General features: G+C 37.6%; 1 protein-coding gene and 1 long non-coding RNA gene across 4 annotated transcripts; both read right to left on the bottom strand.

The window, feature by feature from the left end:
• Positions 1-32,489: 32,489 nt before the first annotated feature.
• Positions 32,490-35,369, bottom strand: LOC122017138. 2 transcript variants are annotated; one of them, XR_006121279.1, is made up of 4 exons: positions 35,198-35,369; positions 34,289-34,367; positions 33,386-33,481; positions 32,490-33,005 (listed from the first exon to the last, which is right to left on the bottom strand). It is a non-coding gene; the product is annotated as an uncharacterized LOC122017138 (long non-coding RNA). The 2 variants fall into 2 exon arrangements; XR_006121280.1 differs by lacking the exon at positions 33,386-33,481 and having other exon boundaries at positions 35,198-35,363.
• Positions 35,370-57,593: 22,224 nt separating this feature from the next.
• LOC122017131 (L-type lectin-domain containing receptor kinase IX.1-like) lies at positions 57,594-59,903 on the bottom strand. 2 transcript variants are annotated; one of them, XM_042574661.1, is made up of 2 exons: positions 59,746-59,903; positions 57,594-59,614 (listed from the first exon to the last, which is right to left on the bottom strand). In XM_042574661.1, exon 2 carries the CDS (start codon positions 59,494-59,496, stop codon positions 57,715-57,717), a length of 1,782 nt encoding a protein of 593 aa, XP_042430595.1. In that variant the 5' UTR covers positions 59,497-59,614; positions 59,746-59,903; the 3' UTR covers positions 57,594-57,714. The 2 variants fall into 2 exon arrangements, with proteins under 2 accessions (XP_042430595.1, XP_042430586.1); XM_042574652.1 differs by lacking the exon at positions 59,746-59,903 and having other exon boundaries at positions 57,594-59,739.
• Positions 59,904-60,330: the final 427 nt, after the last annotated feature.

Below are 60,330 nucleotides of genomic sequence, written 5' to 3'. Positions count from 1 at the left end.
CAATTATGGGGTGATAGAGAATGTTGGATGTCAGAAGTTGTCGAGTAAGGGAATATGTGTTGCTCGAAATAAAGTACTTCTTACGAAATGAAATGAACTTATAGTGCTCTGGAGGAGAAATTCAAAGACGACACTGGATATGACTCTGTTGCTGTCGTGACAACGATCCAAGAAGGAGAAGCTACTATCCCAGAGAAGATCATCACGTAGGAACCTTCATCTCTTTCCATGAACCAAAATCCACTCGCCGAACGTTCATCACTTTGATCACCTTCGATCTGATGCCTTGTCGAATTGCTCTTGGATGCATAATTATATAGGAAGAAAGCATCAGTTTGTAACCAATGCTTTGATGACCTTCATTGCAACAAACGTTGAGGGATTAAATGGAGGGAGGTGAACGGATCACCCCTTCACTTCCTAAACGCCTGCAATGTCTAACATCCCCCACTCGTCCAAGTCAATCTATAAAGGTTACATAGTCACATAAACCATATAAGTCACATAAATTACAAGATGATCATGTCATAAAGACCAGAGTAAAATTTAATTAGTCATAAAGACCAAATAAGAACATCTATTTCATACATTAGGAAAAATGATTCATGCAACAGTAAGCACAGTGAGAAATAATTGCTAAGAAAATTGTTACACCTTACATAGTTACTCTATAAAACGAATCAGAGACATTAATAACTTGCCTTTACCCAAATTAAATTATTTACATCAATATGAATATCTCTAATCTCTCATAATGACTATTATGTCAAGAGCATGCTCAATATCTCCAATCAACACAATCATTCACAATTACATTGCATGTACTGAACAAGAATCTAACTGGTACAGTGAATAAATATCACTGATGTAAATCAATCTTAATCTTTCTTTTTAGCTAGAATTTATTCATTCTAATCAGTCACTTTTCTAGTTATGCTCCATAGACCGAATCATCCATAGCCAATAAGAATCATGCTAAAGTAGCAGACACTGATCATAATTTCAAGTAGATAGCTAAATAATCACCTAGGGTAAGATTGAGATTAACTTATAATTTCAAGTCTCACATAGTAGAGAAGCAAGGATCTATTATCCTACTACCATTCTTGTCGTCATAACACATATGGTATGAATCACATGCTACGATATTATTCTCTTTACTAAAAAGAGATTTCGATTTAGACATACCTAATGTTTGATCCTAAATTCGACGCATGAATTCCAATCTGGCACTAAGTAGATTCAGTAAAGGGTGGGTTCATTTACTCCAATCATTACATAAATGATCTCATCTTGACATAGTTATTAAGTCAACTTGAACTTATGAGTATATCTCTATTCATGGCTACATAAGTTGTTTTATAAGTAACGGTCTTACCTTTATTTATACTTCACAAATAGAGATGATTGCCCATGTGATTTGACCAATTTCAATCTACCAATATGCTTATCGAGACTTTTTTTTTTCAAATATAACAAAGACATATACACTGAATAGATCATGACATTTTCATTTATCTAAATGTCTTTATAATAAATTACATTCTTCGAAGTCCCAAAGACTTCATATGTCTTTGAAACGACTCTTTCGTCAATGACTTAGTAAAAAGATTGGCAAGCATATTACGTATAGGGATATACTCAAGAACTATCTTCTTTTTTTTTGTCAACAATATCCCTTACAAAATTATACTTAATTTCTATATGCTTACCTTTATTGTGATATTTGAGATCTTTAGAAAAAACTATAGCATCTTGATTGTCACAGTACACTATAACAGGACTCTCACCATCCTCAACAATTTTCAGATGCTTCAGGAACCTTTTTAACCAAACAACCTCTTACACAGCTGTTGCATAAGCCATATACTCAGCTTACATTGTCGATAGGGCTACACAAGCCTACTTCTTGCTATTCCATGAGATAACGCCTCCATTTAGCAAGAAGGTATAACCATATGTGAATTTTCTGTCATTAAGGTCTTCTATCCAATCTGCATCTATGTAGCCACTTAGGCTCATATATGATCCTTAGAAATAGAGGCAATAATCCATTGTCCCTTTGAGGTATTTGAATATCCTCTTCACCGCTTTCCAGTGTCTCAATATTAAGTTTGGCTAGAAACGACTAACTAAGCTAACAACATAGCTTATATTAGGATAAGTACACAACATAGTATATATTATAAACTACCAATAGCACTAGCATATAGCTTTTTCTTCATTTCAGCTATTTCTTTAGGAGTCTTGGGATACATAATTTTGCTCAGAATAGTACCTTTTACTATAGGTGTTTGTTCAATGTTGCAATATGACATATTGAAGTGTTGTAACATCTTAGTGATATAAGCTTCTTGAGAAAAACCCAAAAGTTTTTTTGATCGATCTCTAATGATTTCACTCCTAAGATGTACTCAGCTTCTCCCATATCTATTATGTCAAATTATGGTGAAAGTCTGTAATGACCGCACTTCTTAACCCTGACTCAAGACACAGACATTACTCCTTTTTAGTTACCTTCTAAAGACTTCGTTATATGCACACAGCTCGATCTAGAGATCTACTCTGAACTTGTTTCGACTGTTGAGTCGTGTTTTGAAATGATGCGAAACTGAGGTGAAGTCTAGAGCTGCTAAAGGGTCCGGATCGTGTGGTGATGGTCAGCCGTGTAGGCTTACTAGACCCGAAACTGGGCACGATCGTGTATGACACACGACCGTGTAAGCTCCTTCCTGCTGGAGTAGGGCACGGTCGTGTGGCTCACACGACCGTGTTACCTTGACAAAGAGGGAGAGGGGCACGACCGTGTGGCTCACACGGCCGTGTCACCTTCGGTTGAGAGGTAAGGGGTGCACGACCGTGTGAATCCACACGACCGTGTCATTTTAGCCGAGAAGAAGAGGTGCATGGCCGTGCGACTTCACACGGCCGTGTCACCTCGACCGAGACAAAGGGGTGCACGGCCGTGTGTCAAACGGTCGTGTCACTCCAACCGACAGGAAGGGGTGCACGGTCGTGTATGCCACAAGATCGTGTCACCTGAGCCGAGGAGGAGAATGGCGAGGTCGTGTGACTCCACACGGCCGTGTCACGGGCCATGTGGAGGTCACCCCCTGCTCCATAAAAGACTCATTCTCTCCTTTTTACTCAACCTTGGCTATTACACTATCCCCTCACTTGAGGGAGAATTTTTGACACATTAATTACTAACAACTGACAATTCGTCATAAGAAATTCTTAGTGGTATTACTTGCATAGTCAAAAGGTAGGAAAGTACACTAAAACCCAGTTTAACACATTTTCTTGCACCAACAAGTTCCAGGATCTTCTTCCACGGTTCCGTCACACACACACCACCAAGCACTGCCCCTGCCGCCTCCACTTACTCGAGCTTTCCTTTACCTTTATCTACAGTATAAGGAAATGCAAACTATAAGCAAACGCTTAGTAATCACCATCTACTCACAAAGAATATCAAGCTTTAAAACAAGAACATGCTTTTTCAAATATGCCCGGAAAAACACAAAGCTCGTACTAAAACATATAGTTCAAAAATCTGAACATGACATGCATTTTAAATAAGTTTATCATGCAAGAACCTTAACTTGAAAACCATGCTAGAAATATAAACATGCAAAAGCAACATAAGTCTTGTTGTATTAACTACTCTTTAAACTCAAGTTTTTCAAACTTAGGAATGCTTCCCACTTAAGCGAATAATGCGTTTTGAAAACTTTATATTACATAACTAGTGAACATAATATTCAACCTGTATTGGGCCCGACAATGTATCACTTTGCGCGCATCTTTAATAAGATCCGAGGTAGCTAATCCCGAGCCTATTAAGATATTACTAGGTGATCTAGGGGCCTAGGGGCGCTTTGGGAGCCCACCCATGGACCTTGTGTCCAATACATGCCAATTAAAAGTAAAATACTTTATTTAAATATCACTTTCTTATACTTTGCACATACTTGTCATTTAAACAAACACTTTATGTGCGCTAAATCCCCCTCACTTATAGGGAAGCACCTTAAGGCACCTGAATTTGCTTCTTAGTCCCAAAACTTCATGGGAAGCAGTTCAAGGTACTCACATGCTCTTAATCCCAAACTTAGAAGGCATTTTACATCTCATTGCCTGTAACTTTTAAACATGTTTACTTCTCTAACATGTGTACATGCTTACTTCTTAACTATGCATATAACTATCCCAACTACAACAAGGAAGTTCTTATTGTTAGAGTGTATGCTAAAAGTCTATCTTTTGTAAACATTTATTCTTGAAATAAAAGAATCACATTGGTCAAATGTCTACATTTATTTATTAAGTATAGTTGTTCAATTAATTTATATTATACATAACATGGTGTGTGGTGTCACACACAGAAGATCATGTTATCATTTCTTTATAAATTATAAACAGTTGCTCACGACTAAGATGGAAAAGAACAAACCATTGGAATAGTCATAGTGTAATTAAGTAATAGTTTATCTTGACTAATAAATTACACTAGTACACTCTAAGTATATTGAGTAGGACCATTTAAGGTAAGCTCTTTTTATACTGACTTAATAAAAGAACAAGACCTTAGTTATTATGGAAGTGTGTACTCTTAATCCTAATATAATAACAAGTACATGTTGGTGCAATATCCCTCAGGTCAAGGTTGACCTGGGTAACCAAGCTGAGTCTTGGTTTGGGTTTAGATGTTTGACGATAAGATATTGATTGAAGAAGAGTCAAGTAGGTCAAGGTTGACTGGATGCTTGACTGGGAAGTCCTAACTGGGATGTTAGGCAAAATGAAAGACCTAGTGAGTGAAGCTAGGCAGTATGAAAGTCCTGGTGAGTGAAGCCAGGCAGAAGAAAAGTCCTGGTGAGTGAAGCCAGGCAGAAGGAAGTCCTAGTAAGTGAAGCTAGGCAGATGGAAATCCTGGTGAGTGAAGCCAGGTGAAAGTCCTAGTGAGTGAAGCTAGGCAGATGGAAATCCTGGTGAGTGAAGCCAGGTGAAAGTCCTAGTGAGTGAAGCTAGGCAGATGGAAAACCCTAGTGAGTGAAGATAGGTGAAAGTCCTGGTGAGTGAAGCCAGGCAAGGGAAAATCCAGATGGATCAAGGATGATCGGACATCTGGTGCTGGGAAGTCCAAGTAGGTCAAAGGATTGACTGGATACTTGGCATGAAAGAAAAGTCCAAGTAGGTCAAAGGTTGACCGAATGAAGAGAAAAGTCAAGTGGGTCAAAGGATTGACCGGACACTTGATAAGGGAGTCCTAGCGGTCAAGGGTGACTAGATGCTAGGCATGACATACCAACAGGTCAAGGTTGACCGGATGTTGGTTTGGGAGGTTTGGGACTTGGTTTTGGACAAAATCAAGTCTTTGGATCGTCGATGGATCGATCAGCTCTGATCGATCGAGCGATCCTCCGGCCCGAAATCAGAGCCTCGGATCGATCCGTGGATCGATCAGAGGTCCCAATCGATCGATGGATCGATTGGGGCTGCTTCGCGCGATAAGCGCTGGATCGATCCGTGGATCGATCCAGGCGCTTTTCCAGAGCACAGAGGCGCTCTGGATCGATCCGTGGATCGATCCAAAGCCTCCCCGATCGATTGGGAATATTCGAATCGATCGGGATCCGACCGTTGGCGTCGTTTATAGCTGCAGGCGTGTGATGGCTGCGGCATCTCTTCACGATTTCATCTCAGATCTTCGCCAGCTCCTCCACAGCACTCTCAAAGCTCGTGATCGCCAGTTCTTGAAGGTTCTTGGAAGCTCTCCGAGTCAAGAGGCGGATCAAAGACAAGAAGAGAAGCTAGGGTTAGGGTTTTCTGCATTCATTGTAAGCCTTGTGCTTGTATTTTGTATCCTTTCCCTCTCTTCTTGTATTGAGTCTTGTAGGGCTTCTCCTCCCTTGGTAGTTACCATAAAGGAGATTTTTATTTAGTGGAGGGTGTGTGTGTTGGTGTGGATCCTTGGATTAGTCACCTCTTGTGAGGTGGATACCAAGTAAAACCAACCGTGTTAGCGTTGTGTGTTTGTTTCTGTATTTTCCGCTGCACATCTTTGAAGGAACAAGCAACGCCGAGCAACGAGCGAACGCGACGAGCTATTCACCCCCCCCTCTAGCTACTTTTGGTCCTAACAAGTGGTATCAGAGCAAGGCCGCTCTTCACCGGAATCATCGCCGGAAGGGTCAAGCATAACAACAAAAGCTAGAGGGTGAAGAAGTTGGAGCAAATTCTTCAAGTTCAAGATTTTATCAAGCTCAACTTCAAGATGCAATTCCAAGATGGACTTGGATTTGACACAAGGGTGGCTCCACCATATTCATCTACAAGCTTCGATTCTTGGAAATCAAGAATCGAAAATTTTCTTATGATGGAGATAGAGCAATGGTTTGCTCTCATGGAAGGTTTTGAAGCTCCCACAAATTCCAAGGGCAAAGTACTCAAAAGGAGCAAGTGGAGCAAAGACCAAATCCAAAGATGTGAGGCCAATGACAAAGTGACCAAGCTTTTGGTCAATTTATTGCCAAGCAACATCTTGGAACAAATTGGAGAGTTTGAAGATGCCAAGGAGCTTTGGAGCAAATTGGCAAGAATTCATGAGATCCCCTCCACTGTATCAAATCAAGGAGAATCCAAAGAGGGCGACTCATTGGATCAAGACCAAGAGGAGGACTCCGAGGTTGAGAGATGCTCAACCGCCGAAGAAGAAATCCAAGAAGAAGCTTCATCCTCAAGGGAATGCAACGAAGGGAACAAGGAGGGAGCATACTCCTTGTTTCATATTCAAGATGATGAAGCCTCCACCTCTAGGATTGAGGGGGAGCAATTCTTGGTGACGCCGGATCAAGAAGAAGGAGAAGCTTCTACATCCGGGTCAAGTGAAGAAGAAGAAGATGGTGCCACCTCCGAAATTCAAGAAATATCAAATGGAGGAGCAAGTGTCATCCCTATACAAGAAGGTATAAATGTTTCAATTAAAAATAAAAATCATATAATATGTTTTGAGTGTAGGGAACATGGGCACTATAAGAGCAAGTGTCCCAACTTGGCCAAGAAGAAGGGCCAAGTGGCACAAAAGGGCAAGGAGAAGCCCAAGGAGACCATCCCCGGAATAAAAAGGAGCAAGGAGCACATTGTGTGTTTTTCTTGCAACCAAAAAGGGCATTACCGAAGTCAATGCCCCAAGGGGAAGAAGATGGTCAAGGCTCAAGGAGGCATTAGTCAAGGGGGAGCCTCCAAGGTAAAAAAGAAGGTAACATTTATTGAGCCTACCCCTTTACATTATGGTAAAAAGCATGATAGTTCTAACTTTTATCATTTTAATGCAATTTACCATAAGAATAGAAAGCATGAGGGCTTTAAGGAAAAACATGTGACCCTACATGCCAAAACTACCCAACCTAAGGTTAGGAAGGTAGATAGACACTTGGGCAATAGCTCTAAAGATTTTTGATACAAGCCCAAAAACAAATATGCTCTTGAATCAAATGAAAAATCTAAAACTAAGGACTTAGTGATAGAAAATCAAGTCTTGAGGTCAAGACTTGATAAAATGGAAAAGACCCTAAAAAGGATGGAAAATATCCTATTACGACAAAATGAGCATAACCTAGGTTTAGGGGTACAAAAGCCATCCAATGGCCATAGAGGTTTGGGATACAAACCAAAGGCTAAGAAGGATGTGCCCTCTTACCATAGAGTTCCATATAGTTATGGAACAAACCCTAGGTCTAGTGGTCAAGCCAAAAATACTAGGGAAGTCATCCCTAAGAGTATTTTTGCAATAAATGTGACTAAGACTTCTAAGAAGTCTAAGAAAGTCACAAACAAGGTCACAAGGGAGGTTATCCCTAGAGTTGACCTAGAAAATGTGACCAAGGCTTCTAAGAAGCCCAACAAGGTCACTAGGAAGGTATCTAGGGAAGTTATCCCTAGTGAGTACCTAGAGCATCCAAGGAGCACCAATAGGTGTTGGGTTCCTAGGAGCATCTTCTCTACCCCATAGATGGGTTAGAGAGTGTCAACTCCGATTAGAAGGGTAGTTAACCCAACTTTGAGGAAATTGACACTCAAGGAGCATTTTCAAGGTTTTAGTTAACCTTTGAAAATGAAATGGAATTATTGATTACTCCTTGAAAGAGTAAAATGTGCCAAATGGTGAAAAATTGTTTTTATCTTAAAATGGCACAAATTGGGAAAACCATAAGAACTATCAAGTTGGGATTTTGGTATGTTCTTAGGCAATTTAAGGCAATCCGGGCCTTAAATTTAAAAGTGCTACTCTTGAGGAAAAATGGAATATGCCAACATTTGAGGACATGTTTATTTTCAATTGGCATACATTAAATCAAGGAAATTAGAAATGCCAAATTTAGGTTTTGGCATTCTCTTGTAGCACTTTAGGGCAATCTAAGTTTAAGTTGTAAGTTTAGCTAAGACTTTAAGGATACTTAGATAGTTAATCTAGGTATATTTTATTTATGCTAAATCTTGCCATGATTGTTTGCCCATAATATGCCATGACATCATGTCTAGTTTTGCATTCATGTTTTATTATGAAAAATCCAAAAATACCATGTCATGACATTCATACATCATGTAGTAATAGGATATTTTCTTTTGAAAATTATTTTCTTTTGATGTATGCCATAACATAATCATGCATTAAGTTTAATTCCTTGTAATTAAGGACAAATGGCATTTAACGACACTTATTGACAAGTGACATCCTAGGTGGATGTCTAACATTTCTAAAATGCCTAGATAAATATGCATGATCCCTAGATTTAAAAAAAAAAAACCAAAATCTACATCTCACAAAGACTATAAGGTGACTTGTATGTGTTTTGTCCATATTATATACAAGTGAGATGTTAGGATGATGAACAAAACTCAAGATGTTGATTTAGTGCATTCTTTTGAGTTTTAGGTTCATCAAAACACATAGTTATGTGTTTTCCCATCATTGGGAAAGCTAATGTACAAGTCATGTGCATTAAGCCCAAGGAATGTGATGGGATATTGGTTTTGAAAATGTTTTAAAATGTTTTTGGAAAACCTTGGTGAAGGCTATCTTTTGATAGTAATCACCATTGAATAGTTAGACACAAACTTGAAGAGAAACACTAAAGTTTTTGCAAGTTTTCAAGTTTGTGTCAATCTTTGAAAATACGAAGTATTTTCATAGAAAGCTATTTTTCCATGATTAAGTATGCCCTAAATAATGTCTACACGAAATTTCATAATTTTTGGATTTTTGTAGAATTTTCTAGGGGTTTCAGAGAGTGAAATGGAATTTCAGCAACTATCGAGCTCCGATCGATCCATGGATCGATTGGAGTTCTGAATCGATCCATGGATCGATTCAAGCACATTCCCGCCGAAGCTCGCTGGATCGATCAGCCGATCGATCCAGGAGTCTGAATCGATCAGTGGATCGATTCAGCAAGGTTCAATCGATTGGAACCCAACTTCAATCGATCCAAGTTGCTGATTTTTGGCTGGGAAGGCTTGATTTCAGCATCTTTGAACCTCTTTGAGTCTAGGTAACCATTCCAAACCCCTTAAATACATTTGTATACATACAAAGGGTGTTTTCATGTTGAAAACAAGGATGGATTGGTTAACGAAGACTAATTAGAAGTTTAGGTTGAGGTTGTTTCAAATTTTGAATATTTGAACCTCAAAACTTCTAAATTTGGGTTTCCTAATGTTTTAGGGATTCCAAGTCATTGTTGGTGCAATGACAGAAGTTATCACCATGTCTTTAGGGGGAGGGACTCTTTAAAGACATGAAAATTATTTTTCATGAACCTTGGAAGGTGGTTAACCTTCTGTTGTGAACTTGCTCAAGGTTGAGCATTTAAACTTGAAATGGGGAGAAATGGGGAGTGGATATCCTCATTATTTCAAGTGGACACTCAAGTGGTAGATAATGCTCAAGGTTGGGTATTTGTCTACATTGAGGGAGAAGTTAAGGATAAATGAAGGGTATGGGACCTTCATTATCGTGTTGATCACGAGTGATGTTGTGAACAACGATGAGCAACTCTTCGGGGAGAGTCTTCAACAAATGGATTTGTTGAAGTGTGCCCAGAAGTGGAGCATAGGTTGATGTGTGTCCAACGATGGGTTGATGTGTGCCAATAGGGGAGAATGTATGGTTAAGCTTAGGCCTTCATTACCTATGTGAAGGTCATGGGGAGAATGAAAGGACTCATGAAAGGGAGTAAGTTAGGCTTTCATTACCTAGAGGGAGTTTGCCTCTTAGGGGAGAATGAAGAGCTTAATTTATGCTTTCATTACCTAGTGGCATGAAGAAGGAGGCTATGGGATTAGCCTAACTTACATATGGGATTGTAAGTGTTATTGTGGTATTGTCAAACATCAAAAGGGGGAGATTGTTGGTGCAATATCCCTCGGTCAAGGTTGACTGGGTAACCAAGTGAGTCTTGGTTTGGGTTTAGATGTTTGACGATAAGATATTGATTGAAGAAGAGTCAAGTAGGTCAAGGTTGATTGGATACTTGATGGGAAGTCCTAGCTGGATGTTAGGCAAAATGAAAGACCTAGTGGTGAAGCTAGGCGGTATGAAAGTCTGGTGAGTGAAGCCGGGCGGAAGAAAGTCCGGTGGTGAAGCCAGGTGAAGGAAGTCCTAGTGAGTGAAGCTAGGCGGATGGAAATCTGGTGAGTGAAGCCGGTGAAAGTCCTAGTGAGTGAAGCTAGGCGGATGGAAATCTGGTGAGTGAAACCGGTGAAAATCCTAGTGAGTGAAGCTGGCGGATGGAAAACCCTAGTGAGTGAAGCTAGGTGAAAGTCCCGGTGAGTGAAGCCGGGCGAGGAAAATCGAGATGGATCGAGGATGATCGGACATCCGGTGTTGGGAAGTCCAAGTAGGTCAAGGATTGTTGGATACTTGGCATGAAAGAAAAGTCCAAGTAGGTCAAAGGGATTGACGGATACTTGCCAGAGAAAAGTCAAGTGGGTCAAAGGGATTGACGGACACTTGGTAAGGGAGTCCTAGCAGGTCAAGGGTGACTAGATGCTAGGCATGACATACCAACAGGTCGAGGTTGACGGATGTTGGTTTAGGAGGTTTGGGACTTGGTTTTGGACAAAATCAAGTCTTTGGATCGTCGATGGATCGATCCGCACTGTCAATGACGAGAGCCTCAGGATCGATCAGAGGTCCCAATCGATCGATGGATCGATTGGGACGCTGCTGCTCGATAAGCGCCGGATCGATCCGTGGATCGATCCGAGGCCTAGTACTTGAAGGCTCGGATCGATCCGTGGATCGATCCAAGCCTCCCGATCGATGGAATATTCGAATCGATCGGGATCCGCCGTTAGCGTCGTTTAAGCTGCAGGCGTGTGATGGCTGCGGCATCTCTTCACGATTTCATCTCAGATCTTCGCCAGCTCCTCCACAGCACTCTCAAAGCTCGTGATCGCCAGTTCTTGAAGGTTCTTGGAAGCTCTCCGAGTCAAGAGGCGGATCAAAGACAAGAAGAGAAGCTAGGGTTAGGGTTTTCTGCATTCATTGTAAGCCTTGTGCTTGTATTTTGTATCCTTTCCCTCTCTTCTTGTATTGAGTCTTGTAGGGCTTCTCCGCCCTTGGTAGTTACCATAAAGGAGAGTTTTATTTAGTGGAGGGTGTGTGTGTTGGTGTGGATCCTTGGATTAGTCACCTCTTGTGAGGTGGATACCAAGTAAAACCAACCGTGTTAGCGTTGTGTGTTTGTTTCTGTATTTTCCGCTGCACATCTTTGAAGGAACAAGCAACGCCGAGCAACGAGCGAACGCGACGAGCTATTCACCCCCCCCTCTAGCTACTTTTGGTCCTAACAGTACATATATTTAGTATTTATTTCTTTGACTTATCAAAGGGTGAGATTTAGCTTGATAAATCAATAGGCTCGATAAGTTGGGAAATGATATTACTTATAGTGTGTGTTGTTGATTATAGAAGGAAACTGTGTCCTAGTCATCTAAGTTGAGAATGCCCCCAAGAGGAGCACATAAGGATTGTCATGTTAAACCCTGCAGGTGGACTTAGTCCAACATGACAATGAGGTTGAGTGGTACTACTCTTGGACTAAGACATTAATTAAAATGAGTTGTTAGTAACTCAATTAATTAGTGGACATTCGATATCTTAAACACAGGGAGATTAACACACTCATGATAAGAAGGAGCCCATAATATAATTTAGGATTGGTGTGGTAGAGCAATAATAACTCTCTAGTAGAATGAGTTATTATTGATGAACTTAAATTATGTGTTCGGGGCGAACACAGGATACTCAAGCTTGTCGGAAGGCCAAAACCAATTTCTCCTCTAGGTCTGTAATGACCCGGCCCTTTGGCCTCTTGGGCGGCCCAACTGGCGACCCTTATGTCGTCGACCCATTTGACGATCTCTCATGTCGTCGACCGACGACCCTTTGGCCGTGCCATTACTCACTAAGACTTTCCACCCCTGACCAGTGGATTTTTGCCTTCCCCAGGATTCGAACTCTACACCTCCAGGCTTAAGTACTAGAGTTTATGAATCCTGGTAGCCAAGTGAGCGCCTCACTTGGCTACCAAGATTCATAAACTCTAATACTTAAGCCTGGATGTTTAGAGTTCGAATCCTGGGGGAGGTAAAAATCCACTGGCCAAGGATGGAAAGTCCTAGTGAGTAACGGCATGGCCAAAGAGTCGTCGGTCGACGACATTAGAGGTCGCCAAATGGGCCGACGACATAAGGGCCCCTGGTAACCAAGTGAGATTAACGACCCGACCCTTTGGCCTCTTGGCGGCCCTTGCTATGTCGTCGGCCCGTTTGGCGACCTCTCATGTCGTCGACACCCTTGGCCGCGTCGTTACTCACTAGGACTTTCCACCCATGGCGTTGATTTTTGCCTCCAGTTCGAACTCTAGACCTCCAGCTTAAGTGCTGGGTTTATGTCGCTCGATTGGCTACCGAGATCGTAAACTCTAGCACTCTAAACTGGAGGTCTAGAGTGATCAAACCGGCATGGCCGAAACGCCGCAAGGGCCGCCAGTTGGGCCGCCGCAAGGGCCGCCCAAGAGGCCAAAGGGTCGGGTCGTTACAAGGTCCCTGTCGTAACCTCATTAAAGCCTCAAGTCCATCCAAATTAAAGCTCATCTTGGTGTCCAAAAAGAGGGTCGGCCCAAGGCTTGGTGACCAAGCCAAGGGCCGGCCATCATCTCCTCAAGAGGGCCGACCCTATGCTTGGTGCCCAAGCAAAGGAGGGGTCGACCATTATATTTCAAATTAGGAGGGGTGTTTTGAATTTTTAAAATCTTCTCTTTGTAGATAACTATAAGATTAAAAGAAGGATTTTAAATTTACAAAACTTTCCTTATTTGAATTAAGCCACATGGTTTAAAAGAAAGTTTAAAAGTTTTAAAATTTTTCTTTTTTAACTATCCTCATGGTTTTTAGAAAAAAAGAAGAGAAGTTTTAAATTTGAAACTTTCTATTTTTGTAACCATGTTAAAAAAAGAAATTTTAGAAGAGAAGTTTTAAATTTTAAAACTTGGTTTTAATTTTTAAAACTATCCTTTTTTAACATCCACATAAGAAAAGAGAGCTTGTAAAATTTTATAAGAGGATTTCTTCTTTTATAAAATTTTATAAAAAATTATTTTTCTTGATGATGATGTGGCTGACGACCCTTGCTTGGTGTCCAAGTAAGGGGCCGGCCATTAAAAGCATCCAATCATCCATGATTCAATCAATTGAATCAATAATTGATGATTGAATCAATCAAGAGGAAAGAAAAGGAAAAATAAAAGGGGAAAAGGAAAAATAAGAGAAAGATTTTATTTTTTTTTGTAAAAAGTCTTTCCTTATTTGCCTTGGGCAAGTAATATAAAAGAAGGGGAGAGGAGACCTCATGTATTAATCAATTCTTATTCTCAAGTTGGTGCTCCCTCTTGTGGCTGGCCCTCTCCCTCTTCTTTTCTCCTTGCTCTCTTTTGTTCTCTTGTGGTGGTGGCAGGATTTTAGAGAAGGAGAAAGAAGGCTTTTGGGTGATGTTCATCTTGGAGGATCGTCGCCCACACGACGTCCAAGGCGAGGCAAAGAATACGGCAGAAGATCTCGAGGTTATTAACATACAAAGAAAATGTATAACTAGTAATTGTTTTCCGTATCATGCTAGTTATTTTTCTTTGTATGAATTCCAAACACAAGAGGCATTAGATTCTAGTTTTTCGAATTTGTAATTCGAGTTGTCTTTTTTTTTGTTTTTCGAATTTATGATTCGATTGTTCTTTTCGGTTAAACCTAATGTTATTTTAGGAAATTAAATATTGAATTTCTATTAAAGGCTTTGTCGAGGCAGTGGTGGATGATCTCATACCCAAGAAAGCCTAGTGCCTTGCCATGTTTGACCTGGGAGCCGATTTTAGAAATAAATATTTAATTAATTTTATAACATAGGTTGATTTGGATCAATAGTGTTAAGTTTCGCTTGCGATCCAAATCTAAACCATTAAGAACAGATAAGTTAAATTTGGAATCAATAATGTTAAGTTCCGTTTGTGATTCCTAATTTAACTTCTAAAGAACACAATAGGTTGTTTAGGAAATGTTCGACACTTGTACAAAATTTTTGTACAGTGGAACCGGTACGATCTTTCTAGAACCAACCAACACTTACATGCACAAACGAAACAACTTATACTACAGGTGAGAGGTACTTACATCCTTTCGCTAAGTCTTACAATTCTAGGGTGTAGGGAAGACAAATCCTCTCTTGAACGCTGAAATCTCCAAGACACCTTCCTCCCGCGTACTACCTCCTTGGAAGGAACCCTCTCCTAAGATCCCTCCCTTGGAATGCTTCAAGATTTGGAGCCTTAGGTTTCTTGGCCGAAAATTCAAAGAGAGGAAGAAGAAATTCGGCTAGGGAAAGAAGAGGAGAAGGGGAGATGAAAAGTTAGGTTTTCATCTCTTCCTTTCCCTTTTATACTAAGTGGAAGTTGAAGCATCTCCTCACACAAAATCTGCTTATAATCAATTGTTTCCTAATTCTAATGTGATTCTTTACCACCACCCTAATGGAAACTCTAACCAATCATATATAAGAGGTCTTGGGTTTAATCTTACCCAAGGCCATTTTTAAATCTATTTTTATTTTTTTTTCTCTTCTTCTAGTTCTTTTTGCCCTTTTTGAATAGAAAAAATTTACGGGTGTTACAAAGCCATGATTTGACTTCTATCACACACTTTATATCATTTTCAGCTATTACATATAATCAACATATAATGATAAAATGACAAACTTTTCTTTTTTCCTTTCTTAAGTAAACCAATGATTTTTATTAATCATTTCAAAATCATAAGATAAAATGACCTCATTAAATTTTATGTTCCATTGTCTTGATTCCTGCTTTAGCCCATATATAGACTTATTAAGTCTACATACTCTATTTTCTTAGTCTTCAGCAATGTAACCTTCTAGCTGTGCTATATAGATTCCTTTGTCAAGATTACCATCAAGGAAAGTCATTTTTCCATCCATCTGATTTAATTGCATGTCAAATTGTGCTATTGTAGCTAAGATGACACGTATTGACACAAACTTCACAACTGGTTAGAATGTCTCTTCAAAATCAACACCCTCCATCTGTATATCATTTTACAACTAAACAAGTTTTGTATCGATTAATCGATCCATCTGCTTTTCTCTTTATTTTGAAAATCCACTTATTCCCAAAAGCCCTTTGGCCCAGAGGAAGATCGACTAAATCCTAAACTTGATTTTTTCTCATTGACTCTATCTCCTCATCCATTGTAATTTTTTATTTTTCTTTTACTGAGCTTCTCAAAGCTTCCTCAACTGTTCGAGGTTCCTTATCGTCAACTAAGAGAATCATTAATGCCTCATTCTCAATGTCAAACCTTCTCCGAGGAATAATCTGACGACTACTTCTTTGTTGGTTAGATTATTGAGAAACTGGCTCATTCAGTAGCAAATTACTCCCACTAGGTTGACTAAATTTAGGCATATCCTGATTTGTTGATAAAGGAACATTATCCTCCTCCACTATTTCATATATAGGAATTGTCTTATCAACTTCACCTCTTGTTGGAAACTCAGTTTTGAGAAAAGTAGCATCTCTTGACTCTATTTCAAAGATGGTCACATCTTGTCGCTCACTAATGAAGACATAACCCTCTCCTAAAAGACCCTCTTTAACTAATTTATTCATTTGTTCTTGTCCTATATGCCCTAGTCTAGCATGTTAAATTTTATCATTAACATCAGCATTACTAGTAAGAGCAATGTTTAAAAAATAACCATCATTATTATTTGGTTCTACATCAAGAATCATAAGACCATTTGTTACATAACCATGCCTAATTAATACAGAGTTAATGCGAAGTTTCACACAACGACTATAAAAGTTCATACAATAACCTAAATCAAGAAGACAAGTAACAGAAACTAGATTCCGTCGAATCTCAGGAGCATATAGGACATTATGTAGAAACAAGGTTTGTCCACCACGTAAGTTCAGGTTGCAAGTGTCAATTCCTTTGACTTCAATTCTTACATTATTACCTACATATATCCATTTGTTGCTAACTGGTACCCGACGGTACTCCACATATGTAGCTCGATCACGAGCTATATGATTCGTTGCTCCTGAATCTATAATCCACAAAGGATAAGAATCAATTAACAATACTGTACTTGCAATATAATACTCATGGAAAGAAATTAAAGATAGATCTACCTTTTTTAGGCTCAGTGCAATCCCAAGCAAAATATCCCTTCTTGCCACAATTATAGCAAGTTAACTTGCTCTTAGGTTTTTGTCCATATTTTTTTTCCTTTCTTCTTGATTTGGTTTTTTGCAACAACAACACTAGCCTCCTTTCCTTTCTTAAACCATCTTTTCTTATTCTTGAAACCTGAATCTTCAGCTGCAAATGCTTGACCAAAAATCCTTACGGATTCAATTCTCTTCGCCTCAAGTTCTACATGATGTGAGACATCAATGAAAGTCTTGATACTCTCATTGTGGGTAAGGTTCTATTTCATCATTTCCTAAGAATCAAGAAGGGAAAGGATTACTGCTTGAACCTGTTGTTATCGGTCAACTCATGGCTAGTAGTCTTCAGCTTTCGTATCATATTACCCATTTCCCTCAGATATTGGAGCATGATAACATTTGAGCACTTTTTATAGCTATCAAACTTAATTGTTAGGTAACGAAACTTACTCAGACTTACTCTACTGTACTTCTCTCTAAGGGCTGCCTAGATAACATGAGCTGATGGTAATGACTCATACTCGAATACTAGATCATCCACTATTGAACTAATCAATATTCCCTTAGCAGTGGAGTCCTTCCTTTTATATGCCTTATAAACATCAAGGTCACGTCTGTGCTGTATTGTAGAACCATAAGTCGGTTCTTCCATTAACTAATTTATAGTCTCTATCACTTCTTGTTCATCAAGAATGTATTGTACCTTGATATGTCAGATTTTGTAATTATCCTCATACAATATCTCTCCTTTATTAAGTTTAACTATAATGTTCTTAGTTGTCATAATCTACAATAAATAAATACATCATTTATTATTTTAGTGTAATTCATATGCATGTAATTAATTATTGACTCGGTGTAAATTAGAATTAGTTTATAAAATCAAGTGATAACCATATTTCTACTTATCATTGTATGTGTCAATCTAATCAACATTGATCAATTATATTACACATATCCTATCAAATGAACTAATCATAAAATATGAACTAATCATTAGCAAGTTAGTTAAAACATAACTGTTTTTATTTTTCATAGAATATATCACTATTTGTACAACAAAACAGGTTCCACTGTATTATTTTTAGAAAAACAAAATGAATGAGTTCGTACAGAACATTAATAACATATATAGATAAGCTAGCACCACTCTCACTAGAAAATATACTAGTGCAATGGGCAATACTATCTCGTTCATGCTGAGCTTAACGATGACAAGATCATGTTGGGACCTTGATATCCGCTAGAGGGGGGGGTGAATAGCGTCTCGTCGCGTGTTCGTCGGTTGCGTCTTGATGATATGCAGTGGAATACAAAGACAAAAACAACCAATGCTAACATCTAGTGTTTACTTAGTATCCACCTCAAGATGAGGTGACTAATTCAAGGATCCACATGACACGCTCACTCCACTATGAAAACCTCCTTCTTAGTTGCAGCCGGAGGCGGAGAAGCCTTGTACAACACTCACACACAACACAACACAAATACAACAAGAGGAAACAAAAATACAACGCAACACACTCCTCTTCCTGCTTACTTGTGCTTGTCGTCGCCTCTTAAACCTTGGAGAAACTCTTCAAGTGCCTTCAAGAACTAGCGTGAGTAGATCGGAGAAGCTCGTTGTGAATCGCTGAAGAACGACGCAAAAGATCACAAGAGATCTGCTGAGAAAAAGCTCCGCCTGGGCTTTATGCAGTAGCTCCAATCAATTGAATTCATCCCCAATCGATCGTTACGTCACATCCGGACAATCCCAGCCGTCCACCACCTGTAATACCCATAAAGTCTCTAGTAAATTTTATGTAGTTGTTGCATGATTGGAATGAGTTTTATGTGAGTTCCTTCTACAAAAAAAAAAAAAAATAGAACCCAAAAAGAAGCATGGCCAAGGTTCGAACCTTAAACCTTTTAGTAGATGACAAAGCTTTAAGTAGAATGGAATAACGAATAGCCCTAGAGGAAGTATTGTTAGGAAGGAATGGGAAATTGTAGTTAAAAGTAGGGAGGATGAAGGGACACCTTCCACTTAGAAGAAAAGTTTATCTTTTCTTTATCCCTCCACATAGAATGGAAAAAAAATTCATGTTTACTTCTTCCTTTTTAGAAATAAATGGAAATAAAAAGGTAAGAGAAAGAAAAGTTCATTCTTTCTTCTTCCTTTTCATGTAAAATAAGAAGGAAGAAAAAGGCAAGGGAATTTGGTTTCTCCTTTCTTCTTCTTCTTCTTCCTTCACCGAAACTTCAAGTTCCTCTCCCCCATTGCCGAATTCAAGCTAAGGGTTTTCTTCCTAAGGAAACTTCACAAAGGGAAGTTTTTGAAACATACTTCTCATTACAAGCAAAAATAAGGGAAAGGGAATTCTAGAAGCGAAAAGGGTCTTCTTCTTCTTCTTCACCAAAGGTATTCTCTTAGTAAACCAAGCAAGAGGATGTAAGTATCTCCTCACCTGCGGTACAAGTAGTTTACGAGTGTTTTCCATATTTGATGTGGCTTAAGAATCTAGAATCATGCCTAGTAGTTTCGGTCAAGAAGAGATAAAGGGCCTAGGAAAGTTTAAACTCCATTTAGGTTTGCTTATGTATTTTCTTATGATGCCTAATAAGTTAGTTGATGTTATTAAGATGTTATTCATGATTTATGTTGCTTAAAAACCTAGAAATCATGCCTAGTAGTTTCGACCAAGAAGAGATAAAGGGCATAGGAAAGTTTAAACTCCATTTAGGTTTGCTTATGTATTTTCTTATGATGCCTAATAAGTTAGGTGATGTTATTAAGATGTTATTCATGATTTATGTTGGTTAAAAACCTAGGAATCATGCCTAGTGGTTTCGGCCAAGAAGAGATAAAGGGTCTAGGAAAGTTTAAACTCCATTTAGGTTTGCTTATGTATTTTCTTATGATGTCTAATAAGTTAGGTGATGTTATTAAGATGTTATTCATGATTTATGTTGGTTAAAAATCTAGAAATCATGCCTAGTAGTTTCGGCCAAGAAGAGATAAAGGGCCTAGGAAAGTTTAAACTTCATTTAGGTTTGCTTATGTATTTTCTTATGATGCCTAATAAGTTAGGTGATGTTATTAAGATGTTATTCATGATTTATGTTGCTTAAAAACCTAGAAATCATGTCTAGTAGTTTCGGCCAAGAAGAGATAAAGAGCCTAGAAAAGTTTAAACTCCATTTATGTTTGCTTATGTATTTTCTTATGATGCCTAAAAAGTTAGGTGATGTTATCAAGATGTTATTCATGATTTATGTTGCTTAAAAACCTAGAAATCATACCTAGTAGTTTCGGCCAAGAAGAGATAAAGGACCTAGGAAAGTTTAAACTCCATTTAGGTTTGCTTATGTATTTCTTATGATGCCCAATAAGTTAGGTGATGTTATTAAGATGTTATTCATGATTTATGTTGCTTAAAAATCTAGAAATCATGCTTTGAAGTTTCGGCCAAGAAGAGATAAAGGGCCTAGGAAAGTTTAAATTCTATTTAGGTTTGATTATGTATTTTCTTATGATGCCTAAATAGTTAGGTGATATGATTAAGATGTTATTCATGATTTATGTTGCTTAAAAACCTAGGAACAAGCCTTGTAAGTTTCGGCCAAGAAGAAAATGAAAATGCCTAAGAAAATTAAGCTTCAATTAGATTTGTTTATGCTTTCTCTCATGATACCTAATAAGTTATGTGATGCTATTAAGATGTTATTCATGATTTATGTTGCTTAAAAACTTAGGAACAAGCCTTGTAAGTTTCGGCCAAGAAGAAAATGAAAAGGCTTAGGGAAGTTGAACTCCAACTAGACTTGCTTAGGTTTCTTCTATGTCATGCTATGATCATATGATATTAGTTTAAAGTTCATGCTTGAAGTTGCTTAAAAGAAAACATAGATTCATGCTCTATAGGTTTCGGCCAAGACTTGGAAGTAGGGTTGAAAATTTCATGTATGCTTGCTAAGAGTCTCACTTGTTATGTCATGTATCATGTGATATTAATTTAATGTTTCATGCTTAAAGTTTCTTATAAGAACCCTAGAATCATGCTTATAGGTTTCGGCCAAGACATGAAATTAGGATTTGTAGAAAGATCAAAACCCCAATTATGCATGATAATGACTCTTCATGATATGTTATGTGATATGTGGACTTTATGCAAGGCTTATGTATGAGGAAATGCCTAAGAGTTGCTTCCCTATAAGTTGGGATTAAGAGCACTCTTCATGATATGACAAGTAACATAAGGCCTAAGAGATGCTTCCCTATAAGTTGGGATTAAGAGCACTCTTCATGATATGACAAGAAACATGATATGCTATTTTACTTTTGTATGGCTTGTACCGGACCCTAAGAATGGTCCATGGGATGGGCTCCTAAGTTACCCCTAGGTCGAAGCACGGGCCTAGTTCCTAGTAGGTTCGGGATTAACTACCTCGGATTATTTATTTAGAATGCGCGCAATTCATGTATGTGGTACAATGTCGGGCCCTCATGTTGAGATTTATGTTTAAGTATTTATATAATATATGTTTTCAAAAGAACATCTTGCATCTATATGTGATTTCATGTTATGTGATTATTACGCTTTAGGAAGATGCTCTCTTGAGATATGTCTATGATACCTAGAAGAACATGTTACTACTTTATGCTTATGCTCTCTTATACTATGTTATGATTTGCCTAAATGAATATGACACTACCTCGTGCTAACATGAAAGGTGAAATCTAGATGTGGTTAAATGAATATATCACTACTCCATGTTTAATTCATGATTTATGACTTTTGTGAGTAGGAAAGGATCTTCCTAAGCCTATGTGCTTATAGTTTTATTTTCCTTGTACTATAGAAAAGGGAAAAGCATGGCTAAACTAAAGGGAGCAGTAGGAAGGGCAAAGATGTGTGTAGCAGTGGCATGGTGGAAGAGATCTGTTTTGTGTTTCCGGACTTATGCATATTCTAAGTTCTGCATGTTAACTTATTTTTCCTATTTGATACTTTTTGATGGTTGCTACTTGATATTATCTTGAACTTGTTTGGATGGTTGAATGCTTAATGTGAACTTATACTCTCTTCTGTTCCATGAAACCTTGAAATGTTAAGTACTTGTTTAATTAGAGAATTGTTAGTTATCATGAACTCTAGAGAACAATATACATGTTTAGTTTTCCCCTTATTTAGTAAGCTTTATGATCTAGTTAAATAAGCATGTATCATGTTTCAAGTAATAGATAGAAAAAAATCAAATTTTACATGCCTGAATGCTAGCATGTTCACATGTTTTGTTGATATGATTAAATATTAAAAAAATTTCTTCCGCTGCAATGATTTCATATGCATGTATGTATGTTCGCGTAGCGCCGCCCTTGTCATGTCAGGGCAAGAGGAAGGGCGGGCGTTACACCACCTGCATCCTGCACAACGGTCGAATCACAATCGATCGACCAATCGATTGAGAATATCTAGATCGATCGGTGGATCAATCCAGAAGCATTCTGTGCTTCTCGCAATCGCGCGAGAACACCTCTGCCCAATCGATCGACCAATTGATTGGCAGCTCCCCAATCGATCGCCCGATCGATTGGGAAGGGCTCTGTGCTCACGAAATATGGTCTCAATCGATCGACCAATCGATTAGGCCATTCCTTCCTTCGCAACACACTCCAATCGATCCAATGATCGATTGGTCCATGGTTCAATCGATCGCCCGATCGATTGACCAGCCTGGACTTGACTCAAACTCAAGTCCAAACTCCCAAACACAACTCCCGGTCAACCGTGACATGTTGGGTCTCCATGCCTAGCATTTGGCCACTCCCAACCAACCTCGAACTAGCCTTCTAGCCTCCTCCATCAGCCTTGCATCCCTCGGATATCTTCCCATCCTTCACGCCTTGCCTTCTGGAGCTTCCATTGGCCTCATCCTAGTTATCGGGTTCTCCTCGCCAAGTCACACTAGGACTTATCTTGCCAAGACCACATGCTTGGACTTACAACCTCTGCTAAGATCACACTTGGACTTTCTAGTTGCCTGGCTCCTCACTAGGACTTTCCCTTTGCCTAGCTATACTTGGACTTTCCAATGGTCTGATCTCACTTATCAGGACTTTCACCACCAAGTTTGGTCAACACTGACCTACTTGGATTTTGACTCTTGCCAACCTTCCTGTTGGACTTACCTTTGCCTAATCTCTAATTAGGACTTTCTCAGTCAAGTCTCCTGTCATCCTTGACCTACTTGACTTCTCTCTTGCCTAACCTCCAATTAGGACTTTCCCAGATACCTAAACTCCAGTTAGGACTTTCCCCTTTCCTAAACTCAGTTAGGACTTAACCGGTCAAGTCTCCGGTCAACACTGACCACTTGACTTGTCTTTTTATCAACCTGGTCAATCCCTTGACCATATCCACAATCGGATGATTGCTCCAGCAATCTCTATACATTGTCAAACATCAAAACTCAATTTCCGACTCAAGCTTGACTCAACTCAAGCTTAGTCAAACTGGTCAAATATGACCTAGGGAAATTGTCCCAACAATCTCCCCCTTTTTGATGTTTGACAATTCCTCTAAGTTAGGCTAAATCTCATAGCCTTAACCTCTTCTTTATCATAAGGCTAAATCCCATAGTCTTAATCTCTTCTCTGTACCAAGGCTAAATCTCATAGCCTTAATCTCTTCTATGTACCAAGGCTAAATCTCATAGCTTTAATCTTCTCATGACAAAGCATGAATGAAGGTTTCCTTCATTCTCTCCCTTTCCTAGAGGGCAAACTCCCTCTGCTTGGGATGAAGACCTAACTTAACCTTCCATTCTCCCCATTTGTCACACGTCAAATCAGAAAACAAACTCTTCTTCATAAGAGTTAACTCTTCATTGTTTACAACCTCATATGTTGTTAACAACCCCACAATGAAGATCTCATATTCTTCATTGTCTCCAAAGCTCCCCCTTGAGCTCTACTTCACTTCACAATGCTCATCCTAGAGCATGCAACAACTTCCCAATGAACCTCCCATTCATTGTATTCAATGCCCCCTTGAGCAGCAATCTTCTTCTCAATGCTCATCCACGAGCATGTTTCACTTTACCAATGAAGGTCTGATCCCCTTCATTGAACCCAATGCTCCCCCCTTAGCAAACATCTACTCAAAAATGCTTATCCAAGAGCATTTAACAACCTAGCAATGAAGATAACCAACCTTCCATTGCTCTCCAATACTCGACCTTGAGTATTAATTCATCACGAAGGTTTAACCCGTCTTCCAAGATCTTTGAAAATATTTTTATGTTTTCAAAGAGTGACTCCTCCTAAAAACATGGCCAAACTTCTATCATTGCACCAACAATGACTTGAGGTTCCTAAATAATTAAGAAAACTAAAACTCGAAGTTTTGTGGTCAAAATTCAATAATGAAACTAACCTCAACCTAAACTTCACCTAAGTCGACATTAATCAAACCATGCTTGTTTTCATCATGAACACTCCCCCTAAGTGTATACAAATGTATTACAAAGGGTTAGGAATGGTTAATGACCATTGAAAACCAAAACTTGAAGTTTTAATATTCCAAAATTCAGAATTGAAACTAAACCTTATCCTAAACTTCACTTTGGTATTTCTTAACCAATCCATACTTGTTTTCACATGAAAACTCCCCCTAAATATATACAAATGTATTCCAAGGGGTTTGGAATGGTTAACGGGACTCGAAGTGACTTGAAGTGCTGAAATCAGGTTTTTCCAGCCAAAATCAGACTTCCCAATCGATTGAAGTTGGGGCTCAATCGATTGAAATCACTTCAATCGATCCATTGATCGATTCCGCAAGCTACTGCTCGCAGAAATTCCCTCTGAATCGATCGACTGATCGATCCAGACTGGGTCAATCGATCGACTGATCGATTCACTACCCTTCTGTTTGCGGGAATTGGCTTCCCAATCGATCGGCTGATCGATTAAACCCAATCCAATCGATTGGCTAATCGATTGGGTTTCTGATTTCCTGAAATTCAATTTCAGCGAACTTCAGAAACTCCCCAAAAATTCTACAAAAATCTAAAAATCATGAAAATTCAAGTAGACACTACTTAGGGTATATACTATCAAGGAAAAATAGTTTTTTATGAAAATACTTTCTATTTTCAAAGATTGACACAAACTTTGAAACTTGTAAAAACTCTAATGTTTTCTTCCAAGTTTGTGTTCAACTATTCAATGATGATTACTATCAAAAGATAGCCTTCATCAAGGTTTTCCAAAGTACATTTAAAATCATTTTGAAAACTAATATCCAATCATGTTCTTTGGGCTCAATGAACATAACTTGTACATTAGCTTTCCCAATGATTGAAAAACACATAACTATGTGTTTTGATGAACCTAAAACTCAACAAGATGCACTAAATCGACATCTTGAGTTTTGTTCACCATCCTAATATCTCACTTGTATTTAATGTTTACTAAAACACATACAAGTCACCTTATGATTCTTTGTGAGATGTAAATTTGGTTTTGTCCTAAACTAAGGGATCATGCATATATATCTAGGCATTATGAGACTTATGATCATCCACCTAGGATGTCATTTTAGTAGAATCCCACTTGTTGAGATATTCACCATTCATAATAAATGGCTTTGTCCTTAATCACAAGGAAATTAACTTAATGCATGATGCTACATGGCATACATCAAAATAATCAATTTTCAAAAGAAAAACATGCTATAACTACATGATGTATGTATGGCATGACATGGTATTTTTGTATTTTTCATAATAAACATGAATGCAACACATGATGTCATGACATATGAAAAGCAAGCAATCATGGAATTTTAGCATAAATAAAATATACCTAGATAATCTATCTAAGTATCCTTAAATCTTAGCTAAGCCTTAATTTAATCCTAGGTTGCCTATGCCTTCCTTAAGAGAATGTCAAAACCAACTTGACATTTCTTTTGCCTTTATTCTATTTGTGCCAATTGAAATTAAGACTTCAATACTCAAGTATTTGTTTGGCACGTATTACTCCTTTTAAGGATTAAATGTTTAGATTGAGATTTAAATTTGCCCTTAATCCCTTAAGAACATACTAATATCTCAACTAGACAACTCCTTATCCTGTTTCCAAGTGTGCCAACTTACATTAGATGTGATTCCTCAAAGTTTGGCATAACTTACTCTTCCAAAGAGTAATTAATTTGATTAAGGTTTAAATTTTCCTTTAACCCCTTAAGAGAATACCACATTTCTAACTTGATATTTCTTTTTTACATTTGTGTCAATTTAAATTTTAAGTCAAATTCCTCAAAACTTGGCACATTTTACTCCTCCAAAGAGTAAATGAAATCAAATTAAGGCTTGGATTTGCTTTTAACCTTCTAAGAAAATGTCAAAACCCCAACTTGGCATTTCTTACCCTTTTCTAAATGTGTCAATTTAAATTAAGTTCAAAACCTCAAAGTTTGACACATTTTACTCTTCCAAAGAGTAAACATCTTGCATTTGGACCTAGATTTTCCTTTAATTATCCTAAGAAAATACCAAAATCCCAATTTGGTATTTCTTATGTTTTCCCAATTGTGCAAATTTAATTCAAACATAATTCCTTAAAATTTGGCACATGTTACTCTTTCCAAGAGTGACAATTTGGATTACGGTTTACATTTCTCTTAATTCCATAAGAAAATGCCGAATTCCAAATTTGATATTACTTTTGTTTCTCTCAAATGTGTCAATTTAGATTAGATTTAACTCCTCAAACTTTGACACATTTTACTCTTTCAAAGAGTAACACAATAATCCTTGACATTTTCAAAAGTTAGCAATAACCTTGAAAATGCTCTCAAGTGTCAACCTTAGCAAGGTTGGGTTAACTACCCTTCCAAATAGAGTTGACACTCTCTAAACTCATTTAGGATGTAGATAATATGCTCCTAGGAACCCAAAACCTATTGGTGCTCCTTGGATGCTCTAGATATTTCCTAGGGATGACTTCCCTAGTTGCCTTCCTAAGGACCTTTCTAGGCTTCTTAGAAGCTTTGGTCACTTCTACTAGGTCACTCCTAGGGATAATTTCCCTTGTAACCTTCTTTGTGACTTTATTTGCCCTTTTTGGGGTCTTAGTCACATTTACTAAGTCAACTCTAGGGATGCCCTCCCTTGTGACCTTCTTTGTGACTTTGTTAGACTTCTTAGAAGTCTTGGTCACATTAGTCTTGCCAAAAGAACCTTTAGGACTTCCTTCCCTAGTATCTTTGACTTGACCTCTAAACCTAGGGTTGGTCCCATAGCTATATGGAACTCTATGAAAGGAAGTCACATCCTTCTTGACTTTAGGTTTGTATCCCAAACCTCTATAGCCATTGGATGACTCTTGCCTAGTTCTCCCTAGAGTTTGCTCATTTTGATCCTTAAGAATATTTTCCATTCTTGCTAGGGTCCTTTCTAAGTTATCAAGTCTTGATCTCAAGACTTGGTTCTCCGTCATTAAATCCATAGATTTGGATTTTTCTTGACCCTTATGAGCATCTCTATATTTAGGCATATATCTATAATCCTTAGAATTATTGCCTAAATTATTCTCTACCTTCCTAACCTTACGTGTGGTAGTTCTAGCATGAGGAGGAATATATTTTCCCTTAACACTATCACGCTTCCTACTTTCATGATAATTTGCATTAAAATGATAAGTGTTATTACTAACATGCATTTTATCATGACTAAAAGGAATTGCACTATTAAAGGTTACCTTGGGTTTGCCCTTAGAAGCTCCCCCTTGACTTGTGCTTCCTCCTTTGACTTTGATTGGCTTCTTCCCTTTAGGGCATTGACTCCGATAATGCCCATTTTGATTGCATGAGAAGCACACAATGTGCTCCTTGCTCTTGCGTTTCGTGGAACCAATCTCCTTGGGCTTCTCCTTGCCCTTAGGTGTTACTTGGCTCTTCTTCTTGGCCAATTTGGGGTACTTACTCTTATAGTGCCCATGTTCCATACACTCAAAACAAATGATATGATTTTTATTCTTAATTGAACTAATTATACCTTCATATGTAGGGGTGATGCTTGATTCTCCATTTGATGTAGCTTGCATTGTGGAGGTTGCATCATCTTCCTCTTCTTCTCCTCTTGAGGGTGTAAGTGCTTCCACCTCTTCAACTCTTGAGGATATGGGTACTTCCATCTCTTCCTCTCTTGAAGATGTAGAAGATCTCTCATCTTCTTCCTTCTCCTCCTCTTCCTTCTTCTCCTCGAATGTTGACCTTATGTCAACATCGGATTGGTCCTTCTCTTCTTGGACCACTAAGCCCTTCTCCTTGGGCTTCTTCACTTCTTGAAATTGAGTGGGGTTCTCATGATAGGCAATGATCTTTTTCCAGAGATCATTTGCACTCGTGCATTCACCTACACTCAAAATTATATTAGAAGGTAATAAATTATGCAATATTCTCGTTACCTCCTCATCCGCCTCCGCTTGCTCCTTTTGTTCCTTAGTCCAATGTCGAGGTCAGAGGCGCTTACCCTTCTTGTCCATTGGAGCTTCAAATAGGTCATCCAAAATAACTCATTGGTTCCAATCCATTTGGAACCATGTCTCCAATCGAGTTCTCCAAAAATTGAAGTCCTCTTTGTCGTATAGAGGTGGAATCCGGATGTCCCATTCGAGAGGTCCTTCAATCTCCATCTTCTTCTTCCTGTAACTTCTTGCTCTTTTGGCGGTTAGTCCGTAGAAGAGCGAGCTCGCTCTGATACCAATTGTTGGGACCTTGATGTCCGCTAGAGGGGGGCTGAATAGCGTCTCGTCGCGTGTTCGTCGGTTGCGTCTTGATGATATGCAGCGGAATACAAAGACAAAAACAACCAATGTTAACACCTAGGGTTTACTTGGTATCCACCTCAAGGTGAGGTGACTAATCCAAGGATCCACACGACACACTCACTCCACTATGAAAACCTCCTTCTTGGTCGCAGCCGGAGGCGGAGAAGCCTCGTACAACACTCAGACACAACACAACACAAATACAACAAGAGGAAACAAAAATACAACGCAACACACTCATCTTCTTGCTTACTTGTGCTTGTCGTCGCCTCTTGAACCTTGGAGAAACTCTCCAAGTGCCTTCAAGAACTGGCGTGAGTAGATCGGAGAAGCTCGCTGTGAATCGCTAAAGAATGGCGCAAAAGATCGCAAGAGATCTGCTGAGAAAAAGCTACGCCTGGACTTTATATAGTAGCTCCAATCGATTGAATTCATCCCCAATCGATTGCTATGTCACATCCGGACAATCCCAGTCGTCCACCACCTGCATCCTGCGCAACGGTCGAATCCCAATCGATCGACCAATAGATTGGGAACATCTGGATCGATCGATGGATCGATCCAGAAGTATTTTGTGTTTCTCGCGATCGCGCGAGAACACCTCTGCCCAATCGATCGACCGATCGATTAGCAGCTCCCCAATCGATCGCCCGATCGATTGGGAAGGGCTCTGTGCTCACGAAATATGGTCTCAATCGATCGACCAATCGATTGGGTCATTCCTTCCTTCGCAGCACACTCCAATCGATCCACTGATCGATTGGTCCCTGGTTCAATCGATCGCCCGATCGATTGACCAGCCTGGACTTGACTCAAACTCAAGTCCAAACTCCCAAACTCAATTCCCGGTCAATCGTAACCTGTTGGGTCTCCATGCCTAGCATTTGGCCACTCCCAACCAACCTCGAACTAGCCTTCTAGCCTCCTCCATCAGCCTTGCATCCCTCGGATATCTCTCCATCCTTCACGCCTTGCCTTCTGGAGCTTCCATCGACCTCATCCTAGTTGTCGGGTTCTCCTCGCCAAGTCACACTAGGACTTACCTTGCTAAGACCACATGCTTGGACTTACAACCTCTGCCAAGATCACACTTGGACTTTCTAGTTGCCTGGCTCCTCACCAGGACTTTCCCTTTGCCTAGCTATACTAGGACTTTCCAATTGCCTAATCTCACTTATCAGGACTTTCACCACCAAGTCTGGTCAACACTGACCTACTTGGATTTTCACTCTTGCCAACCTTCCTGTTATAATTACCTTTGCCTAATCTCCAATTAGGACTTTCTCAGTCAAGTCTCATGTCAACCTTGACCTACTTGACTTCTCTCTTGCCTAACCTCCAGTTAGGACTTTTCTAGATGCCTAAACTCCAGTTAGGACTTTCCCATTGCCTAAACTCTAGTTAGGACTTACCCGGTCAAGTCTCCGGTCAACACTAACCACTTGACTTGTCTTTTCATCAACCTGGTCAATCCCTTGACCATCTCCACAATCGGATGATTGCTCTAGCAATCTCCATACATTGTCAAACATCAAAACTCAATTTCCGACTCAAGCTTAACTCAACTCAAGCTTAGTCAAACTGGTCAAACATGACCTAGGAAAATTACCCCAACAGATCAGCCTCAAAATCATTCTTCAGATCCATATTTAGATCTATTTCTGGATCTTCTATACACTCTTCTAGATCCTCCTCTGATTCTTCAGGATCCATCTCTAGATCCTCTGTGGAATCCATTTCTGGATTCTTCTCAAATTCTTCGAGATCCATTTCTGGATCCTCTTCAAATTCTTCAAGGTTCAATGGATCCTCCTCCGATTTTATAGGATCCATTTCTTAGGGATCTGGGTCATTTTCATATTCTTTAGGATCTCATTCCAATGTAACTCCCTGCACATCTCTAAATATGAGATGCGTCCTTCAGAATGATCTTATAACTCGTGTGTTATATCACTGAGATGTTCTGGCAATAACTGAATAAGAGCCTATCTTCTATCTTTGTTCAGGACTAGATACTATCCTCGCTCGAGTTTCCAGAATATCTGATCGAGTCGACCAATAAGCCATCCAACTTTGTGATGTGGGTCATATTATAGCTCTTTGATTTCCTCCCAAAGCTCATGTTGTCATTCATAGTGACTAGTCATCGTGTATATTGTTAATGATATCTGGAATTGAAAATAATGATATCAGTACAAAATCGACAAACCAGTAACAAAATCGGTCAAATTCAATTCTTACATATGCTTAGAAAAAATATATACAGAATACATAAGCAAATAAAAAAATAAGGGGAGTATCCAATTGACTGACAAATTAGATCTGTTGATCAGCTCCCGTGTTCGGTCTATTTTCTAATCAAAACAAATCTAATTAAACAGAAATGTCTTATATATGTTTGTTGTGGTTTCTATCTAATCTATTTCATCAAATCTTGATCTATTAGGTAATTTGACTCATTTGATCAAATCCGACATATTAGAATGAATCTGATCTGATTTGATTAATCCAATCCATGTAATTAAACTACCTAATTAATTCAATAATAAACTGTTCTAATTAAACTAACCAATGATTTGAACTAGATTTAGATATTATTAAATGAAATTTGTCTGATTAAACTAACCAATGGGTTGAATCAAATTAGGATCTTTATAGACCAATCTAATTTGATATGATCTATTTCAAATAAACTAACCGATTCGGATGGGACCATTAAATAGTCAAGTAAATCCAAACATAATTAATTAAAAATTCTAATTTTTCACTTAATTTTATTTAAAAAAGTATTTAAAATTTTTGTTTTGCATGAGGACAGATCCTCTGGTCCGCAATTTGCGGACCAGAGGATGATCCATTATTATAAACCCTTGATTTAGATAGACCCTACCAACTTAAAAGTGGGCTCCCTCCAAATCAATGGTCCTTATATTGTGGACCATCCCCTGGTCCGCAAATTGCGGACCAGAAGATCCGGCCCATTTTGCATGCTTGGAGAAAAAAACAAAGCAACAGATATTTTATTTTATTTCATGCTTCGGTTTTTTTTCATGTGCGCACACTAAAAAAATACGGGTTTGGGATAAATTTCAAAAAAAAAATTCATTGCAAAAATTTTTGGAACGAATTCTGCGACGAAAAAAATTTTATCCCAAAATTCTCGTTGCCAACTTAGCGACGAATTTGGGGTACGACGAATAATATTTTATCGCCAAATTCATCACCAAGTTTGCAACAAAAATAATATTCGTTGCAAATTACTACAAAATTAGGGACAAATTTGATGACGAAATTGGCAACAAATTATAATTTTGTCACCAAATTCATTGCAAATTTTGCAACAAAAATAAAATTCATCACAAAATTATCATAGACAACTCTGAGACAAAAACAACTCTTGGGACGAATAATATTTTTGTTACAAAATTTACAACAAATTTGGCGATAAAAATAATAATATGAAAAAAATGTGATAGATAATTTTTTTTTGTCCCAAATTTGCAAAAATAATAATAATAATAATTATGATATGCAACAAATTAAATTTCGTCCCAAATTTTGTCCTAGATTCAGGGACGAATTCACAAATTTATCCTAGATTTTGGGACGAATCCATAAAATCATCCCAGAATCGGGACGAATTTTGGGATGAAATATAATTTGTCGCAAAATAATTACGATAATTTGACGATAAATTATTTTTGTCGCCAAATTCATCCCTAAATCCTAAAAATTCCCGTAGAACTAATTTATTTTTATAATTTCTAATTCAATACATATAAACTTATGCACAACAAAATTAAATACCACATCATAAATATTTAACACATGCTGATTAACTTGATCACATCCTATTTAACATATATACACATCTATTAATATTTGAAATCAATTTTACAATAATACAATTCCAAAGTTCTCAAAAAGTTATACAAACTGTCCCCGGGGCATGGTGCCATGGTAGAACATCCAGGTTGTCACCCAGACACCCACAGTTCGATCCCCAGCTACGGCGTATTTGCAAGAATTTTCTTCCAAATGGAGAACGCAATCAAAGGATGCTGGGCGTCTAGGTTGGCTGCCGCGTGCGCTTCCCGATTTACCCTGGTGGCCGGTGGGAAACTTCCGTGGGGCCAGTCCGGTCACCCCAGAGATAGTCAATGAGGCTAACTGAGATTATCAATTTTTTTTCAAAAAGTTATACAAGAACTTTCTTCTTACTCCAAGAACTTATACAAGTCCAATACTCCAAAAAGTAATACAAATCCAACACCTCCGAAAAGTTATATAAGTTTTTTCAAAATAAACAAAACATACATCAACTCATCTTCTTTTTCCACAAATTATCTTCGCCATCAAATCATCTTTTCCTGCATAAAAATAAACAAACAAACTAGATCAATAAAGGACACTTGAATGTTGTCTCATCTAGTATATTTTTTGTGGATATAGAACTAATAATTCCATTGTCAATTGCTAAAGCGGATCTAATATATCTTTTTACCTTAAAGTACAAAAAAAATTGTATTTGATTAAAGAAAAAAATATTTTGGAGATCTATGATGCACTCCAATAAGGAAGTGGCATGTTTTTTTGAAGCAACTATGTAAGCAGTTAATGAAAACAAAATAATATGACCATTTTCAAGTATCCATAAAGGACACTTGAATGTTGCCTCATCTAGTATATAGGAAGGGGTGGTAATGATGCTCATATGCTCAAAAGGATGCATAGATGTAGAATCCGTTACCTTTTAGATAATTTCCAAGACTCCACTAAACACACTTCAATACTGCCTCTTCTTGTGTTCAGGAAGGGTGATAATAATGCTTGTATGCTCAAAAGGCTGCATAGATGCAGAGCATGCTCAAATATCTATTCAGCTTGTAGTTCTCACAACACAACTTGTGTTTTATTAATTTCACTACTAGTTTTCACATCTGTGTTGTAGTGTGGTGATGGTTATATATTAGGGATTAAGATTCAAGATGGCCATGCAATTTACAGTACTATTATTATCTTGGTGGGTCTTCCATGTATATGTTCAATATCATTAATTATTCTCATACAGATTTATGGTTATTGGCATTGAATAGCAAATTACCAAAATGTTGATAATAGTAGACTTATTTCAATTCTGAAGGCCTTAATAATCCGTGTCTTCTTATGTATGCACATTGAAAATCCTTAATTTTTTGTAACTAAAAAAAGTTGACACAGGTATCAAGGGGTTTGTTTGTTGGATGTAATAGATTCATTGCAGACACCTTTGAGGGATGTGAAAGTCTCTTATTCTTCCTATATGTGATGTTGTCAAGACCTCTATGGGCTAGGTTATAGCTTGTGAAAAATTGGAGGCTGGGGGCTATCCGTAATGGTTCAAAGGTAAAATTTGGACACTGCTTACCATTGATTGCAAAATCTACTTAATGCAGACACATATTACTAGTTTCCATGTAGGTTAACTATCAGAATGCCTAATTGATGTTGCCATGCACACACATATTATTAGTTTAAACCCTATAACCGTTTTTCTACTAAAGTTGTTTAACACTAAATATGTCTCTAATAAGTAGAAAGTTAATTGAATTCAAATTTAATAAGTTGGAAAAATCTAACAAGCATTACTACTTAGTAACGAACGTAGATATACCTAAAACAGGTGACGAAAAAAGAGTATCTCCAAACACACTAAGCTCACAGGAAAATGTAAGCTCACAGGAAAATGAGACCTGCACAAAAATACATTACGAACTCAACAATCAAATATAAGGGTAACAATAATTTATAACTATTCGTAATCCCAATTGAAATATCTAACAAACATCATTAACATAAAGAAAACTATACTAAATATGAAGCAATTTAAAATTAACGGTAACCAATCTATTCTAAATTGAATACAATGCTTTGCAGGTTCGAGGTCCATCATGTGCGCGTAAGTTTTTAGATTATTTATCAGATATAAAATAAGATGCAGGAATCAACAATGTTATGGTTTTGGATGGCAGCTTTAATGGCTGGCATGCTTCTGGCAACCCGGTTTGCCAATGCACTACTAATCCTTTCACAGGTAATTGTTCTTAAGATGTAGGAATAATCCTGTTTGCCAATGCACTACTAACCCTGCACCCGAAGCCCTCCTCACGACGCTCACCAGCAGCCCTCCTCACGACGCCCAGCTTGACACAAGTAAATTCAGCCACAAACTAAAACTCATTCGATGTCACAACTACAAAAAGCACAGGGCACATCTCAACACCAAACACGACGAAAAATAACAAGGGAGAAATGTAAATAGATCCCAGAAGCACTACGAACTCAAGCAAATGCGTCGGATCAAGTGAGTGATCCACTACCAGGGGCCAGACGCGACCACCAGGGGTCGGACGCAGCCACCAGGGGCCGGACGCGGCCACCAGGGGCCGGACGCGACCACCAGGGGCCGGACGCGGCCACGCCAGGTCACCAGGGGCGGACGCGACAAGCAGGAGTCGGCCGAGGGCACCCACGACCGGCCGCCGTTGAGGAGGAGAAAAGAGAGAGGAGAGGGGGAGCTTACGCTTCGTTGCCTTCGCTGCCGTCTCCTTCACCGTCGCCGTCGCCGTCGCCGTCGCCAGGGAGGGGAGATCGAAGAGAAGAAGAATACGAGATTGAGGAGGCTGTGAGGGGATAGTGAATTAGGGATCGGATAGGTGGGGATATCAGGGAATGAAAGATAATAAGGTCCCAAATTTTGGGAAGATATTTTCGTCCCAAAGTTTGGGACAAAAACAACATTTGTCCCAAAGAGAAAAAATAAAAAAAATAAAAAATATTTAATTAATATATTAAAAATAGATCTATAAAGTTTGGAATTAAAAAATCACTATAATTAATATATTACGTTAAAATTATGGATAATGATATTTCTATGATCAGGAAAAAAATACAAACAAATAGAAACTTGTTTTATAAAATTCTGACAGCTCTAGATTCATATTTAGGAGTTCGGAGTTTTTTTTTTAAAAAAAATTTAATTCTGGATTCGTCCCATATTCAAATAAAATAAAAAAAATTAAAAAATTAGAATGTCTAAATATGGGAGTAGAGATATCGGAATATCATAAAATAAGTTTTTATGAATTCATATTATTCTTATGATCATGAAAACGACCTCATTCATAATTTTGACTCAATAAATTGAGTGTAGCAATTTTTTTAACACAAATTAGGTCATATACAAATAAAAAATTACTACACAAATTGTTCTCCTGATCATGAAAATGACCCATCTATAATTTTGACCTAGTAAATTGCGTGTGGTAATTTTTTTAACACATATTAGGTCATATACAAATAAAAAAGTACACACTTAATTTATTATGTTAAATTATGGATGAGGTCATTTTTATGACCAGGAGAACAATATGAATCCACAAGAACTTGTTTTATAAAATTTTGATATCTCTAACTTCATATTTAGGCATTCCTATTTTTTATTTTTTTTATAAAAAAATTCTAATCTAGGACAAATCCAAGATTCATCCCAAAATCTGGGACGAATCCTGGAACAGATTCAAAAAAAAATTAAAATAATTTTTTAAAAAAATAGAATACCTAAATATGGACATAAAGATATCAGAATTTCATAAAATAAGTTTCTATGAGTTCATATTGTTCTCCTGGTCATAATATGTGTTAAAAAAATTACCACACTCAATTTAGTAGGTCAAACTTATAGATGGAGTCATTTTCATGATCAAAAGAACAATACGAACTCATAGAAATTTGTTTCATGAAATTTCGATATTTCTATGTCCATATTTAGGCCTTCTAATTTTTTTTTTATTTTTTTTTATTTTATTTGAATCTAGGATGAATCCTGGATCCGTCCTAGATTTTGGGACAAATCCATGATTTGTCCTAGATTTTGGGATGAATCCATGTCCTAGATTTTGGGACGAAATACATGATTCATCCCAGATTTTGGGACGAATCCAGATTCATCCCAGATTTTGGGACGAATCCATATTTGTCCCAGATTTTACGATGAATCCAGATTTATCCTTAATTTTGCGTTGAATCCAGGATTCATCCTAGATTTTGGGACGAATCTAGGATTCATCCCCAATTCAAAAAAAAAAAACTAAATATGGACTTAGAGATATTATCGAATTTTCATGAAACAAATTTCTATGGATTTGTATTATTCTCCTGATCATGAAAATGACTTCATCCATAATTTTGAATTAATAAATTGAGTGTGGTAATTTTTTATTTGTATAAGACCTAATTTGTGTTAAAAAATTACCACTCTCAATTGATTAGGTCAAAATTATGGATGAGATCGATTTTATGATCAGCAAAACAATACAAACTCATAGAAATTTGTTTCATGAAATTCTGATATCTCTAACTCCATATTTAAGGATTTGGATATACATTATGAGTTGAGCAAAACTCTAAGCGGTTGTTCGTGAAACCTAGAGATACATTATGCGTTGAACAAAAATTGGAATGCCTAAATATGGAGGTAGAGATATCAGAATTTTATGAAACAAGTTCCTATAGGTTCCTGTTCTCCTGATCATAAAAATGACCTTATCCATAATTTTGACATAATAAACTGATTATGGTAATTTTGTATGTGTATATGATCTAATTTGTGTTAAAAAATTACCATACTCAATTTATTGGGTCAAAATTATAGATAAGGTCATTTCATTATCCAGAGAACAGTACGAACTCATAGAAACTTGTTTCATGAAATTCTGATATCTCTAGATCCATATTTAAGTCTTCTAATTATTTAAAAAAAAATTATTTTATTTGCATCTGTGATAAAATTTTCTAAAATAAATTCCTATAGGTTCGTACTGTTCTCTTGATCATAAAAATGACCTTATCCATAATTTTGATATAATAAATTAAGTGTGGTAATTTTTTATTTGTATATGATCTATTTTGTGTTAAAAAAATATCATACTCAATTTATTAGGTCAAAATTATAGATGAGATCATTTTCATTATTAAGAGAACAATATGAACTCATATGAACTTGTTTCATGAAATTTTGATATCTCTAGATCCATATTTAGACCTTATATTTTAAAAAAAAAAATTTTATAATCTGGGACGAATCCTAGATTCGTCCCAGAATCTGGAACGAATCCTGAATTTGTCGCAGAATTTGGGACGAATCCTGGTTTCGCACCAGAATTTGAGACAAATTTAGTGACAAAAATATATTTTGCTGGTAATTTACGACAAAAATATTTTATTACAGTTTTCGTAGCTAATATGGGTCGATTTTTGTTTTTGTCGCCAAAGTTATTGTGATTTGGTGACGAAAAATATTCGTCCCAGATTTTTGTCCCTAAATCATTGTTTTTTTTTTTTGTAGTGACAGTGATTCTCAATTTTTTTTCAATTTTTTTCCAATTTATTTTTCTTCGCACGAGAAAATGACTTGAAAGAATCGTCATGTTAATCCATTACACATATTCTTCAATCGATTAAAATCTATTTTAATCGATTAAAACTTATTTTTGTTTTATAATTAATTAATTTAATCGATTAAAATTTTAGTTTATTCAATCAATTAATTTAATCAATTAAAAAAATGACGAAACTACTTTGTCATCAAAAATATTACAGTATTTTCTCTCTAGCACGATGAATGCGCTGGCTACCAATCGTCGGCCTTTCAACACAGTAGAGGGTGTTCACCGGCCACGGACACTGGTTGCCAGCCCTTCATTGACACTTGCATCAATTCCGATGATGGAGAGAAAATGACTCGGTCGCTTTTTCCCTACACAACTATGCGGTAAATGTCACGATGAGATCTCCGAGCACTGGAGGAATTTCTCCTCTCCTAAGCAATGGCTCTGATACCATTGTTGCTCATAATAACATACTTCGTACGAAACGAAATGAACTTACAGTGCTCTGCTGGAAAAACTCAAAGAAGACACTAGATACACTCTGCTGCTGTCGCGACGACGATCACCACAAAGGAGAAGCAATTGTCCCAGAGAAGTGTTGGTTGCTACTCCGAATATCATACTAGTTCCCTTGTACAAAAATTTTGTACAAGTCCTGAACCATTCCTAACAACCTTTTTGTGTTCTTTAGAAATTAAATTTGGAATAACAAACACAACTTAACATTATTGATTCCAAATTTAATTTATCTGTTCTTAGATGTTTAGACTTGGATCGCAAACGATGCTTAACATTATTAATCCAAATCCACCTATGTTACAAATTTGATTAAATACTTATTTCAGAGATCGGCTTCCAGGTTAAACATAGCGAGACACTAGGCCTTCTTAGTTATGGGAGGATCCACCACTTCCTAGACAAAGTCTTTCAACGAAATTCAATATTTAATCTCCTTATAGTAACCCTAGGTTTAACCAATAAGAACAATCGAATCACAAGATCGACAAAACAAAAGAAACATAAATTCGAATCATAATCCGAAACCTAGAAACGTTAGCCTCTTGTGTTTGGTATTTCAAGATCTAAATAAAAAGATGAACTAGTTATAATGCGGAAACTAGGGGTGTAATCGAGCCGAACCGAGCCGAACTCTTGGATGTTTGAGTTTGACTCATTTATAATCGAGTTGGGCTCGAGCTTTATTTAACGAATATATTCATGGTTCGCGAGGTTATTTGAGCTTTTATTGAGCTTAAACGAGCTTAATAAATATAAATTATAAATTTAAATATTCATTAAAAACTAAATTATATATTTTAAAAAATTATAATATTCTTGTTAAAATTTATAATTTTATTCTAATAAATAAATTTAATATATTTGTCTATGTTTTTCATAATTAGAGTATAAAATCTATAAATTCAATATCAAAACTATTATTTTTTTATTTAAAAGTTGATTTATGAGCTTAACGAACATGTTCACAAGCTAACGAGCCGAATATTGTGAAGCTTGAGCTTGGTTTGTTTATCTTAATGAGCCTCATTAAACGTGCTCAACCGAGCTTTTATCGAATCGAGCTTCGAATAGCTCACGAGCGGCTTGGCTCATTTACACCCCTAGCAGAAACTAATAACTAGTTATACCTTTTGTAGCTTATAGTACTCACGATCTTCTATCGTATTTCTCTTCTTATCTCGGATGTCGTGTGGACGACGATCTACCGACACGAGAATCCACCCAAGCTTCCTTCTTCTCTAAGCAAATTTCGGCCACCACCAATCTTCAAGAGATGAAGAACTTTCGGCCACCAACCAAGCTCCAAGGGATGCTAAGAAACAAAGTCTCCTATCTCTCCTTCTTCTTCTAACAAGATCCGGCCACCACCAAGCTCCTTGAGATGAAGATGCCGCCAGCCACACAAGGAAAAAGAATAGGAGAGGAAGAGGAAGAGAGGACCGACCACCACCAAGGAAAAGAGGAATAATAGAAGATATATTCTTGTGAGGTGAAGCACCTCTACCCTCTCTTTTATATTCCTTGGTCTTTGCAAATAAGGAAAGTTTTAATTAAAATTTCCTTAATTTCCTTGCCAATGAAAGGAAAATTTAATTAAAATTTTCTTTTCTTGTTTCTATTGGCCGGCCACCTCAAATCCTCCAAATAAGGAAAATTTTAAATACAAAATTAAAACTTCCTAATTTATTTTCAAAAAATTTTTAAAAATAAAATTTTTCTTTAAAAATTCCCTTGGTTATAAAAGGAAACTTTTATAAATTGAAATCTCTTTATTAAAACATGTGCATGATTAATAAGGAAAATTTTCTCCAAAATTAAAATCTTCTTTTCAATCTATAAATAAGGAAAGATATCAAACATTTCTCTTAATCTTTTGTAGAAACTATAAAAGGAAATATTTAATTTTAAAACTCTCTTTTAAATCATGGCTTCCACATAAGGAAAGATTTTAAAAAATAAAATCCTTTTAATTTTATTGTGGTCGGCCACCTAAGCTTGGGTTCAAGCTAGGTCTGCCACACTTCAACCCATCCAAGCCTTATCTTGGTCGGCCCTTGCTTGGGCTCCAAGCTTGGCTTGGCCGACCACCTTGGGATGGGTAAGAAGGTGGGTTTGGGTGGGTATAAAACTTTATAACTAAGAGGCTACGACAGAGACCGAGAGGAGGAATTGGCTTTGGTCTCCCGATGAACTTGAGCTTCCCGTGTTCGCCCCGAACACCCAACTCGAGTTCATCAATAATAACTCATACCACTAAAGAGTTATTATTGAATTACCGCGCTAATCTCATATTATTATATAAGCTCCTTCTTATCATGAGTGTGTTAATCTCTCTGTATTTAAGATATAGAATGTCCACTAATTAAATGAGTTACTGACAACTCACTTAATTAATATCTAGCTCTAAGAGTAGTACCACTCAACCTTATCATCATGTCGGACTAAGTCTACCTGCAGGGTTTACATGACAATCCTTATGAGCTCCTCTTGGGGACATCATCAACCTAGATACCTAGGACACAGTTTCCTTCTATAATCAACAACACACACTATAAATAATATTATTTCCCAACTTATCTGGCATATTGATTTATCGAACTAAATCACACCCTTTGATAAATTAAAAAAATAAATACTAAATATATGCGCTTGTTATTATATTAGGATTAAGAGCACACACTTCCATAATAACAAAAGTTTTGTTCTTTTATGCAGCCAGTATAAAAAGAAACTACCTTAAATGGTCCTGCTCAATACACTCAGAGTGTACTAGTGTAATTTTATAGTCAAGATAAACTAATACCAAATTACACTACGACTATTCCAATAGTTTGTTCCTATCCATCTTAGTCGTGAGCTACTGTTTATAATTTATAAAGAATTGATAACATGATCTTCTGTGTGTGGCACCACACACCATATTATCTACAATATAAATTAATTGAACAACTACACTTAGCATATAAATGTAGACATTTGACCAATGTGATTCTTTATTTCAAAATAAATATTTACAAAAAGCTAGGCTTTTAGTATACACTCTAACAAGAAGATCACCATGTAGTAACCTTCATCTCTTTCCATGAACTAAAACCCACTCGCCAAACATTCTTCTCTTTGATCACCTTCGATCTCACGCCTTGTCGAATTGCTCTTGGACGCATAGTTATATAGGAAGAAAGCATCGATTTGTAATCAATGCTTTGATGGCCTTCATTGCAATAAACGTTGAGGGATTAAATGGAGGGAGGTGAACAAATCACCCCTTCACTTCCTAAACGCCGGCAACGTCTAACAATATGTACCCTGGGAGGTCTATAGTCATCGTTCGAGGAATCTTTCATTACCCGTGTGCACCCTTTGTGTAATTGACGCTGTTAATGAGGTAGTTGAAAGAATATGTTGTTATAATGTGTCGGCTAATAGAAAATGTATGAGTCACCTTCGAGGAAGGTTTTATTGAATACTCATATAATAACAGAAGAATATTTACTGACAAATGGTTGTTATTCTCTGACAAGTTTTTGCAATTCTCTGATAATGTGATCCCCTGTCCCCTGAGTATATCCCAGCCAGTCATTTAGCCGACCAGATGCATATTATAGTGGCAAATTGATATATATGGATGAACCACTGAGCTCTAAAAGGATGTTTGACCCCTTAGGACTACCCTAATATATGTCGTGCAATACTAGAGATCTGATTATGAAGCAAAGGAGAACCAAGTCCCCTAGATTTGGGCGGTTCTATGATGACTAACCATTTTCATGGATACATGTGGTAAAAATGTAATAAGCAAAAGAGAAAAAAGAAATAATTGCTTTATCATTAATATTATCTAACAAACTTATTTATACAGATAGTTAAATAATATATGTAAAAGTATTATGATATATATGGTTACATATTGTGATACCTATAGAAATAATAAATATAAAAAAATGATAAATACGGTTGCGATTGCAATCCAAACATAGTAAGCTATCAATAATTGAAATCAATTTCTAATTTTATTCAGAACATGATAACTCTTCTGATTATTATTCTGGACACGTTGAGTTTGGTTGTCAATTTAAGAAATTGTTGTCGGGATAACGACTTGGTGAAGATGTCAACAACTTGATCCTCTGTAGAGATGTATGAGACTGACAGTTGTTTATCTGTTACATGTTCCCTTACAAAGTCAAAATCTATCTCCACATGTTTAGTACGAGCATGAAAAATTGGATTTACAGTAATATATGTTCCTTCAATATTATCACACTATATCTTAGGTATAACATCAGTAAAAAGATATAATTCTGAGACAAGGGATTGAAGTCAAATGATTTCAGACGTTACATTAACAATAGCTTTATATTCAGCTTCAGTATTGATCGAAATATAGTAGGTTGCTTCTTAAAATGTCATGAGATAAGATTTCGTTCAAGAAATATTGTATATCCTCTAGTAGAATGTCTGTCTTCAAGAGAGCCAGCCCAATCTGTGTCACAAAATGCATTCAACTCCCGTGAGGAACATCGATATAAAAAGAGACCGCAAAGGATCCTCTTAACTCTTTCACAATGTTGTTCAGTGAGAGAGTGCATATATTGACAGGCATGATTGACAGTAAAAGATATATTTGGACGTGTGATAGTGACATATTATAAGAATCCAACAATACTCCAATATATTTGAGGATCGGCCAAAGCAGGAGATGATGAGGGTGAAGAAAAGTTGCCTACAACAATCGCTGTAAAGATAGGACATGCACCATCCATCTTGGCCTATTGAAGAATTCCAGTAATGTATTTGCTTTGTGAAAGGAGATAACCATCAGGATTTAAGAAAAATTCAATACCAAGAAAGAAATGGGCTATATACCAAGATCTCTAATAGGAAATTTATGATTAAGAAGATGAAGTAGAGAAGTGATGCTTTCTTGATCATCACCGGTTAGAAAAATATTATCCACATAAATAAGGAAAAAAAACATAGAGTTGGCATTCTACTTATAAAATAAAGAGAAGTCAGTTTTTGAGCCAGAGAACCTTAAGTGTGAAGCCAAGTAAAGAGACGATGAAACCATCCACAAGGGGCTTATAGAAGACCATATAATGATTTCTTCAACTGGCAACCATGTTTTGAACGTTGCAGATGAATAAACCTAGGCGGCTGCTCCATATACACGGTTTACTCAAGATCACCATGAAGAAGGGCATTAGAAATATCTAATTGGAGTATTGGCTAGTTAAAGATAACAACTATATATAGTAATAATATGATGGTTGTAATATTAATATCTAGACTGAATGTATCATTAAAGTTAATTCTTGACTGTTGTTTGAAACCTTTTGCCACAAAACCAACTTTATATCGTTTAAGAGGAGGAAATTACGTTTTTAGTCCTATAACTTACATTTTTTTCAATTTTAGTCCTATTATGTGTCAATTTATATTTTTAATCCTGTAACTTGTAATATTTTCCAATTTCAATCCTTTTTCTTCTAAAATTGAAATTTTTCAATAGAAAATGATGAGTTGTAAATTGAATTTGGGGATTTTGATTTTTTATGACCCATGTGCTTTTTATATTTCAACCACAAATTAGATATTTTTCGTTGAAAAATTTTAATTTTCGAGGAAAAATGACTGAAATTGGAAAATATTACAAGTTACAGGACTAAGAACGTAAATTAACTCATAACAGGACTTAAATTGAAAAAGATGTAAGTTACAGGACTGAAAATGTAATTTTCTCCGTTTAAGAGAGTCATCAGCATGATACTTGAGATGGAAGACCCATTTGGAACCCACAATATTCACAGAGGTAGTACGAGGAACTAAGAACCAAGTCCCATTACGAAAGAGAGCATCAAATTATATAGTCATCGCAGCACACCAATTTGGATCCTTAATAGCCTGTGTAAAGCATGTTGGTTCAATGGATTTTGAGGAGATCACTAGAGCTTGTGGAAGGGTATATCGAGTGGCTTCTGGTGGACATCGTGTTATCCTTGCCGTCATTAACTTGTTCCTAAATAATGGGGAGCTAAGCCCCGAGAGGCCCAATCAGTACTTTCAACTGATCGTCTTGACGTTTGGAGACTTGTCCCTATAGTGATAACATGAGCTCTGGAAATCCGGTGGGGTTCCTTCAGAGAGTTGCCTTTCATATTTATTATGCGGAGATAAAGATACTGAGCCCTGATCAGCATCACAACTTACCGTATATGGGAAGGAGGACGAGTGCATGAACAGTGAGGGTCCATATGTTTGACTAGTCGTATATTAAGTTGTACTTTGAGAGTGAAAGGTTGGATCACTTAGACTCGAACGAATATGTTATCGGACAACCTTGTGGCAAATCGATCCTTTATTAAACCTGATCGCTAAGTATCCTGTAGAAGAGCGACACATTAGGTCCCTCAGGCTCAGTTGGCTCTAGGATCGGTCGTCCTTGTACTAGGGTTCTTAACACTGAGCAAGGAGCCAGGCTCTGTTGAGAGTAGCCCTTTGACTGTCACCTCCTCATGACTGACTATCATATCATATTAACTTTCACCTCCACGTAATCCCAGGATCCGTATAAATATATATACACGATCGACCTCCAGAATATTTATCTATTAAAATTCAAATTATGGCCGATGGTAAAATTTTGTGAGAGTCAATGAGGCTAACTAAGATTCTCATGTTTTTTTTCATTTTTATTAAAATTCAAATTCTAATCTTTTATTTGTCTTTATCATTCCACCATATGGGTGGAGACATGAGACATTTGATTCTATTTCGTCTAGACATTCATATTGTTGATGCTCTCAATAATTAACTTTGTTTATTCGTTTTAGTTTTTTTTCCTTTTTAAATATATTTTACATACATTAATGCTCAAAGCCTGCTAACTTTAAAAACAGTATTACAATTACCACCATCATTTCCGCTCGAAGACAGAGAAGCCGTTGGAAATATTTTATTTTGATTATAAATCTTTAAACCGTACTAAGTAAGGCATATTTATTAAGATTTTATTTTTATATAATCTTTTACCTGAATTAACAGGTTATATAATATAAGATTTAAATATATATATAATTAATTAAAGAGCAATGATATGGTCAAGGAAAAATTTAAAGATAGATATATAAATTCACGATCCACCATTTCACTTTTTGTGGGCCCAATGAATTTATGTGTCTATCCTTTAACTTTTCATTGAGATTTTTTCTTTGAGCATATCATTTTTCTTAATTAAAATTTTATCTTATATATCATATCTTTTAATATGGTATGATTATCTCGACATGATTTACCATAATAGTAAGAATTAACTCAATGATGGTAATGAATCCCTATAAATAGTAGTCTTTAAGGTCCCTACACATACATCTCTGATGTTGTGATAAAGGTGGGCATACCAAGTGCGGGTCAAGGGCGGAGATAGCAACCAACATGGAGGTCAAAGTCAAGGTGGTCAACACCAGAGAACTAACTGACTCACCAAAGGTGGACCGAGTGGAGTTCTACTGCAATTATAGATCGGGCATTAGTATCCGATCAACAAATGGTTGGTCCAAGCAGAACGCATATACAACCAAGAACACTACGGTAAGAATATCATATACTTATCATGGAGCAGAGGAACGTTAAGACGACCGGAGTGCTCGTCCGGTCAGGCGGAAACAATCTACGAACCAAAGCACTGCAGAGAAAGCAGCAGAGGTTGATCAGGCGGGGATCTCCGGCCGAGCGAATCCTCACTCGATCAAACAGTGGGACCTTTCTCATATCTCTTAATATCCCTTTGGGAGATAATGTTGTTGACAACGAGGCAGAGTCAATAGACGGATCATACGACAAAAGTTTCTACTGTCTCATCAGGGATTTGCATACCCTGTTAAGGTATGGTGTCAGAGACACTTTCTTGACAGATCTTTTCCTAGGACGGTTAGGGAAGTGTTCCTGTGTCTTGGGGTGAGTGCACATCGCCCGCTGGGGAGCCATATAAAATGGGGGTTCATGCATCGACAGATGTACGCGTTATTCACGATTCACACGTGTGCTTACTGTTGCTTCGCTTTCTTCCATTTTTTTGGTGACTGATTTGAGCGTCAAAAGGCTAACACTGGGGACCCCTTCCCTGGCCTGCCATTGATGTTTTTGTGCTGCAGAGTGGAGCGAGGTCTACACGCGGTCAACCCAGAAGTCACATCCCTGGCTAGCCTTCTTCATAATTTTCGGACAAGATCAATATCTTTCAAGAATAACAATATCGTCTATAGAAAAGGTTTGGAGTGTTTAGAAGATTCTAAAACATTGAACAACAAAAGTGTTGTTCAAGTGTACTTCAATATTAATAGATGGAAGTAACAATCGATTTATTTTTTCACTTTCAATTATTATATTTATTTTGGACTCAGCATGATTTAAAAGTTTAACAATTTATATCAAAGCAAAATTTTTACTCTGGCTTGATATAATTTTCAATCAAGCAATTTTTTTTTATTATTCAATTTTCTAACTTTCAAAATTAAAAAAAATGGAATTTAGAATTTGAAAATTTTGCATATACTTAATTTGGTAATTCGGATTAAAAATATCCTTCCAAAATTATGAATATTGGTTTTCTTAGAATAAATTTTCCTGTGGTGTATCAATGATTGTGAATTATTTCTTGATATACATATATGATTTACATGTATGAAATTTAAAATTTAGAAAAATTATACTTCCAAAATTATGAATATTAATTTTCTTGGAATAAATTACATATTATATATCAATTATTATAAAATTTTCTTGTCATACATGTGATTTGATGTTGCACTTAAAAATTTTATATGTAAATTAAGTTGAAAATTTTGACTAATGAAGATTCATTATTTGAATAATTAAGTTTAAATAAAAATTATAAGGTGACATAAGAAAACTAGCTTTGTTGATGCTCCCGTCTTGGGCTAACGCCTGAGCCACTAGTCTGCTTGGTAATGTTGTTATCTCTTAAGAGGTTGGTTTTTAAAGAGAACTTGCCCTACCAATTTTTCCCAGGAAAACTCTTGGAAAGTGTTGATTGTGTTACTCAATAATTAATATATAAATATTAAGAAAAACAGTTTAGTGAACCGTATAATTTTAAATAATTGAGATTTAGCCACAATACCCTTAATTATCTAAATTATACATTAAGTGGATTAGGATCATATAATATAATGGACATAAATTGTAATTAATTATATAAACTTTACAAATTTTATCCGTAGGGATCTTTATTATCTTTATATGATTAACTAGAATAAAATACAAATTATATTTTTTTAATGTATCCACAGGAGTTAAAGAAAATATAATTAGATAGTTTTATCATAAAATTATAGTAAAATCTAATTGAATTAAATTTTAGCCCATAGGCAAGTTTTATGTCACTAGATTTTTTTTTTTAAAACATGATTTACATTAGTAAACATGACATTTTTCTCAATTTTTTTAATAAACATGTATTTAATTTATACAGCACGATCTTCAAATTTCTCCAGTATGCATTGTGATATCCCCGAACTCAAGGGTGATAACTATAAAGTGTAGAAGGAAATGGTTCTTCTTCATTTGGGGTGGTTGGACATTAACTATGTCATAAGGAAAGACGAACCATTTGCTATTAATGAAATTAGCATTCCTGATGAGATTAACCTTTATGAAAAATGGGAGGATCTAATCGTCTTTACGTAATGTTCATAAAGACCAAAATCTCTACTGGTATTCGTGATTCGATTGAGGAGCATGGAAAAGTCAAGGACATATTTAAGGGAATTGATGAAGAATTACAACTTTTGACAAGACCCTTGTTAGCACCCTAATAATGGAATTCTCATCATTAAGGATCACCAGCGTGAAAGGTGTGCGAGAGGACATCATGGTGGCAGGGATTACGCTCGCCCCCAGCGCCTCCACCAACCAACGAGAGCACATCATGAAGATAAGGAATATAGTAGGTCGATTAAAGACACTCGAGGTGGAAATATCTGAAACTTTCCTTGTGAACTACATCTTAAGCACTCTTCCTCATCAATGTTGTCCTTTCAAAATCTCCTACAATACACATAAGGATAAGTGGTCAATCAATAAGTTAATGACCATGTGTGTACAAGATGAATGAAGGTTGTTGATGAAAATAAGTGATAATATTCTTATGATTGCACAAGGAAAGCCACAAAAATAAGCCACGGACAAGGGAAAAGGTAAAGGGAAGATTCCATCCCAACCTGACAACAAGAAAGAATCCAAGTGTTTCTTCTGTAAAAAGAATGGGAACATGAAGAAGGATTGCACCACATTTAAGATTAGTTTGAAAGAAAGGTATTTCTATCTTATTTGTTTGTTATGAATCTAATATGGTTAGTACGATTTATAACACTTGGTGGATTGAGTCTAGTTCTACAATCCACGTCATAAATACCTTGCAAGGGATGCAAAGCTTAAGGAAGCCAGTAGAAAGTGAGCATAGCATCTATTCTGGAAACAAGGTGTACTCATATGTGGAGGCAATTGAAACATGCTTTTTAATTTTGGATAGTAGTTTAGTTTAAAGTCGGAAAAAACATTTTATGTTCCTAATTCTACAAGAAATTTAATTTATATTTCAAAGCTTGTACCGTTTGGATACTCTTTTAAATTTTTAAATAACACTATGAGTTTATTTTATAAATCTAATCTGGTTGGAAAGGGTGCTTTTATTTTATATCTTTATAAAATAATAGCAATACCACTATACTTGTTTGAGCGGGTATTAAAAGATGGGTTATAAATGAGGATTCCTCTACTTTGTGGCACCAAAGATTGGGACATATCTCCATAAAGAGGATAAAATAATTAGTAAATGGGGGAGTACTTGGTATTTTAGAGTTTGCTAATTTTGAGACCTGTGTGGACTGCATTAAGGGAAAATAGGCCAACAAATCCAAAAAGATTATCAAGAGGAATACTAAAATATTAGAGATCATACATTCAGATATATGTTATTCAAACATGGATATGCATGATCTGAAATACTTCATTTCTTTTATTGATGATTGCTCATGATATATGTATAACTATCTGCTTCATAACAAGAGTGAAGTATTAAACGTCTTTAAGATATTTAAGGTGGAGATAGAAAAATAATGTGAAAAATAAATTAAGATCATGAGAATAGATAAAGTTAGAGAATACTATGGTAGATACACTGAGAGTGGACAAACACTTGATTAATTTGCAAAGTTTCTTCAAAATTTCTTGACCCAGTTCATTCCTACATTTACTCCTACATATACGCATTTCGAGATACCCATTTGAATTAAGAGTTTATAACACACAAGAAAAGAAACTTGACCCAAGGACTATTAGTGGGTATTTCATTAGATATACATAAAAATCCAAAGGATATAGATTTTATTGTTCAATTCACATCACTAGAATTGTGGAATCATGAAATGTAAAATTTCTTAAGAATGACTTGACAGTGGAAGTGATCATTCTCAAGACATAGCTTTTGAGAAATATCACATTAATGATCAACCATCTTATTCAAGTTATAAATGGGATGCCATTCACACCCCTCAAATACAAATGAGTGTTAGACAACCAATTGAGGAGATTCCACAAAATATTGATGACTATAAATGGGTATTTCATTAGATATACATAAAAATCCAAAGGATATAGATTTTATTGTCCATTTCACATCACTAGAATTGTGGAATCATGAAATATAAAATTTCTTAAGAATGACTTGATAGTGGCAGTGATCATTGTTAGGATCCTTCGTACGGAGGCTAGAGAGGAGGGTTGTGAATAGCCGCCCCCAAATCGTCATTTCTTTTTACAAAACGTGTTAGCGCAGCTGAAAATAAACACAGAAACGAAAGGGAAAGAAGGCAAACCTCAAACAAACCGATGTAACGAGGTTCGGAGATAAACTCCTACTCCTCGGCGTGTCCGTAAGGTGGACGAAGCCTATCAATCCGTCGGTGGATGAGTCCCCGGAGAACCGGCTAATAGATGCTCCTTGTGGGTGGAGAAACCTCGCCACAATACTTGTAACAACAAGAAAGGAGTACAAGGAAAGCAAGAAGCAAATACAAACAACAATATGAATGCAACACTCGCTTGCCTTCTCTGTCGACCGGAGGCGATGAAGCAGCAACTTCACAACCCAACTGCAGCAGATCGACGACTGGAAGCTCACGCGAAGCTTCGGAAGCGAGCTCAACAAAGCTCAGAACCTCAGAGCACAGGAGCAGAAGCTTCAATCCAAGGAAGAAGAAGAAGCAGCCAATGTAGAAGCTCTCAGCCTCCTTTTATACCTGCGGAGAAAGAAGCACAGAAGAAATCTAGCCGTTGCGTCGCAACGGCTAGTGCACGATCGCGGTACTGGTCGACTTCTGATCGGTCCGGGACCGATCAGGTCTTGATCGGTCCCAAGACCGATCAGCCCTCTTGCGCCTCGCTCTGTTAGCACGCCCGATCGGTCACCGGACCGATCGGTATCCCTCTGTTCAGCATGCTCGATCGGTCACCGGACCGATCGAGAATAAGCGCTGGATCGATCACGGATCGATCCAGATGGTTTTCGCCAAACTAAGTCCAAACCAACATCCGGTCAATCTTGACTGTTGGTACATTTCTAGCATCCGGTCACTCCCTTGACCGCTAGGACTCCCGCTAAGTGTCGGTCAATCCCTTTGACCCACTTAGACTTTTCTCTCCGTACCAAGTATCCGGTCAATCCATGACCTACTTGGACTTCCCATCACCGGATGTTCGATCACCCTTGATCCATCTGGATTTTCCTTCCGGCTTCACTCACGGGACTTTCACCTAGCTTCACTCACTAGGGTTTCACCGCTTCACTCACGAGATTTCAGCTGGCTTCACTCACCAGGACTTTCAATGCCTGGCTTCACTCACGGGACTTTCACCTAACTTTCAACTGTTAAGCTTCACTCACCAAGACTTTCCCTTCATCTTCACTCACTGGGACTTTTCCACATCCGGTCCAGAGACTGAGCCCTCTCTGACCACAGTCCGGAGAACGAGCTACCGAGCCCTCTCCGACTTCCCATGTGCCAAGCTTCCATACTTGGACTTTTCCCGTGCCAAGCTCCCTGCTTGGACTTTTCCCATGCCAAGCTCCCTGCTTGGACTTTTCCCGTGCCAAGCTCCCTGCTTGGACTTTTCCGAGTCAGGTCAACTCACCTCGGGTCAACCAGGTCAACCTTGACCACAGGTTGCACCCACAATCTCTCAAGCTTGTATCCTTGTCAAACATCAAGATACAACCATTGTCAAACATAACTCGTCAAACATCAAAACACAACTCGAGTCCAGTCAACTCAAGTCTAGTCAACCAGGTCAACCTTGACCTAAGGTTGCACCAACAATCATTCTTAAGACAACTTTTGAGAAAGATCACATTAATGATCAACCACCTTATTCAAGTTATAAATGGTATATCATTCACACCCCTCAAGCACAAATGAGTGTTAGACAACCAATTGATGAGATTCCATAAAATATTAATGAAAAATTAGTCGATCAAATTGTTAATGAGGAACTACAAGGAATTGTTTGACCGATTGAACAACAAGTTCCTCAAGAGAATAACTTAAGAAGATCTACTAGAATAAGGAAATTAGAAACACCTAGTGACTATGTTGCGTATCTACAAGAATTGAATTTTAATGTTGGAATCGAAAATAACCCTAAAACATTTTCACAAACCATAAGTTGTAGTGAATCAAAATTTTGGTATGATGCTATGAAAGAAGAATTCAATTTTATGACATTGAATGGAGTTTGGGATCTTGCCGAGTTGCTTGATAATGCAAAAATCATAGGATGTAAATTGGTCTTCAAAACAAAGGACTCATTAGGCAACATTGAGAGATATAAAGTAAGACTCGTTGCTAAAGGATTCACTCAAAGAGAAAGAATCGACTACAAAAGACATTTTCTCCTATCTCTAAGAAAGATTTGTTTCGTATTATTATAACATTGATTGCATATTTTGACTTAGAATTACAATAAATGGATGTAAAAATTATATTTCTTAATGAAAATCTAGAAGAAGAGGTTTATATGAAACAATTAGAAGGTTTTTTCTAGTAATGGTGAGCACTTGGTATGCAAGTTCAAGAAATCCATATATGGATTGAAACAAGCATCTTGTCAATGATATTTAAAATTTCATGATGTCATCTCTTCATTTGGTCTCTTGGAGAATGTCATGGATCAATGTATATACTAGAAGGTCAATGGGAGCAAGATTTGTTTCGTTATTCTCTATGTGGATAAAATTTTGCTTGCAACCAATGATTTGGTTTTACTATATGAGATAAAACAATTTCTCTCTAAAAACTTTGATATACAAGATATGAGTGATGCATATTATGTCATTGGTATTAAGATACACAAAGACAAATTTCAAGGAATCTTAGGACTATCTCAAGAAACCTATATCAACAAAGTTTTAGAGAGATTTTGGATGGAAATTGTTCACCAAATATAGCTTCCATTGTGAAAGGTGATAAATTCAATATGCATCAATGTCCGAAAAATGAGTTTGAAAGAAAACAAATAAAAAACACTACATATACTTCTGCTGTCAGAAGCTTGATGTATGCTTAGATTTGCACTAGACCTGACATTGCATTTGTTATTGCTATATTGGGAAGATATCAAAGTAATCCGATTATAGACCACTTAAAAGATGCAAAGAAGGTGATGAGATACCTTCAAGAGAGTAAAGACTACATGCTTGTATTTAAATGAGCTGAGAATTTAGAAGTGATTGGCTACTCTGATTCAGACTACGCCGACTGCATTGATTAACAAAATCAACTTTTGGATATATTTTTATGCTAGCCAGTGGAGTTGTCTTGGAGAAGTGCAAAGCAGACATTGACTGCTACTTCCACTATGAAGGCTGAGTTTTCGTTTCTTGTTTTGAGGTGACCTCACATGGTGTTTGGATGAAGAGTTTCATTTCAGGGCTTAGAATTGTGGATTCTATATCTAAGCATTAAGAATATTTTGTGATAATTTAGTTGTTGTCTTTATGGTTAAGAAGAATAAAAGTGAGATAAGACAGTGGTTATTGAACACATTAAAGAAGCATATCAATATTAAATATCTAGCCATTAAAGAACGTGTTCAAGATAAGACAGTGGTTATTGAACACATTAGTACTAAATTCATGATTGTTGATCCTTTGACTAAGATATGACACTATTGAAATTTAGGGATCAAGTAGAGAGGATGAGACTTGATTCCCGTATGTAATTTTTGTTGTTAGAGCATTTTGGTTATCAATAAAACTCAATTATAATATTTTTTTCATATTTGTCTACACAATAATTAATTTGATAAATATCACTAAAGTTGGATCTTGAATAAATATAAGGTTTATTCATTAAGATATATTGGTTGAGAAGCATAAAGTAATGTAATACATGGAAGATAATGTAGAAACAGTGTATTCAATGTACTAGATGACATGGTGATCTACAAAAATAAAATACAAAAATAAATATCATATTCAGATCATTTAATTAAGCATTTAATAAATGATTCTCCCATTGAATTGTAAATCTTGATATGAGCAAGTCATAGATGTGGTTTTACCTACACTACTAGCTCCATATCCAATAACAAAGACATTTATGTGGGACAAGACTCATATTATATCTCATCCTAAGTTAGCTTTGACTAATCACCCAAGACTAAGTACAACTTAGGTAGACAATGTTTACCAATTACATCCTATATAACTCTTGACTCATTGGATGAAAAAGACTATTTGTTTGTTTGTCCATCTTATGAAATTCATATTATAACTCATCTTGAGTTAGCTTTGGCTAATCGCCCAAGACTAGTATAATTTGAATTACATCGTATGAGAAATGTTTCTAAGTTCTCAATCCAATTGAGGTAACTTAGTTAAGTCACATCCAAAGTTCAATAGTCAGATATTACAATTGTCCTATCTCACTCTATTAAGATAAAACGAGTCACTTTGCTTTGGCAAACCTGACTACATATGATCGAGGTAGTAGTGAATACCAAACTTTGATAGACATATGAAAAGGACCTAATTATGATAGCTACACATGCATCATATACATTCATGGCATATCATGGTATACATCAACATATACAGTAATTAAATATGACATGGTTATAGCCCCATCAACTGCGATCTTCTCAAGCCAATGAGAAGATCAAAAGGTTAACATAGGTTAAAGCATCTTCTCTAAGTACTTCCTTGGTGATCATGTGTTGTTGTCCTTCTCCCTTTTTCATCATTGTCCAGTAGACTGGTTCTTTATCTAATTTGTACATTACAAAATCTAAATAACCTCAAGTTACATTCGAGGGTAGTCTAAATTTACAATAAGAATGAAAAAGGAGAGGCACAACACGCAGACCGTATTATGAATTACAACACACATATCCAATCACATTGAGGTTAAAGGCCATAACCATGCACCATATCATATAACATTCACAATATTTTTATGATATAAAATCTACTATGATTTCAACAAAAACTTATGAGCTGCAACACCACAATGATCCCGCTATCCACAAAACCTTTGACCAAAACCTTGCTATTCAAAATAGTGTTTTAGTTGAGACCTTGTTGTTCACAACAATTTTTAGGTTGAGACCTTTGGCCGAAATCTAACTCATAATCATGCAAATCATAGTAAATCTCTCATACAATTTCTATATCTCATATAAAAATCTAACTATAACTTTAGTATATGCCTTCGCAAGAGCCTCTGATTCCACCGTTAGGATCTAGAGCGTTAAACACGCAGAAAGCGCTACAGAAAAGCTAACTAGATCCTTCCAAAAGATACATGCGAAGGAGATAAATCACATATACTAAGTTAAATTAGGAGTTATACTTTTGTTGTGTGCCCTTCACTCTCCCGACAACAACTTTTCTTTGGATGCAGATCTCAACGTAATCAAGTGTTCTCGCCTCTATGGTATCCACACGAACACGTTCCGTCCGTCGGACGAACACGACTTCATAGAAGAACCACCTTCTTGTGCTAACAAGTAAAGAGTAGTTCGGCCATGAGGAAGGATCGGCCAAGAGGAATAAGAGGAGGAAGAAGGAGAAGGAGAAGACAAAATGAACATCCACCTATTCGATGGTCGAAAATCACCTTTTGTACTCTCATAGAATACCAAAAGTCCCTTTTTAGCTTTTAATCTTCTTTCATGAATTAACTCTTAGTCATCTTTCATAAAGAGGTTTTTCATCTTCCATGAAGAGCCTTTTAGTCTTCTTCTTTTATATGATCAAATCATGTAAAAGTCCTTTCCTCTTCCTTGGTGAATTCAAGTTCACCCAATGAGTGCAACTCAATAAGTTTAATTCTGATTAAACTTAATCTAATGATCCATCATATGAACCCATGATTTTTTTTCTTTTTGTCTTCCTCTTAATGGATTGGATTATTATATTAGATTAACTATTAACTCAATAACTCAATAAGCCTAATCATCTCATAATTGACTTTTAGGGCTAATACTAACACCCACAAAATCTTAGAAAATGCGAGAAGAGGAAAAAGATGTGAGAGTCGAGAGCGGCTCGTGTTGCTAAAAGAATGCAGCAGTTGATGATGTGTTTCTTGCTTGCTGGAGAATAGAAAGGGGAAGAAAAGAGAGTTTTTGTGCTTAACAAGAGAAGAGTAAAAAATTACAGTTTACTGTCGTTGGAGAAAAGAAGGAAAAGAAGAAAATGGGGAAAAGGAGAAAGGAAAAATAAAAGAAAAGAAGGAAAAGAAGAAAATGGGGGAAAGGAGAAAGAAAAAAATAAAAGAGAAGGATGGAAGAAGATGATAGTGACGTATGACATGATGGGGGCTACATCGACAGTAGGGAGAAAAGGGAGAATAAAAAAAAAAAGAAATAAGTTTTTCAAAAATATTCTAATTCATTTTGAATTGATAGAACCCCTTTTACTTTTGAATGTGGTTCGGTAAATTTGATCAAATCAATTCCAAACCAATCCTGGAACGACGAAGGCTATTGTTGGATTTAGTTTGAATCCGATCTAATTTTAATTTAGCACTCTCAATTAGTGTTCTACAATTTAGCTATTCATTTATTATTAGATATATATTGTTTAAATTCAATATTTAACATTCTCGTGCTAATTTCTCATAAAAATAGTACTGATGAATAGCTTAGGTCGTATGGTCAATTTTAAGTTTTCAATGGCGAACGATGATGTATCGACAGACAAATTGATGGTGAAATATAATATTATGTTTTAGAAAAATGTCAACGGGGTGTTGCTCCCCTTCCTCCCCACCTGGCTATGCCCATGGCTATAAGGGCCTTTCAGTTCTTGGACTTCACTTGGGAGCATAGTGCAGGTGTTGTTTCAGATCTTCAGTTCCAGACGACAAGTTAGCATTTACAGGTTTATATTAACTACCTGATGTAGTTTTGATCTCACTTTCCTCTTGTAATAATGGATGATTACGTTCATTCTAAATGGGTCAAATTGAGAATTTTTTCCCCCCGATTGGTCTCTCTTTCCTAGATAGAAGGAACATGGCCTTGCAGCAATTTATGGAGAAAAGGAATGGTCGCTGCCCAAATTCTGGTGGTTTTGTATACACGCACGTAAACAAAGATAGGCAACGCGGACTTGTGGTGTTGCATGTGGGCCCTGATATCATTGTCGGCCAGTCCTATACGTTGTTCTGTGGGTCCATGAAGAGTTGACTCACGAGTCAAGCTTTAACGGATTGAGCTGGCTACCGTCTGCTGTTATAATTAGTCGACTAATCTTGACAGTGACAGTCACAAAGGAACATTAACGGAATAAATAGGTCAGAATTAATTAAGTAAAACCTACGTCTCTATTATTATTATTATTATGATTATCTAGTGTCAAATATTTAATCGTTCAACATACGTAAATAACAACATCAAAGTTAAAGAACAAATCTAACAACATCAAAGTTAAAGAAGGAAACAAGATCAAAAATCATGAAACAGTAGGTGATTACAGAAGAAGAAGACCAATTATATTGTTGTCCCCCTAAAACAAATGAAACGGTAGTTGATTACAGTTGAGAACTAACTACCTTCCAGTGGTGAGGCTTCCGAAGGTATTCGTCGGCGTGCTGGAAATGGAACCCTGAGGCGCCGGCACCAGCGGCTGGAAGACCGGCACCGGCATCGTCTTCGGGAGGCTCGGTATCGCCGTTGCCTCGAACCTCAGAGCTTGGATGGCCTCTCTCATGGAGGGCCTCTGCGCTTGGTCGGGGTGCGCGCACCACAGCCCCACCAGCATCAGCCGCTCGAACTGCGCCTCCTCGAACTGCTCCTCCAGCCTCCGGTCGACCGCCTCTATCAGCCGCCCCTTCCCGTTCATGTCCCACACCCACTCCAACAGCCGCACCTCCTCCTCCGCCTCCTTGTCGTGCTCCACCGCCCGCCGTCCCGTCGCGATCTCCAACGCCACCACCCCGAAGCTGTACACGTCCGACTCCTTGCTCGCCTTCCCCGTGTGGAAGCACTCCGGCGCCAGGTAGCCCAGCGTGCCGGCGACCCCCGTGGCGTGCTGTCCCAGCTGGTGGTCCACCAGCCGCGCCAGCCCGAAGTCGCCCAGCTTGGCGTTGAAGCCCGAGTCGAGCATCACGTTGCTGGGCTTGATGTCCCTGTGCACCACGCACTGCTCCCACTCCTCGTGCAGGTACAGCAGCGCCTTCGCCAGACCCACCGCCACGTTGTACCGAATCTCCCATGGCAGCGGCGGCGACGACGACGTCGGCCGACGGAACAGGTGCCGATCGAGGCTGCCGTTGGGGAGGAACTCGTACACCAGCAGGAACTCGCCGCGCTCGTGGCACCAACCTAGGAGCTGCACCAGGTTCCGGTGGCGGAGGCGGCTGATGATCTTCACCTCCGACGAGTACTCCTTCCGCCCCTGTTTCGACGTGCTCGATATCTTCTTAACCGCCACTTCGCTGCCGGACCTAACTAAGAACCCCTTGTAGACGCCGCCGAACCCTCCCTGGCCCAGCTTCCTCTTCTCCGAGAAGTTGTTCGTCGCCAACGCGAGCTCCCGGTACGAGAACCGCCGCGGCCCCGTCCCCGTGCTGAACTCGTCGTCCATCGACTCGCCCGAGCTCAAATTGCCATCTTCGCCCTTCCGCCTCCTCCGCATCAATCGACACCATAACAACGGACGGCGCGCAAAGGTCGCGCCTTTCTCCACGCTCAGTATAATCCAATACAGGATTTTGGTTCTCAACGACCCTTCTCCTCTCCAAATGTAGAGTATCAGCGCCGCCAGAAACAGAGCAAGGATCAAAGCGATGGCCGGAGCCACCATCCATAGTTTGAGGGCAGATTTCTTACTTTCCGGCTCGAGATCGGAGGTAAAATTCCAATTCGTGATCCTCTGAAGAACCGCTGCCGATCCATTGGTAGCGGAGAAGCCCACCAGGACTTGATCCGGCAAGACTTTCCTCAAATCCACCCGATAAGTAAGATTCAGCGGGCTGGAGTTGGGACTAGCCTTCAGTTCCTCGACGAGGACGACGAGGAGGTTGGAGATCGCTGTGTAGGAGATTCGGGCGGCGAGCGAGTCATTGTTAACGGCGGCGGTGCCGTTGGAGATCGAGTTCGCCCGAAAGGAATCGAACTCCACGGCTAGAAGGCGATCGGGGGACGTGGAGGTGCCATTGGACAAGTTGATCGGATTGGAAGTTCCGTGGTCGAACGAGTCGAACGGGGCCAAGAAGAAGGCGAAGCCGCCAAAGGGGGATGAGTTCGCGGCGCCGCCGCTGGGGAAGGAGACGGAGAACTCGAAGTAGGTGGAGAAGTTGGCGGTCTCGTTGGTGGCGGCGCGCCACATCGGGATGGGATGGGCGTAGTAGGTGGAAGCTGCAGGTTGGCCGTCAGTGAGCTGGAGGGAGCCGTCGGAGGCGATGGATCTGTTGCCGGAGGACTTGATGGCTGACTCTGAATCGAATCTGGGGAAAGTAAAGCCGATGCAAGATGAGGTGGGAACTCGAGCAAGGAAGAAGGAAAAGAAGGCTAAGGATGAGAGGAAGAACAAAGACATGATTTTGGGAGGAAAAGGAGGAGGATTGGATTGGCAAACCTTGAGCTTTGATGAAGGCATTTGAGTAAGCTTGTGGAATCCGTCTTTCCGTAGAGTTTCTACGTTGACTCTCTGGAGAAATTTTCTGGTTGGTTGATTGGAAAATTTCATTGCCGTGCGAGAAGTGCTCCTAATTTCATTCATTACGCTCCCGTGTCCAACTGGACGCCATAAGCTAAAACTATGTCTCAAACATTGTTCGAGTTTAATTTAATTTATTTTTTATAAGTTTGATTTAAATGTGATTCGTTTAAAAACTATCAAGATATTAATTTAAATTTATTTAATTATTTAAAATTTTTATTTATTAAATTGATTATTGAGATGGATAATTTAAGTTTATTTGAGAGCAGTGTTTTTTAGACTTACAATAGCTTCGTAGAATTTATCACAAATTTGTTGTAAGACCTGGAACTTTGATACCTACTGATCAACGTCGCCAATGAGTTATCATGAAAAAAAATTATCAAATTTGATCACGTTCGAAAATCGTAAAGAAAATTAGTTGAGGATATGATTCCTCAGTTGATTGTGTGAAAATTATACTCCGCTTTGTAATAAAAAAAAATGTTGTCGGATTAGAGA

Source organism: Zingiber officinale, chromosome 1A, assembly GCF_018446385.1.
Source record: "Zingiber officinale cultivar Zhangliang chromosome 1A, Zo_v1.1, whole genome shotgun sequence".
In the NCBI taxonomy this organism is placed as follows: Eukaryota; Viridiplantae; Streptophyta; class Magnoliopsida; order Zingiberales; family Zingiberaceae; genus Zingiber; species Zingiber officinale.
This window is presented reverse-complemented; position numbering and strand designations above follow the sequence as displayed.

Excerpts from the sequence above, each read along its gene's own strand:
- LOC122017131 (XM_042574652.1), bottom strand. The coding sequence starts at position 59,706 with ATGTCTTTGTTCTTCCTCTCATCCTTAGCCTTCTTTTCCTTCTTCCTT.